Source organism: Somniosus microcephalus, chromosome 7 (assembly GCF_052327205.1).
Source record: "Somniosus microcephalus isolate GS21.2 chromosome 7, FLI_Smic_1.0, whole genome shotgun sequence".
NCBI lineage: Eukaryota > Metazoa > Chordata > Chondrichthyes > Squaliformes > Somniosidae > Somniosus > Somniosus microcephalus.
Window position 1 is genome coordinate 176,972,585 of NC_140993.1, and position 72,089 is coordinate 177,044,673.

At 46.1% G+C, this 72,089-nt stretch overlaps 1 protein-coding gene across 1 annotated transcript; it reads right to left on the minus strand.

Moving 5' to 3' along the window:
- Positions 1-13,363: 13,363 nt before the first annotated feature.
- LOC147115027 (transmembrane protein 200A-like) lies at positions 13,364-46,992 on the minus strand. Its single transcript, XM_085993270.1, has 2 exons — positions 46,537-46,992; positions 13,364-15,600 (listed from the first exon to the last, which is right to left on the minus strand). Exon 2 carries the CDS (start codon positions 15,574-15,576, stop codon positions 14,002-14,004), a length of 1,575 nt encoding a protein of 524 aa, XP_085849396.1. The 5' UTR covers positions 15,577-15,600; positions 46,537-46,992; the 3' UTR covers positions 13,364-14,001.
- Positions 46,993-72,089: the final 25,097 nt, after the last annotated feature.

Consider the following 72,089-nt stretch of genomic DNA (forward strand, 5'->3'; position numbering starts at 1 on the left):
GATAAATATTGGCCCACCTTTCACTACTGCTATGCTTTTACATTAATTTGCTGGAATTTCATAGTGATTGCAGGGAAGGCCTTGAACAGTGCAAAGTACTGCGGCTAATTCTGCCTTAGAACCAGCAACTGAATTAACAAAACCAACTTTAAAATTGTATTCTTTTGAACACCTGATTTATTGGTGTTAAAGATGTGCAGAATACTTGTTTAGTGTGATAATAGTAGTAGCATATATATATGTACATGAACATTTTATGCAGAAAGGAACAACAAAAAATACTATCAGGTCAAAATTGTGGAACTATTAAAAGTGATTAAGAGAAAGTGCTAATTAGTATGCATGTTTTGCATGGAAACTGCAGAAATCAATTGCAACAATGGCTCATTATAAAATAGTTGACAAGTACTTAAAATCGCTAACAGAAATGATGGCTGTAATCAATCAGAACAATGAGTTTCTAAAATTTACTTTATCACTGTGAATGATGCTCTAAGCACTCTAACCAAATCAAGTAATTTGAGTTTTCTGGTATGTGCTTAATTAGTTGAGGCAGACAGCAAGAATTTTACAGATAATCATGAAATTTGTACTTGACAGATTTTCTTTGCAAGGAAATTACATACCTGAAGCATTTACCTGTTAGACATTGATATTTAGCAGTTCTAGTTCAAAGCTGTTCCTTATTGTCATGTAACATACTTCTTAATCCGTGTTCAATAAAGTAATATTGCTTTCATACTTAATGTATTTGATCTTCTGGATGACAGAAAACTGAGTTGAAACAGAACAAGCTGTAAAAAGATGAACAGCTTTTCATTGTGGTTAAACTTGAATTCATTTTGGCAAACATCAGGCTGTAGGGCCAGGTTTGGAGAAGGAAGATAGCTTAATAATTATACTAAGAGAAGGCACATTTCAGAGAAAGTAGTAGGTAAGAACTAGATTTGTGGAATCTACCTCTAGTTAAAGCAATTGATGCTGTTGATTCACTCCTTCAATGGTGGGCAAATTGGAAGCAGCACTGAAAATTATTGGGATAGCTATGTACTGAGATGGTCAGATAATCTCCAGAACAGGATGGTTCCTATGCTGCTGGGCGACCAGGGAGTATTGTTTGTAAAGGGCAGCAGTCCAAAGTAAAGATTGGAGATAGAAATATTCTGTTTTTTTTTAATTACCTTGCTTATCTTGTTTGTTTGATTACCTTGTGAGGATTTATGTATACCCTCCCTTTAGGAGATTAAATGAATAGGGTAGAATCCTTTGACTGGTTAGATTATACAGACATATGACAAGATGGATGAGAAAAGAGGCTGATTAATAGTCACCCTATCCACTAGATGGTGCAGCCTTGGGCCATGCCCTCCCCAGCACTAATAATGTTATATCTTGGGGGAGGTGAAAATAAACTGTGTTACGTAAATTCAGGAAACCTTTGGGAAGTTCCTCTTCCATTCTGTAAGGCAATCAAGAAAACGCCAGCAGACCATGGTTACCGATGACTTATCAACAGGTGAACTTAAATGAACCACACAACCATAACATGTTCCACTGTCCTCCTCCTCTATCCACATCTTAAAGGACTGTAGCATGGCCTTATTTACCACATTCATTGGTAATCTGTTCCAAAGGACAACAATATCTGCAGAACTAAATAGTTCTTGGCAACTAACGTGACTAATTGCCAATGAATTTTATATGCAAGCCCGCTAGCTATTGATTTCAAGGGGGTGAAACTGGTCTTCAGCAAAGTGCAAAACAGGTGTGGTATAAAATGGGCTGCCGATTCGCTATCACCTGTTTCACATTTTTGCCGGAGTCCAATTTCATCCCCCAAATACTGATCCAAATCTACTACATCCACTTCTTTCATAAATGTAAATGTCTCAATCATGTCTCCCCTGAGTCTATGTTTCTTAAAATGAATAACTCTAAGGCCTAGAAATTCAGTTGGTTGCGCCAGCCGTTAGCGCCTTAGGAGGAGTAGATGTCGGGCGCTAGGCGGCTAGCACCCGGGCGCAGCGCGAACTGCGCCTCGCCCCAACTTCACTAGAGATTTAGCGGCGGCGCAAAGTCTTTGCGTGCGCTCAGCTGCGCGCGCAGATCATGACGTCATTTCCTCGTGCAACGCCCTTTGTGCGCCCCCAACCGGAACTTCAGTGGCGCCGCCCCATTGTGCACCTGGCGCCCCTAGCGACTGTTACAGTGGAACGGTGCTCAGCCGATGCGGGGCGCGGGGGGCGCAAATTAAAGGGCACTCCTCCTGCACTATAAAAGGCTGCCATTTCACAGCACTCCTTCTTGAGAAACGGATCTTTGGAGAGAAACCAAGGTAGATAGCTTTCTGCTTTGGCCCAACACTCGGACAGGTACTTCTGGCTTCAGGCCACAACTTTCCACTGGTCTTTGCCTTCATTGACATCTCATTGTTTGCCAGCATATTATGGGGGCTGCAATGGGTGTCAACGCTGGCTTTCTCAATTACATCCAAAGGGCTCACAGACGCCGTGAGAGAGTGGCAGCCCTGGCTAGACGGAGAGGGGGCAACAGGCATCGGCAAAGGAGGCCTTACCCACCCAGAGTATACCGCCAGCAGTTCTCCTATCTCAACATGTCTGAGGAGCAGTGTGTTCGGAGGCCGCGATTCAGAAGGGACGTGGTCACAGAGATCTGCCAGCTGCTTGGCGGTGATCTGCAGCCACAGCTGAGGAGCAGGACGTCTCTGTCGGTGGCAGTGAAGGTGACGGTGGCTCTCAACTTCTATGCCACCGGCTCCTTCCAATCCGCTGCTGGGGACATTGCCAACATCTCCCAGTTCGCCGTGCATTGCTGCATCCGCCAGGTCACCAATGCCCTTTTCAAAAGGAGACGTCAGTTCATCTCCTTCTCCATGGCCCTTGCCAAGCAGCAACAGCGTGCAATGGGCTTTGCAGCATTCGTGGGCTTCCCCATGGTGCAGGGCGCCATTGACTGCATGCATGTGGCTTTGCGGGCACCTCTGGAGAATGCCGAGGATTACCACAACCGGAAGGGCTACCATTCGCTGAACGTCCAGCTGGTGTGTGACCACAGGCAGCTCATCCTAGCTGTCAATGCCCGCTTTCCAGGCAGCAGCCACGATGCCTTCATCCTGCAACAGACTTCTGTGGCAGACATGTTCCAGGCACAGCCTCACCCACGAGGATGGCTTATCGGGGACAAAGGCTATCCTTTGTGTACCTGGCTGATGACCCCGCTCCGTGCGCCCAGCAGCCCTGCTGAAGAGGGATACAACGAGAGCCATCAAGCGACCAGGAACATCATCAAACAATCGGCGTCCTGAAGCAACGGTTCCGCTGTCTGGATCGTTCCGGTGGAGCCCTACAATATTCGCCGGAGCGAGTCTCCCATTTCGTGGTCATTTGCTGCATGCTGCACAACCTGGCTATCCGCAGGACTCCGCCACTGCCACCAGAGATTGGAGGACCACCTCAGGAGGAGGAGGAGGAGCAGCACAGGAGGGAGGCACAAAGTGCAAGGGCCGCCCGTCGCCGGCTTATTGAACGTCGGTTCTAGGCCCCCTCTCAGGGAATGGCTTGTGCCAATGTCAGCAGATGAATGTAGCCGCTCCACAAGCCCTCAGCCGAGCAGGGCAACCAGGACTTAACCAAAAAACCATGCACACTGCAATTTAACCACAATAATTTATTGAAAACCTCTGCCCTTCCCACATTACATGCTCATGTGGAGAAGGCCCCTCCAAAAACACAAAACTACCAGTCTCGGCCTTACAAAAAGAAAGAAAGACACCAGTCTCAGCCTTACACAAAAACAACTGCACCAGTGTTGGCCTTACAACAAGCACCAGGCATTTGTGCATACCTCTACTTTTTGCCCTGCGAGGGCGATGCCTTGCGCATCCTTGCCTGGCCCCTGCCCGCCCTGCTGCTCCTCCTCAATGGGAGCCCAGTGACTGCAGCAAGGCTGGGGGAAGGCTACTGAAGGGCAGATGGCGAAACGGCAGATGCCCTTGGGGGTCGGCCAGCACCAGCTCTGGCCTTGGAGTGGCCGGCTGCTGACTGCTCCAACTCTGGCTGGGCGGCAGCAGTCTGTCCAGCAGCTCGTGGCAGCTGCAATGGCGGAGTGGCAGTGTCGGCTGCAGGAATGGTGGCAACCTGGCAGATCACAGGTTCTCGCTGGTCGCCTGAGACATTGGCACTCGCACGGGCCAGCACTGCAGCATGCGCAGCAAACAGCTGAAGAACAGACTGCTGGGCTGCTGCTGTGCGGCGAGTGCCCTGGCGATGCCTGGCTGATCCAGCGAGGGTGGCAGCAGTTAGTGCCCGTGTGGCCCTTGTCTGTGTCCGCATGACACCAGCCAGTGAATGGACGGCACGACTGAGCACTTGGCTAGAAGCCGACTGTGCTGCCGCGAAGTCCTGTAGACTCCTGGCCTGTGCTGCACTGAATTGTTGCAGACTCCTGGCCTGTGCTGCTCCGAATTGCTGCACACTCCTTGACAGAGACTCTATGGAGTCAGGCATCCTTGCCACTGCAGCAATGAGCTCAGTGTGCCTGCGCTCAGCCTGGACGGCCATTTCCTCTAGGAGGCGCACCTCCTCTGCGCTCACCGTCGCAGGACTGGAGGCCGCACTCACCCTCTGGGGAGAAGTCCGCCGAGCTTCCCCACCCCTCCCGCGTTGCTGCAGGCCGCTGGGCCCCGGAGCTTCACTCTCCTCCAACCCTTCCCCCCGGCTCCCCTCCAGGGAAGACGTGTCCCCTACATTGCCATGGGCTGGCGCGGCTGAGGGTGGCACTGATGGGCCGGCTTCCTCTTCCTCCTCCTCGTCTTCCGAAGGGCTGACAGTGGCAGCTTGAGGGCCCGCCTCCTCACCTGGCGATTCACCATCTGAAAGCAGGAAGGCACAAGAGTAGCTTTAGAGTGAGGACAGGGCGGCAGCGAGGGAGGCATGAGTGGTGCCATTCACCACATTGGTCGGACAGTGGCAAAGGATGCTGATCTGATGCGCAAGTGGAACGAGAGAGGTCCAAAAGGTGATGCCCTTACCATTGGTGCCCAGAACAGGGTCGGCATCTCCACTGGTGACGGGGCCAATCAGCCGGCCTGCCATAATGCGTTCCACACGCTGGTCGAGGTCGGAGAGCTCTTTGAGGTCAGGACGGCCTCCCCCGGTCTCAGTTCGGTTGCGCCGGTTGTGCACCACCTTGGCCTGCAAGAGAAAGGACGGCCTCTAAGTACAGTGCGAAGCCCTGACCTTGTCTGCACTGCCTCCCATGGTCGAAGAGCTTGTACAGTGTGTAGCCCTGATCTTGTCTGCAATGCCTCCCATGGTCGAATAGCTTGTACAGTGTGTAGCCCTGATCTTGTCTGTAATGCCTCCCATGGTCGAATAGCTTGGACAGTGTGTAAAGTGCTGAATGTGCAAGTGATTTTCATGCCAGTCCCATAGCTGCTGGATGAGGGCTGGCCATTAGGGCTTTCAGGTCCCTTTGCCCATAAACTGAGGTGCACATGCAAGGATGAGGAGGACACTGGAAAGGGTACTCACCCTGACAACCCGAGTGAGGTCGTTGAACTTCTTCCGGCATTGCGCAGGAGTCCTGGCAACCACGCTGTTGGAAGACACCCTGTTGGAGACCTCCCTCTAGGCTTTCCGGTAGGCGCTGGGCAGCGGCCTCTTGCCACCTTCTGGAAACAGAACATGGCGCCTGCGCTCCACTCCGCCAACCAGCAGCCTCAGGTCACCGTCGCTGAAGCGCTGCGTTCTCTCCCTGGCCTTCTCCATAGCCCTGAAGTGGTCAGGCCTAGGTTGAGGGCTGCAGTGTGCAGGGCGTGGCAGGCAAACAAATCCACCCTCCCCCTTTAAGAGCTGACCGGCGCCAGAGTGTCTGCCGTCAATCAAGAACTCGCCGCACCTGCGCTGCGCCCGGCCTCGGGGGTCTCGTTCAGCACCGCCGGCTTAGCGCCTAAAGATAGTCGTGCATCGCCTGTTTTAGCGCAGCAGCAACCTCTTGGGGCGATGCGACTGAATATCGGCGAAGGGGGCGCGACTTTGCGCCGGGCGCAAACTTTAGCGGCCGCCCGACTTTACCGCCCCAAAAGTGGCTATACTGAATTTCTAGGCCTAACTTTCTAAGCCTATCTAAGTTTAGGTTTCATCCTTATTGCCCTTTGCAGCCTCCCCAGACCCTCAATATTTATTAACAAATGTGGTACAAAAACTGGGCACAATACTCCAAGTGCAGATGAACCTAAACCTTATAAATCCTAAGGGGGAAAAATTCGGTTGCTTTGCGCCTCCCGTTAGCGTCCTCTTAGGCGCCATGCAACTAGCACCCGGGCACGGCGTCGCCAACGCCTCCCGCGAAATTCAGCAGGAGGTTAGCGGCGATGGTAACCATTATTGCCCCGCGGCGCTGCGCAACCAGCAGTGACATCATTGCCGTGCACAGCACCCCACTTGCACCCTGGCCGAGATCTTCGGTAGCGCCCCTTGACTTACCGCTGGCCGCTATGTCCGATGGGGTCAGGGGGCCTACCTGTGGCCGGGGCAGCGCTAATTAAAGGCGAGGTGCCAGGTGGCCATTTTTGTTGCTGGCCGCCTGCCAGCACCTACCCCCGTTGCCGTCCCTGGCCTCCTGAACAGCCTCCCTGTGGAGCGCAGCCGGCACTCCGTGAGCCTGGCACTTCTTTTGAGTGCCAGGCTCTTTTGCCGGCACTCCGATCCCTGGTGGCCCAGCTGGGCCCCGGGTCGCGCTGCTTTAAGAAGGGGAGGAAGGCCTGCAGTACTGCGGCACGTAGCTCTGCGATATTCCCTCGCAGTGCCCCAAGAGGGATGTGGGGCACTTCCAGTAGCGCCCCGATTCCCTCTTGGGGCACTACCGATGAATTTTGGCTGTGGGGGCGCTAATTTATTCGGGGCGCTAAAAGTAGCGCCCCGGCAAAGTTAACACCCCAAAGGTGGCGTGACTCAATTTTTCCCCCTAAGTACGTAGCCCTTAGTTTTGTACTATATTACCTAGCAATAATTGTAAGAACCCTACAGCTACCTTACATTGCTTGGGACCTTTTAATGACTGGTCTGTGACTTCAAGCAAGTCCCTTTCCTGCTCTGTTAATTTAATGCATTGGGTTACCTGGGCCCAGGTGCATAACCCAGCACCTCTCCAGATTAAGTAACATTTTTATCATTTATGAGCCTATTTATTTATCTCTGTCAGTTTACAATCTACTAATCTCTTTATTACCAAAGTTTACCCATTGTGTATCATCTCCAAATTTAGTTGTACAATTAATGACCTCCTCCAGATTATTAATAATAATAACTTGTATTTATGTAGCACCTTTAACATAGTAAAACATACCAAGGCGCTGCACAGGATTATTGTAATGCAAAAAATTTGACACCGAGCCACATAAGGATAAATTAGGGCAGGTGACCAAAAGCTTGGCCAAAGAGGTAGGTTTTAAGGAATGTCTTAAAGGAGGAAAGAGAGGTAGCGAGGCGGAGGCAGGGAATTCCAGAGCTTAGGGCCTAGGCAACAGAAAGCACGGCCACCAAAGGTTGAGTGATTATAATCAGGGATGCTCAAGAGAGCAGAATTAGAGGAATGCAGATATCTCGGTGGGGGGGGGGGGGGGGGGGGGGCGCGGTGGGGGGTTGTGGGGCTGAAGGAGATTACAGAGATAGGAAGGGGCTAGGAGATTACAGAGATAGGAAGGGGCAAGGCCATGGAGGGATTTGAAAACAAAGATGAGAATTTGAAATCGAGGCGCTGCTTAACCGGGAGCCAATGTAGGTCAGCGAGCACAGGGGAGATGGGGGAATGGGACTTGGTGCAAGTTAAGACACGGGCAGCCGTGTTTTGGATGACCTCAAGTTTACATAGGGTGGAATGTGGGAGGCCAGCCAGGAGTGCGTTGGAATAGTCAAGTCTAGAGGTAACAAAGGCATAGATGAGGGTTTCAGCAGTGGATGAGCTGAGGGAAGGGCGGAGACGGGCGATGTTACGGAGGTGGAAGTACGCGGTCTTTGTTATGCTGCGGATATGTGGTCGGAAGCTCATTTCAGGGTCAAATATGACACCAAGGTTGCGAACAGTGTGGTTCAGCCTCAGATGTTAGGGAGAGGGATGGAGTCAGTGGCTAGGGAACGGAGTTTGTGAATAATAGTAACAGTAAACCCTGAGGAAAGAAAATTGTCACCAGGCCCCAATCTGAACCCTTCACATCAAAAATTATTCTCTTTATACAATCCTGACCAATTAAATCTATTCTGCTATTTACCAAGTAATACCATGACATCTAATTTTTTTAATAGTCATACATGCAAAATTTTGTCAGAGGTTTTCTGGAAATCCAAGTAAACGATATCCCCCTGGACTACTTTCATCTACTAGTTGCATTTATTTTTAAGTGACAGTTATGTTAGTGAGGCAACACCTCCTTCTAAAGCTATATTAGGTACCCCAGTAAGTGTGGCACCTTCTAGGTTTTGTTTTGTATTATTGTGTATAATGCTTTCCAATATCTCCTCTACAGCTGAAGTTAAGCTTACTGGTCATTGGTCTATAGTTCCCAGGCTCTGATTTCCTTCCTTTTTGAACTAACAGGACCATATGTAATACAACTACAGCTCCCTTACTCTCCTATTCAAGAGACCATCTACCCTATTATCAAAATTATTGAATCTAACTCCAAGCAAATACATAATGGAATAGAAATTGGATAAGACCCATGCCCATTCCTTCTGATGCAGGCTGCACGCAAACTTCGTGCTCCATCAGTTTAAATAATAGTAATGTGCAGCCCAGCGCTGAACATGGTGCTGAGTGGCTACATGCCTCAGCAGGGGATCCAAGTTCGTGCCAGGCTAATGCCACTTAAAGCTAGCCTGCACTACTTAAAGGCAGCTTGCACCTCTTAAAGGGCAGGTGCCTTCTGTCTACAGCAGGTGTGGGAAGTGGCTGGGGAAGAGAGTAAGAAGAAGACGGTCTGATGGCACAATAGGGGAGAGCGCGGGCGCCAAGATTCTCTGGTGCAGCACTGGAGTCCTTGGTTCAGGAGGTGGACAGGAAGAGAGGTCCTGTATTCACAGGAGGCCCTCCAGACAAACTCTGAGAAGGCAATGGGAGCAGATAGCCATCGTGGTCAATGCCAGCAGTGTGGCCCCAAGGACCTGGATACAGTGCCGCAAGAAGTTTAATGACCTCAGATGAGTGGGCAAGGTCAGTGAATTCTTCCTCAAATGCCATATCCTTACAACTGAACCACTAGGCTCAGACACTGCTCAATTCAGCACTCCCCCTTCACTCACCTACCAACAATCTCTATCGATCATGACTCAAACCTTATATTCATAGCTTCACCTCACCCTCATACACATAGCACTGCTACAAGCCTCACACCCATATCTCACAGCTTGCACACATTGCCAGCTATTCAACCATGACAGGCACATCACCCAAACATATTGCACCACACTCACTGACACACTTCCCGCTCTCTTGCAGGAAAAGGTGGCTCATACTGGAGGCAGCAGGAGCTACTCAGAGGGAGACAAGTGCCTGCATAACCTACCCCCCATGGAGGAGTCTGTGTTGGAAATTATTGGAGTGGCAATTGCTGAGCCCATGGCCAGTGGTGGGGCTGAAACAATCCAAGATGATGGTATCTTCATACCTAATCCTCCTTCTCATATCCCACTTCCCCCTCATCCCACAATCCCTTCTGATTTACAAACTGCAGATGGTGTAAGCATGCACCTCTTGGTTTCCAGCCCCCTCCCCTCACCGCAACCCTACCCTTGTGCCTTTATGCTTGCAGATAGCAAAGAACTGCAACTTTGCCAGGCATTAGTGGAGGAACAGGAACTGCAAGAGGAAGAAGGCAGTGATGCTGAAGACGCACCGTCACTCGATTTCACACTCGCAGCCACCAGCTCAGATACTGACACTCCGCATACTTTAGAGGATAGGTTAGACGTGGGATCTGCACGTGCTGAGACACCGGGCACGAGTGGTCTGCAGATAGGGCAGGAGGAAAGGGTAGCGCAGGTGCCTGCTCCCCAGAGGGCAGGACGAACACGTGTTCTGCTACACAGGACTCAGATGAGGACTTCAATGGGGCAGCTTACAGAAGAAGGCTGATGGGTATGCACAATGAAATGCTTGGTGCATTGGCAGGTCTGCCAGAAAGCCTGAATACAATGTCAAGGAGCATGGAGGAGTCCAGCACCAATTTGGCACAGGGTTTTATGCTGAGCTTGGAGCCCATCCTTTCCAGCATGGAAGTGATGGTCAACTCCATTAGCACACATATGGACCCAAACATGATGCAGCGTCTGATGGCCGATGTCTCAGCTTTCATTGCAGCACAAGCAGCAGCCACCCAACATCTGGGTGCTGCAGTGGAAGCTCAGACTTCTGTCATGCAAGGTCAGCTGGCTGCCACACAAGCTTAGACAGCTCCCATGCAAGCTTAGACTGCTGCCATTGTGGCTGCGGTTACCAGTGTTGAAAGAGGCTTGCAGCGTGTCACAGCAGTCCAGCAATCTGTCCTCCAACAGTTTATTAGGATTGCTGAGGCGGCGTCCTGGGGAGTGGCAGTGGCTCCGTGGAGCACGAATCTGCAGTCCCCTCTCAGGATGATGGCATTTGTGCAACATGCAGCAGACCACAACGAATCTTGAGACGTGCTCTGGCGAGTACAGCAGGGCTCCTCCAGTGATCCAGGTAGCGAAAGCGCTGTTTAAGCACGCCAATGGTCTGCTCTATCAAATTCCGTGTGGCATGACTTTTATTATATGCATTCTGCGCACATGTGCTTGGGTTGCGCACCAGTCATGAGCCAGTAGGTCAGCGGATAGCCCTTGTCGGTCAGTAGCCACCCTCTGGTTTGTCGTGGTGGCTCAAATGCGGATGGTACAGCGGACTACTGCAGAATGAAGGCGGCATGATGACTGCCAGGATACCAAGCATTGACCTGAATGATGTGCTGAGTATGGTTGCACACCAGCTGGACATTGAAAGAGTGGAATCCTTTCCTGTTGCGATACATATGGCACTCGCATAGCGACGTGTGTACAGCCAATTCCACCCTGCACCATGGGGAAGACTGAAATCCTCATGAAGCCATGTGCTCCCCCTGCCTGCTTCTCTCTGACAAGATGAGAATGAAATGTATTCACCTCTCTTTGCATACAGAGCCTCAGTGACACCTGGAGATGTTGGAAATATCACCTGCCCCAGCCTGGAAGGAGCCCGATGCATAGAAATTCATGGCCACGCTCACCTTCACAGCCACAGGCAATGCTGTCCTCGCCCTGCTCTGAGGCTGCAGTTCTGCCTCTAACAGGTAGCATATTTCAGTGAGCACCCCCTTAGTGAAGTGGAGACGTCGCATACACTGTTCCTCACTGAGGTTGAGTTAGGAGAATTGCTCCCTGAAGATCCTGGGTGGATATGGCCTCCTGCTGAGAGCACTTCTCCTCCTCCCTTTTCTAGCAGCTTGTCTTGCTCTGTGCCACCTTAACGGACAGAAAATAGAGAGTAGGAATAAACGGATCATTTTCGAGTTGGCAGGCTGTAACTAGTGGGGTACCGCAAGGATCGGTGCTTGGGCCTCAGCTATTCACAATCTACATCAATGATTTGGATGAGGGGACCAAATGTAATATATCCAAATTTGCTGATGCTACAGAGCTGGATGTGAATGTAAGTGAGGAGGATGCAAGGAGACTTCAAGGGGATATAGACAGACTAAGTGAGTGGGCAAGAACATGGCAAATGGAATATAATGTGAAGAAATGTGAAGTTATCCACTTTGGTAGGAAAAATAGAAAAGCAGAGTATTTTTTAAATGGTGAGAGATTGGGAAATGTTGATGTTCAGAGGGATCTGGGTGTCCTTGTACACGAATCACTGAAAGTTAACATGCAGGTACAGCTAGCAATTAGGAAAGCAAATGGTATGTTGGCCTTTATTACAAGAGAATTTGAGTATAAGAGTAAAGACGTCTTGCTGCAATTATATAGGGCCCTGGTGAGACCACACCTGGAGTATTGTGTACAGTTTTGGTCTCCTTACCTAAGGAAAGATATACTTGCCACAGAAGGAGTGCAACGAAGGTTCACCAAACTGGTTCCTGGGATGGGGGGGATTATCCTATAAAGAGAGATTGGGTAGACTAGGCCTGTATTCTCTAGAGTTTAGAAGAATGAGGGGTGATCTCATTGAAACACACAAAATTCTTACAGGGCTTGACAAGGTGGATGCAGGGAGGATGTTTCTCCTGGCTGGGGAGTCTAGAACCAGGGGTCACCGTCTCAGAATAAGGGGTTGGCCATTTAGGACTGAGATGAGGAGAAATTTCTTCACTCCGAGGGTGGTGAATCTTTGGAATTCTCTACCCCAGAGGACTGTGGAGGCTCAGTCGTTAAGTATATTCAAGAGAGAGATCGATAGATTTTAGAAAATTGAGGGAATCGAGGGATATGGGGATAGTGCAGGAAAGTGGAGATGACGTAGAAGATCAGCTATGATCTTATTGAATGGTGGAGCAGGCTTGAAGGGCTCAATGGCCTACTCCTGCTCCCATTCCTTATGTTCTTATGTGCTCATTCTCCCTGTCATGCTGCATACAAACTCCCGCACCCATGTCTGGGAACAACTGGTCTGAGCAGAAGCCTTGAAGAAACCTGCCACACCACTCCCTGGACACTTCAGCAACTTCAAATAAGATAATAAACCACCAAGAGCCAGCAGAAATCAATCAGCAACTAACCTAAAAGTAGTTGATGATCCCTATAAATAGCTGGTGGGGTGACCTTCCTGCTGCTGAACGCATGTTCAGCTGTGCATGTTTAAGAGAGGGCGTTAGCTGCAGCGTTGAGATCGAAAATGGCGGCGCCGGCATCAAATCAGTGTTACGCGCTGAGTGACATCACGATCTGCCTATAGTGCATACTTTCAGTGTACACTCCCAGCGCCCACGCTAATGACCTCACCCAAATGGCGTCCGGCGGGTCCTCCCCCAGAAGTGGTGGCACGGACGCCATTTTGGACGCAAAATAGCACCCGTAGCCCCGAAAAACCTGGCGCTACAAAGCCGAATTTAGCGGTCAACGTTTCTACAATACACTTGGTCTATAGAAGTGTGCTTGATGGACCAAATGGTTTCCTCAATCCATGCTGTCTTAAATAAACTGACTGCAGTGACACAAAGTGTGAAGAGGACAACACAAAGTATACGTAACAAGGTATGGAATGCAGACACTTAGGCTAGAATTGAAAGAGAGGATAAGTCCACTGGAAATACAGACTACTGTGCCGATTAAAAATGTGTGAAGGCTGCTGTACATGAGGATACAAATGAGAAAATATATAATTCTGGGATCTAAACGATAGGTACCAATTTAGAGAACACAGGCAATGAGGCGTTATACAGAATTCAAGATTACAGAAATAACAACTATTACTTGATTAGACCTCTATTAATAACCACAAATGCAAATTATTTCTTATACATAACTGAAATGACACACTGAAGGCTTTTCAATATCACATTTATGTGTGGCTTAGTGCATTATGTGCTTATACAAGGTGTCTCTATATATCCTTTCATTTATCAGAATATAGAATTCAGTACAAGTTAATCTGCTTATTTTGATGGTCAAAACTGTAAACTTACAATCCTAGGATGGCAGAATTTTCAATGTTCACAAGCTGTTTACAAATAACGGGTTCTATTAAAAACTCTCACTTAGTTTTTAACTGAGATGAACAATCGCCACCCAATGGCTGAGGCATTTACACTTGGAAGCAACTAAAGAAACTGGATGGTTAGCTCCACAACAATAATCTATGAGTCTTTGGAGCTTGATTGACATTCAGTAATCAATAACTACAGGAAAGTGACATATTCTTCTCATTCATTTGTTACAGCTTCCACTGTATATTTTGTGTGTCTGAATCCAACTATGCAGGATTACACTATTACTAATTACTATCAAATTCATCATTGTCTATTCTTAGGGTACTGTGTGAACTGGAAATCATTAGCAACTTCTCTCTCTTTGTGTACTGTCTCTGCACACATCTCTGAGGTTTATCCACCTTTTGTTCATTGCTTGGCGTTATGCTTTCTTGGATGATGTCTTTATTCGGATTCTCTGTACAATCATCACCGGACTGGTCTATGGCTTCTGCTAGCACAAGAGTAGACTCAAAGGAGTCCTCATCACCTAACTTTATGTAGCCCTTACTGTTGGTGCAATCTAAATGTGCGCAGCTTGGATCTATACCTTCACTCTGCATCACAGAGGTGGAAGGATAGTCATCAAGATTCAGAAGTTTAGAGTGAGTTGAAGAAGTGTGGAGGGAAAGCTTGGATCCTAATTCTCTCTGAAATGGAGCAGGAGAAACCTGGGACACTTGGGGAGAGGGACTTTGTGAGATTTTGTTGGCTACCAATTGGTTACCATTTAACCATGAGGTATTTGAAGTCTCTGTTTCTATGTCCTGGTTATTATCTCCAAGGCGATCACTGCTTATGGTTACATCCGCTGAAATACATTCAATAGTTGCAATCTGATCAGAGGCAACATGGTCAAATTCTTGTCGAGATTCATTACATTTTTCCAAAGTTTGTGTTTCATTCCCATTTTTCCCATATCTGGCATCACCCTCCTCCAGGACACAGTTGTTCAGTTTGATGACGGGTAGTGTGAATGCACTAATGGAAGAAGTGACAATTGACTTAGCCCCGCACATTTTGGGCATTTGGCTCCTATCATTCATCCGGATTTTGTCTCTGCAAATACTGTACACAGTATCTGATAATGTCTTTCTATCTTTGGGGATTTGTTGCTGCAGGTTTGCTACAGAATCGCAGTGCTTTTTACCAGCATTTTCTTTTGGATCCATAGGCTTTACAGTATTGCCAATGGGTGTCCGCCAGGTAGTTTTTGCCAACATTGCTGCACAAAAAGAATCAGGAGATTTGAGATTATCCATGCTTTTGGACTGCACATAGTTGACAAAACCATTAAATGGCCCACAATCCTTTGTCCTCAAATTGTGTACGTCTATAACTGTAGAATAGATGTCTCGTACATTAATTATTTTAGTTTTCTTGTCTCTGTTTTCATGAAGAACTGCATTGGCACAGATAAACAAAAATATACCAATTCCCATAATGAGAGGTCCTAAAACCTTCAGCTTTTCAGAATGCAAATAGCTTGCTAAAAGATTAGAAATAATCTCCAGTGTTGTAGTCTCTAACCTAGTGCTATTGGTGGTATTGTAAGATTGGACTGTAATAGTCTCAAAAATGTCACTGCCCTCAGGCCAGTAGCCCATCACTGCCATTGCAATACCTAACAACAGCACCAGGATTCCAAATACAGCAATCAGTCCCGAAATGGAGAATAGCTTCAATTTGCCTTTGACCACCACCACATCATTCTTGCATTTCTTTTTTGCTTTCCTTTTGCGTTTATTAACACGATTACACGATCGAAAGGAATCTTGTCTCCTGGCTGAAATACGAAGAAGCCCTCCTGTTGCTATCATGATAAATCCACTAAACAGCTATATCTGAAACAAACAAAAAACAATTAAGGAATGAAAGCAGATACAGCAACGTATGTAATTATTAAAAGGTGACTAAACCTAATTCTTAGCTAGTGAGCTGAAGTGTCACTTATTGCAATCAGTTCAAGTTTTAAAAATGTATTTCCAGGAACTGACAGTGACTGACACACATACTATTGGTCAGATTGTGCAACATTTGTCATCACTTCAGGAGCATTGGGCAAATTCTGGCAGATCTCAGCATTTTTATGAGATTTCTTCAGGAATTGGAAAAGGCAAGATGATCTCAATTCGAACAGCAACGACGTAATCAGCAATTATCTTGGTTTTTGGGAACGGGAGCTCATGATCAGTGGTCCAGCAGAGAGACATTACAAGTTTGTCATCTACAGCAGCAAATCGCGTTATATGCACATTTAAAACTTCACAGCAGGTCAATGGCATTTTAAAATTCCAGCTTCAAGTGCACAAAATATCACATTTAGTGACGGTCTGTTTATAAAATTGAAAAATGGGAAACCAGTTTGTAAAGTTTTTTTTTAATTAAAAAAGTAGATAGGCACAAGAATTTAATGACCTTTGTTACATAGCCCCTTCTCCAGCAGTAAGTACTGCAGTAACCGAGTGGATGAGGTGCTTGTAGGTTTTAGCATTAGAAAGGTTACCTACCTATCGGGTCACAAAAAGTAGCAATTATGGTGATTGCAAAAGCCATAAAATAATTCTGTTTTACAACCCAATCTCTCACCAAACAAATTACAAAAGCACAGTAAAAAATAACATCATTTGAGATTACACATGAAGACTTAAACCCTGATTTTAATCCCCTGCACCTGACAAGAACGGGACATGCGTGGGGTTAAAATAAGGGCAGAGTACTAACTTCCCCGCTCCTACCACATTCCCACCCGTTACCTATTTAACTCCTGGTTTTCAGGAGGCATGTGAGGCACAGTCAAGTTATTATGTATCAGTACTTTATGGACAAATCTGCTACTTAAATAAGAATTATTCAAAATATTTAACTTCCCTTCCATATAAACATCAGGTTTGATGTGATGACTTTCAGCAAGTATGATTTTAACCAATATTATCATTGTTTACATAATACAGATCTATATAATTATCATTATTGAGGAGGCAATTTTCACCCTACCTCAGTGGCCATTGTGCTACTGTACTTCATTAAATATTTTTGAACAATTCTTATTTAGGTATCAGTATTAAAGTACTGATACATAATTGCTTGACTGAAAGCCAGTTTTATTTATTTTACTTAAAGCATAGTATATCCTCTCCCAATTTTTGAAGAATCATACTTAAGCAGTTTAAAAAAACCACAAACTTGAAATGTTTATTCTGAGGTAAATGGTACTTTTTGTGAGGCACTCGGTGGTGCAGTGATCAGCACATTGCTGGTTCACCTCTGAGACATGAGGTTGAATTCCTATTAATAGGTTAAAGTTTCCTACTGGCGATTAAAAATCTTACTTTGAGTAAGTTTGGGCAGTCTTACACAAGTTTCCACTGAGCTCGGGCCTACAGTTTATTTACCCACCCTGGAGCCACCAGGAGCAGACGTCCCAATTTTAACCTGCTCTACTGAGCAGGCAGCAAGGACACACATCCAAAGCTGGTGGAGTCCTTCTTTACATAAGTATGTCAGGTTCCTATGATGTCACCAAGACCCAATTGCACTTTTAACTAGATGGCCTGAGCAGGAAGCCACAGTGACTTTCTTGCCAGGGGAAGTCAGTGGGGAGAGGAGTCAGGGTCTGAAGAGGCCCAAACAAGTAGGACCAAGAGGAGCAGAACTTCTCCTCCGGGCCTTGCAAGGAAACCTTAGACCTCCCCTACGATGGACTCTTTCACCCGACCCCACTAGGGTTGGCAACTCTGGTTGGAGACATTCCTAGGTTTGATCATGTGATGTTTGGACTATGTGACATCTAACCATGTAGTGACTGACCATGTGCCATCGGAAGAGATTTAGAGGGGAAATCAGGGCTGGAATTTTCACATTGCAGAGCATGCGGGTTTGGGAGCGGGTCGGGAACCTGTTGTCATCCCGCTGACTTCCGCGTTTAACTGGGGCGCGTTTCGAAGTGTGCCATGGACCCACAACCTCATTGAGGTACTTAATTGCTCGTTTAGAGACACTTAGCAGCCTTTTTAATGTGAGGTTTCAACTTTAGCTGGTTGCACTCGGGAAGCTCGCCTGTGAAGGGGGAAGGTGGGAGCTCAGTGGCCATTGCTACTTCATTAAGTGACAGCTGGAAAAAGCACATAAATACAGACACCTTACACTCGTTTCCTTACCTAAGGGAAAGGCTTTTGCTGACACCATTTTGTGCATACATTTTGCTTTCAGGAGTTTGCAGGTGTTTTCTGAAACCTTGGAAGCCACTCTCACCACATTGCTAATGACGCTCACTACAATGGAGGATTGTGCCTCTGATCTCCACTTTACCTGGCATCTATCAGATCAGCATGGGTGCCGCTTATGCTGTCTCACCTTGGACCTCAGATTTGGACCAAGATGAGCCCCAGCACCAACTGCACCAGCACAAGCAGCCTTCCCCTTACTGGCCTGATGCTCCACATGAGGGGATCAGCATGGGGTGCACTGCGCCGGAGGTGATACCCCAAACACAGGGTAGAGAGGCAGAGTATTCGCTTCTTGGACATGACTGAACAACAGTGCTTCAGGAGGCTCAGGCTATCACACCAGGTCGTCACAGACATCTGTAGCTTACTGGAAGAAGGCCTGCTGCCCAGAGGACCCGGTGGACATGCCTTACCAGTGGCTGTCAAAATCACCAATGGCCTCAACTTCTTCGCCTCAGACTCCTTCCAGGGATCTGCAGCAGACATTTGCAGGATCTTGCAGTTGGCCGCCTACAAATGCAACACCCAGGTGACCGATGCCATGTTTCACAAGTCAGCCAATTATGTAAACTTTGCCACAGATGAAGCCAGTGTTACTGAGTGGGCGCTCAGCTTTGCGGCTCTGGCTGGCTTCCCACAGGTGCAGGGCATCATCGACTGCACACATGTGGCCATCAAGGCACCCCCAGATCACCCAAGAGTGTTTGTGAACCAGAAGGGCTTCCACTCCCTCAAAGTGCAGCTCATCTGCAACCATAAAAAGATCATGCATGCGTGCATCAGATTTCCTGGCAGCTGTCATGACTCTTTCATGCTGCGCCAACCCACCCTCCTTCAGATCTTTGCACCTCCAAACAGACTTAGCGGCTGGCTGCTTGGAGACAAGGGCTATCCACTGAAGACGTGGCTGATGACACCCTTGAGGAGGCCAAGCAAAGAGGCCGAGGAATGCTATAATGAAAGCCACATGTCCACCAGATGTGTCATATAGCAAGCAATTGGCATGCTGAAGATACGCTTCAGATGACTTGACAGATCTGGAGGAGCCCTTCAGTATGCACCAGCCAGGGACCTCAGAATCATTGTTGTATGCTGCGCGCTGCACAACATAGCACAGCAGCCAGGATTGGAGCTGCAGGAGGAGCAAGGTGTAGAGTGCACAGCCTCTTTGGAGGAGAAATACGAGGAGGAGGAGGAACCTGAGGTGGAGACGGCACCAGCAGTGGTGCACACTGCTGCCCGGGAGGGCCTCATAATGGACTGATTTACTTAAGTTGCACCAGTGCACCCATATGGCTCCCAGATGCTGTACCAACTCCCCTCCCACCCTGACCAACACCATAAAGCAGTCCTAAAATGACCAAACCATTCCTGTCAACAAAGCACCCATTGCTTAAGGTTAAATAATGCCCCCATTCCATAGTCTCCACCCTCCTCCTGAGCCTCCATTCCCCAGTCTCTCCTCTCCCTTGGAGCCTCCATTCCCCAGTCTCCATCTCTCCCCCCAGCCCCTATTCTCCAGTCTCTTTCCCCCGAGCCCCCATTCCCCAGTCTTCCTCTCGCCCTTCCCCGTGCTCCCATTCCCCAGCCCTCCCCCGTGTCCCCATTCCCCATCTTTTCCCCAGCCCCCATTCCACTCTCCCCTTCTCCTACCAAGCCTCGTGTTCCCCAGTCTCCCCATCAACTCTCGAGACTGCCCGATTTCAGTGCACCCCCACAATGCCCGCCTCCCTCCCGATTCCCGCCTGCACTCCAGCCGGTCGTGACTCTCTGCGGGTGCCGGCTCTGAGCAACAGCCGGCGATGAGCTCTGTGGAAAAGACTGGGAAAAGACTCTGTTTAAAATTAATGCAGTTTAACCATGTTCTGACTCCCTCCACCAGGCTAAGTTAGTAATTATTTACAGTAGCTCACATAAGTGTCTGCTGTTCATGTAGGCGCACTATGGCGGGAAATTTAAATCACTCAAACCCCGTGCTGCTGAAGGCAGCGCTTGGGATCGGAACCCCTAATTCTGAGAAACTCCCGGTCATTCCGGGATGTTGGGAACCCAACCCCCACTTCCCAAACACGAGATCCCCACGAGACAATCCACAAACTGATCATACCACCTACCTAGTGTTGACAGGCAGTCTCTGAACTGTGCGATTTTCCGCTGCCACCAGCCGACTTCTCACCCGAAATGGGATTTAAATGAAGCCCAGGGGGCGATTTTGCCAGCCCTGGGGAGGCGGGACTGCAGGGAAAATGGCAGAATTTGGGGGCGGGTGCCCAACCTGCCTCCATGCCATCTTGTCAGGAGGCGGGTAGCCATCCCGCACTGGGTCCCGTCTCCTTGGAGGCAGGAAGGGATTACATCCACTTATGTATAAATAAAGGATTATCCCCATTTTGCCCACAAAAATGCGGGCTTCCTGAAGGCTCCGAAACCCGCCAGGGTCACCGAGGCGAGTAGTGGGTCTGCGGGGTCCAAAGGTGTGCTGTGGAGGTGAGTGATGGGTGCAAGTGTGGAGAGGTGAGTATCTAAGGTAAGTGCAAAGTGTTAGAAAAAGTGTACTTACCTTTGTTTCTTTCTGCAGGCTTCAATCGGTGGGTGTGCGGAGAGTCTCGCACCTCCGTGGTAGAGATGACAGATGGCCGTTGCATTCTCCAATGCAACAACCATCTAATTTCTACAAAAGAAAGAGGTTTGATGAGGTCTTGAATTCAAGAACTCATCAAACTACATAGAATGTCAGTGTTTGACAGCTTCACAGAGCTGTCAAATGATGACAATTCAACTGTCAAAATTTTTTGACAGATGAAACGTCATACGTTGTTGTTCTCTGTAACCGGCTTTCCCTTAATTGGCCTGCTAAGCCCGCTGGGCAGGCTTAACAAAGTCAATCAAGGGAAAATAGCATGGGTTGGCCAGAAATTGACGGAGGAGGGACTGAAACCCGACAAGTGGGAGTCCCGCCTCCAAATGCTCCCCATTGGCAAAACCCAGAGTTAAATAGCCCAGGCCTCATTTCTGAGGCAGCAGCTAATCATCACCCAAAACACGCCCAGAGTTAACATTGGGGCTGGAATATATAAACAGAGGATGCCATATGTCAATATTTACTCATATTCACAACACATCCATTTTACCAAGTTATGTGTTTCCATATGTACATATATTTTTCATTCAGTTTGACAGTCTTACTACTACTCAAAAAACATTGCTCACTACTACCTTTCCTCCTTTGTCTCCACAAATCTAAAACAAATTAAACTGACATTTGATCTGGTATGCGCTTAATTGTTTTTTCACATTCTTAATCAAAGGGATTAAAACTTTATTGTATTTTGATGGTGCAGAGTTTAAACTTTTAATTATGCTTAATCAAAATACAGTAAGATGTTAATCCCTCTGATTGAGATATGCAAATAATTAAAGTAAGTGTTTCAAACTTGCTTTATTGTTCACCTCCAAAAGAAGTTTTAGAACCAACAATGGTAGATTTGGAGGGTATTATAAAATTTGGCAGTGTAGTTCCGATCGAAATTCACACAAAGTTGGGACAATCATGCTGCATCTGATTTTAACTTATAAGAACATAAGAAATAGGAGCAGGAGCAGGCCATTCAGCCCCTCGAGCCTGCTCCGCCAGTTGATAAGATCATGGCTGATCCGATTTTGGCCTCAACTCCACTTTCCTGCCCGCTCCCCATAACCCTTGACTCCCCTGTTGCTCAAAAATCTGTCTATCTCAGCCTCGAATATATTCAATGACTCCTTCCACAGCGCTCTGGGGTAAAGAATTCCAAAGATTCACGACCCTCTGAGAGAAAAAATTCCTCCTCATCTCCATCTTAAATGGGCGACCCCTTATTCTGAGACTATGCCTCCTCGTTCTAGATTCCCCCACGAGGGGAAACATCCTCTCAGTATCTACCCTGTCCTACCCCCTCAGAATCTTATATGTTTCAATAAGATCCCCTCTCATTCTTCTAAACTCCGATGAGTATAGGCCCAACCTGCTTAACCTTTTCCTCATAAGACATGGATTAAAATAAAAGTTAAGGCATCGATCACACTAACAGAGGTATACTACAGACCTCCTAATAGTGGAAAGGATATGGAGGAAGAAATATGTAAGCAAATATGTGAAATGAGTAAAAGACATAGAATAATAATCATGGAAGAATTTAATTACCCCCAAATAAACTGGCAAGAAGAGGTAGTGAAAGGGGTACAGGTAATGGTCTTTTTACAATGTGTGTGAGACTCTTTTCTTACCCAGTATGTAAAAAGCTCAACAAGAGAGGAAGCACTGCTGGATCTAGTAATGAGAAATGAACCAGATCAGATAAGAGAAGTAAGCATAGGGGAACATTAAGGCAACAGCGAACACAACATAATAAGGTTTATGGAAAAATTGAAAAGGACATAAGTAAGACAAAGACCAAAGTAATAAATTGGAAAAAGCTGATTTTATGGGGATGAGAATGGAACTAATGAAAATAAACTGGAAAAATTTATTGACAAACAAACATTTAAAATAGTGATCAATAGAGTCCAGGAGAAATATATCTCACTAAAAAGCAAGAACAAACTAGCCAGTAATGACACACCATGGATGAATAAAGAAATAAGGGCAAAATTGAAACTAAAGAAAATAGGCATACAGTAAGTACACAGACAACAATAGAGAGGATGACAAAAGGGAATGAGAAAAGGTTAGGAAAGAAGTAAAAGAAAAACAATTAGGAAGGCAAAGAGAAACTACAACATTAAATTATCAAGGAATATAAAAAGAAATAGTAAAGTATTTTACAGACACATAAATAACAAAAGAAAAGTCAGGATGGGGATAGGACCACTCAGGGATACATATGATAAACTCACAGGTAGTGACAGCGAAAAGACAGAAATATTAAATAATTACTTTGCCTCGGTATTTACCAGGGAGACTATCATGGTGGACATGACATAAGAAGAGATCAAAAAAGATATCGATATTTAAGATAGAAAGTGGGGAGATAATTGATAAACTAATCAAACGTAGAGAGGTTAAAACCCCTAGATTGCAACTGTGTTTATTAAAAGAAGTTAGGGCAGAGACAGCAGAGGCACTATTACATATCTATAAAAATTCATTAGAAAAGGGAATAGTGCCAGAGGACTGGCGGACAGCTAATGTGATTCCTATATTTTAAAAGGAAGATAGAATAAGTCCAGGGAACTATAGACCAATTAGCTTAACATCGGTGGTAGGAAAGATAATGGAATCCTTACTCAAAGATGTAATAGAAAAACAACTAGAAACTGAAAATATAATAAAGAGTAGTCAGCACGGATTTCAAAAGGGAAGATCCTGTTTGGCCAACCTTATTGAATTCTTTGAAGAAGTAAGAGAAAGGGTAGACAAGGGTAATGCAGTAGACATAATATATTTGGATTTTCAATAGGCCTTCAATAAGGTACTGCATAGAAGATGCACGACTAAGGTCAGAACATGTGGAGTCAGAGGACAAGAAGCAGAATGGATAGCAAGCTGGCTACAAAACGAAAGAGAGTAGGGGTTAAAGGTAGTTACTCAGACTGGCAAAAGGTAGGAAGTGGTGTTCCACAAGGATCGGTGCTAGGACCACTGTTGTTCACCATTTACATAAATGATTTGAACGTGAGAATTGGAAGTACAATATAAAATTTGCGGACGACATCAAATTGTAGGGGGGGAAGGGGAGGTTATAGTTAATACAGACGACTCCGACAAAATATGGGTAGACATTAATAAACTTGCAAAATGGGCTGTAATTGGCAAATGAACTTCAATATAGCTAAATGTGAGGTGGCACATTTTAGTAGGAAGAATAAGGAGGCCATATACTCTTTGGAAAATAACTGTCTAAATAGGGTATAAGAGTAGAGGGATCTGGGGGTACAGATACACAAATCACTAAAAGTAGCAACACATGTTAATGAGGACGTTAAAAAAAAGCAAACAAAGCACTGGGGTTCATTTCTAGAGGGATAGAATTGAAAATCAAAGACGTTATGTTAAACTTGTATAGAATCTTGGTTAGACCATACTTTGAGTACTGTGACAGTTCCGGTCTCCTTATTATAAAAGGATATACAGGCACTGGAGAAGGTCCAAAAAAGATTTACTAGAATGATACCAGAACTGAGAGGTTATACCTATCAGGAAAGATTTAACAGGCTGGGGCTCTTTTCTCCAGAAAAAAGACTGAGGGGTGACCTGATAGGGGTCTTTTAAGGTTATGAAAGGGTTTGATTGGGTAAACGTAGAGAAGATGTTTCCACTTGCAGGGGAGACCAGAACTAGGGGCCATAAATTTAAGATAGTCACTATTAAATCCAATAGGGAATTCAGGAGAAATGTCTTTACCCAGAGAGTGGTTAGAATGTGGAACTCACTACCACAAAGAGTAGTTGAGGCAACTAGCATATATGCATTTAAGGTGAAGCTAGATAAACGCTTAGGGCCTTGGCAGCTGAAGGCACGGTCGCCAATGGTGGAGTGATTAAAATCGTGGATGCTCAAGAGGCCAGAATTGGAGGAGTGCAGATTTCTCGGAGGGTTGTAGGGCTGGAGGAGATTACAGAGATAGGAAAGTGCAAGGCCATGGTGGCATTTGAAAATAAGGATGAGAATTTTAAAATCGAGGCATTGCAGAACAATTGAGATTTAATCAGCTTTTCTCATTCAATATTAATCCAGCACTGGCAAACCTGTTTCCATCATTATTTTTCCCTGCCACCCTTAGTAAAACAGATTAAGGGTGCTTTCCAGGTTACATGTTCAAACACGCATCCAATTTGGCTGTATAGCAATCTTCACTTCTATAGGCAACACAAAAAAGGGACAGTCTAATATTTTTACAGACTAATAATAGCAAACCAAGAAAAGAAGCATAATAACACAAGTACAGAAACTTAAAAAAAAGTAACAATGTTACAACAAGTGAGTTTAGTTCCACATGCTGTGGCGTTTTAGGCATTTTCTACATGATATTTCTAAAAGTTGAGCATTGGTTTTCATGAAGAAATAAATAACTTACTTGGGCAGAAAGTTCTTAAAAAACTTTAAATTTTGATCCAAGGTTTTACAAGAACCAGTTTCTCTTTCTGGTTAACTTCTACTTATCCTGTTTCCTCACTTTATCTATCTTTGTATGCTTCTTACAAGATTCTCATTAGCAATTTTCTTTGGCTAAAGCAATGATAACATTAGAATTTTCAAAGTGGCTGATATAAATTGGTTCAGACGTGAAAATATTTGATCGCATTGTGTAGAAAAAAAAGAGGGTGCATTTTGAAATTTTCAAAAACCTACTTTCAAAAAAGGTGTGGTGCAAATTACAATATTTATTACCAATCTAACAGTTAAAACCTACTATATTGTATTAATATTGATCTTTGGTGAAATAAGTTATTTCTGTTTGCTTGCAATATTCTCACTATGCATACTGCATATATATATATAACTAGCTGGAGTGCCCGGCGGTGCCGAGGCTTTTTCGAGGGCATGTTGTTGTTGGAAGAGACTGGGGGGAAGAGAGAGAGCGACTGGGGGGAAGAGAGAGAGCGACTGGGGAGGGGGAGGGGGAGGGGGGGAGGAGAGGGGGGGAGGAGAGGGGGGGAGGGGGAGGAGGGGGAGAGGAGGGAGAGGGGGGGAGGGAGAGGGAGAGGGGGGAGGGAGGGGGGGAGGGAGGGAGTGAGGGGAGGAGGAGGGGGGAGGGGGAAGGAGAGAGGGAAGGAGACAGTGAGGGAAGGAGGAAGGAACCGGGCAGCCCAGACTAAAGATGGCGCTGTTCGGGCCCACATTGAAGTTCCGCCATGATCAAAGATGGCGGCACGAGGAAATTGCCGGGCCGCCAGGATCAAATATGGCGCTGTTGTTTCGCTACATTGAACTGCTGCCAGGATGAAAGATGGCCGGGCCCAGTTGCCGGGGTAACCCTCCTCCCCTCCCGATCTCCAGAGCCGGTTGCCGGGTTAACCCTACCCCCCCCCTTCCGAGCCCGCGCCCTGCTCTCCCGAGAGCCCCGCCGCCCCCGCCCGAGCCAGCGATGGCTCCGCAGAGCTCCATGCCGCCCCACGCACTGACATGGCCCTGCCCTCCCGAGTTGGCTTCAAGCGAGCCGGCTTGAAGACCGCCGAGTGGGGGAGAGAGAGAGAGGGGCGCAACCGCCCAGGAGACCCCGTGCTCCCGCCTGAGTCAGTGGACGCGGGAGCGACGAGACGGGGGGGACTGAGGAGAGGGGGGGGACGGGGGAGACCGAAGGGGGGGGGGGGTGGGGGGTGAGGGGTGGGAGGAGCTTGCCACAAAACAATTGCCTAGGGTCCAGCATGGCTGGCAACAGACGCCCAGGCTTCGAGGCCTACCTGCAAAAACGGGGAAAGGTAGGAAAATTAATGAGATTAGATAAAAGATTTAGAAAGTAATTAACTTTTTTTAAAAACAGTATGTGTTTTAAAAGCAACTTTTTTTTTAAAGATGCAGAAAGCGGGAAAAAGAAATGAAAAGTTTGGAATCAAGATGGAGGCGACTCACCTCGGTTCAGAATGATAAGGCCCGCCCACACACGCACCGATTGGTCGACCGTCAGGTCACCGAAGCGTAGGATTGGTCAATCGTCCCGGCACTCGACTCTAGGAGGGCCCGCTCGCATGCGCCAGGAACCCGCCCCCGCCACGCAGCGATTGGTCGACCGTCGGGTCGCTCGACCGTACGATTGGTTGACCTCGACGTCACTCAATGCTAATGAGCAGATAATGAGCGGAATTTTGAACGTTTTTTGGATACAATTTGGATACAATTTTTGTCTCACCAAAACGTAAATACGCTTACGACCGTTCTGGAATCGTAAGCTTTCTTTTGATGTCACACACGTGTAGGTACGCTCTATAACTTGAGAGTGTATAGCCGGACAGACAGACAGACAGACAGACAGACAGACAGACAGACAGACAGAATGACAGACAGAAGAACCGCTTTATATATATAGATTATGAGGAAAATTGATATGTATGAATTGTTACTGTATGTAACAGATCGGGGTTGAATTTAACTTTAGGGCGACCGACTGGCGTAGCATGCTGGTCAGCCGCCCATTCCGATGGTGAAGAAGGCCCCCCCACGATTTTGAAGTCCCACCCTCATTTAAATTTGGCAGGCAATCTGCAGGGCGTCAAATAGGCACCCGGGTGCAGCTCGCAGGATTGAGGCCTGAAGAACAAGTCGGAGCAGTCATCAGCAAAGTAAACTGCAGCCGGGCGGGGGGGGGGGGAGGGGGAGAGGATAAGAGGGGGAGAAGGAAAGGAGGAGGAGGAGGAGGGAGGAGGAGGGGGAGAGAGGAGAGGAGGGGGGAGGAGGAGGAGGGGGATTAGGGTTGGTCATGATTGCAGAGTGTGGGGGCCCCCGGGGCGGCTTAACACCTGATTATTTTATGTTAGGAGGAGTGCTCAGGAAAGTAATTTGACACTTACCTTTGGCACACCTGTGGAACTGGTTAGAGCCTGCACAAATCAATCTCTGAGCAGTTCCAACCTAAAATGGCAATCAGGGTCATATTTATATCATAGGGCCCTGATTTCTATTATAAAAGGGGCCTGTTGCCTGAAACAGGCAAGCGCTTTGGACACCCAGCGGAAGGCTCCTTTCAAAATGGAGTTGGTCACAATGCCGGTATTAACGGGGCGGAAAGGCTACCGACCCCATTTTGAGGTCACTACCACTCTGTTAATGTCAGACGAAGCCAGTGAAAATCAACCCCATCATGTTGCAATTATAACGGCGCACATGCTTTACTTGAAATGGAGAAATGCTTTGCCTGTGATTTCTTGACTCAGCACAAGCCCTGCAAACAGTTACTGGATCATAATTTCATTAATTACTGTACAATGTAAAAATACAGCAACAGTGAGAATTCTGACAGAACACTCCAGAAATATTATCACATTTCAGTTACATTTTGTACTTTGTATTCATTTCAATAAACTTTATTAAGCTAGCTCTTTTTCGGCCGGCACAGGCACAATGGGTCGAATGGCCTCCTTCTATGCCATAAATTTCTATGACTCTACAAGAACTGTTCTCTTAAATGATTACTGAAATCATTTTAAAATCAAGTAAATGGCCAGTAACAGTGCAACATTACTTTTTTGAGAAGCAATCTGCACCTTCTTATGAGATGCATGCTATTTCACTCTTTTCCTCCAACCCCAATCCCTGATCACAATTTGCTTTCATACTATTGCTGCTCTTGGCCAGCCTTTAGGATGTTCATAAGAGCAGTCCCCATGGAAACTCTCCATCTGGTGCGAGGTCTGACTTCCATTTGGCTCTTCCCTGTTGCTTGGCTGAGATTGGGAAACCAGTGGTGTTAGGAAAATTATATCTGAGTACCACCACCATACTACCCATTCCAAGGGCTGAATTTTGCCGGCGCTCAGAGGGCAGGTTCGGAGGCGGGTCCGCTGTCAAAAGTTAAAAGATTGGCAGTGGGGCGGTATCCCGCCTCCTTGTGAGTTTCCCTAGTGCCAGCTCTGCTTGCGCTTTGCAGGGACAGCACTAAACAGCGGGTCATGCAATTGTGCTAGTTAAAAGGGTGTTTAAAGCAATTTAATCACCATTTTACCAGGCACAAAGCATTTTTCCAAGTTTTCCATGAGGTTCCCGTCGCTCGGGGATCATGCCAGGTAAGTATGTCGGGTTCTGAACAACTCTCCATTTCTTTCATTAGGCAAAAGTGGTATAAAAGCTACCATTTTACAGCTGGTCACTTTCCAATCTCAGAAGCTTCAGCCTTCAGTATTTGGAACCCACTTTTGAGCTTTATGCACTTTTGAAGTGTTTGGAGTAATCTCTCTATCCACTGTCACCTCCTTGGAACAACCTATCTCAACACTGACAGATTACTTCTGTCATCTCAACCTCACCTGCCATCTATTCCAACATCATCAGTGCCCTTTATACTCTCCCACCTTGGTCCTCAGAATCCCAACATGATCAGCTCCAACACCAGCATCACCGGGCACACCAGCAGCACCAACATCCACACCAACCTTCTCCGCAATCAACTGATGCTGCACTAGACACAGGGCATCATCACCCGTGGACATTGCTGCCCAGGATGCCAGCAATGGCCTCACCATGTCCAGATTTACTTCACTTAACACTGTACACCTGGCTGCCACATGATGCACCAGGTTGGCACCACCACACAAAGCATCCCTACAATGTCCAAGCCATTCCTTTCACACTCATCGCCACTTGGGGGTGGGGGTGGGGGGGAACGTTATGTCTCAACATTCACTGGAACTCACTAAGACACTTTCAAAGGTGCACACAAATCTGTCCAAAAAGGCAAAGTGGTGACAATAAGGATTTCAATGCTTGACGACACATTAACAGAAAGTTTACACGAACATTGGCTAAAACTCCCAAGTGCCTACCCTTGTGTGTTGTTAGTTGGTATGATTGCATTAGGATGAGCATGAGTGTGAGGGGTGGCTAGTGAGATGGGGAAGTGATAATATAGATAGAGAGGGATGGGTGGAGGTGCAAGGTAAGTTGGTGTAAGGATGTTCAGGAGTAGGGTAGGGAAGGCAGAGTGATGGGGATATGAGTGGAACAGGAGGGTGAGGTTGAGTGTGGCTTTGCAGTAACGTTTTGTGATTTACTGAGATCATTGAAAGGTTTGCGCCACTGCAGCCTGGTCCTCCTGACGACATCCCTGCTTGTGTTCTCCTGTGCAATGTGCAACCAGGCTGCGTTGGTGTTCTGGGGAAGTGTCTTCCGCCCATTGGAAGGGAAGAGAACCTCCCTGCGTGCTGTGAGCATATGGAGGGAGTCATGGGAGAGCCTGGGTGCAGCCATGCACCTTTGTGCAGTACTGGTCAGTGTTTGCAGCACCTCAATGCTTCAGAACACTGACAGCACAACTGTCAAAATCAATTTGGACATGGACCCTTTAAGGAAACCGGCTGATGACGCGTCATCAAATGACGTCATCAGTCCCGCTTCCTATTAAATGGCCGGGAACCTCGCAGGGCGGGCTTAACAAGCCCCATCATTGGAATATTTTGTTGGAGGCCGGGATCGAGACAGATGCCAGGTCCCCACACGCCATGGACATCGGTCACCCCGGACCCGCCGAGGTTGGAAAAATCCAGCCCCAAGTGTCTAATGTCTATATTAATGTCCTTCAGGGAAGAGAACCTGTCATCCTGCCCTACTTGTGACTTCATTCCCACAATACGTGAATGACTCATAATGCCCTCAGAGTAATTAGGAATTGGCAATAAATGTTGCCTTGCCAGCATTGCCCACATCCCAAGAACAAATATTTTAAGAATTATTAGTTAAAATAAAATCATTAAGATTTATATTTAGTTTGTTATTCGAGGGGGAATTTAAATTACTGGAACCTAAATGTGTATGAGGTATGACGGTTATCAAACTGCAACATTACAATGTACATAAGTATGGATGCTTAGATTCAAAAAAGCTAAACTGTATTACTCTAACAAACTGATTTCCATCCGAAATAATGAATGAACCAGGTTTAAAAGATAATAAAGAACACTACTGTTATCATCAGCATAATCTGAAATTTAGAGGCTATGCTTTTTAAATTCATGGGAAAATAAAATGTTATAACTGAATTACGAATCAGTATCTCATTTTTGTGTTGGCAACAGATACATGTTGTCATTAATAAACATCTATTAATGCCAGTTATTAACAGTGCAAAATATTTATTTTAAACTCAAATATACAAAACTCATATCTATGTTAAGTGGCCTAGTAAAACCCTAATACTATATTTTTAACTTAAATGACAAAACACAAATAAATAGACTATTTTACAATAGCATCACATAATAAATTACAAACTAAGGTTCGCAAAGCAATTATCTGAAATGCAAAATAACCCTCTTCCAGTCACTTTTTCCCAGCACATTTTCAGCATTGCCTGGCTTTGTTACAGTTCAATTACTCAATTTCTTGTGAATGACTGAATGTGTACCTCATGTCTCTTAGAAATCGCAAACACTGTTCTGCTCTGCAACCTCCTTCCATCGAGTTCACATGAAACAGCTGTTTATTCTCCTTTCAGTCTCTCAAATTAAATTCCCTCTCGTCTTAGTGAAATCTCCTAGAAATTTGCAGTTCTTGTTTCTCTGCAGCGCTTCATTTGCACTGACTGCCTATGGTCTGCTTGCTACTGCGGAGCTGCCACTTCCCCACTCACCTCCCACCCCCCTAGACCACAAGCGAGGGTGAGATCCCGCCCTCCTGTGCCCTTATCATCTTTGTAAAAAATAAGGAGCCACTGGAGACTCGAATTATTAAAACCACAAGCACAACAACAGCAAAAATAATACTTCCTCTAGAATACATGATAAATGTGATTCTTACAGATGTAATGCACTATAAGAAATAATTAATCTATTGGTAAAGTTAATTATTTAGTGAAATGCTTCACAATTTTTTGTTAACTATTCTATTTTCAACAATCTATCAACATTCTTTTCATAGCTGTCTCAATGAATGTTATGATCTTTCTATCGTTGGCCTCTAATTATATTTATGATCTATGTTTTATTTTTATCCTTTGTTTATCTTTTTCTTCAGTGACTACTGGTATTATTGTTCCTGTCTTTTTATGGCTATTCTGCTATTGTCCAACAGCTGTTTGTCTGTGTTTTCTCTCCGTTCTCTATAATCGCATTAGCCTCTTTCTGTGATATTTTTTATGATTTCTCTCTGGTCTCTGTATTGCTTTTTCTCTACCTTTTATTATCACTCACCACTACTGTCTCCTATATCCTTTTTTTCAAAAGATTAAAATCAGTACCACCAATAGTATTTCCATAGAAACAATCTATTTTGCAGGAAACTGCTTTCTGTTTAAATGGAAACAAATTCCATTTTAAAAGATACATGTGGCGATTTATCAGTGGAAATAAAAATTAAATTTCAGCTAGAATGATATCAAGCTGATGACATACCACATGCACCATTAGCCTTCATTTTCCAAGCATGTATACCTTCATGAAATGGCCACTGTTTCCCAACATCAGATTTCCACCCAAAATAATTCGCTGGCAGTGTCTGTCTTTACTGTGCTGACTTCAGCTATAACCTGCTTACATTACAACTGTGACTACACTTAAAAAAAGTACTTAATTGGCGGTAAAGTGCTGGAATGTTCGGTGGTCGTGAAAGGCACTATATAAATCCAACTCTTCCTTTCTACTGCTCCTCCCCATACTGTAACCAAGGAACCTGTAGTCTTCACTGATTAACTTGGCTCCAATGGACAGCTGCTAACCATATCCCAAGTAAGCAATCAAGATCAATTCTTGTTACATCACAGAAGTTGATAGTTATCTACTCTTCAGAGTACATCTTGAATACCCCCTCAGCAAGGATGAAAAATACAATTCACATATGCAGTTTGAGGGAGGTCATTTTTGAGTTGGGGCTTCAGAAGTTTTCAAATCACAAAGCTTTCTGTGATGTATACAAAACAAAAATGGAAGTCAAAGAAATTTTAAAGGACAGATGGCTGTCCACTAGAAATGTGGGCATAATTGGCTGAGCAAAAATTGGTTTGAAAGAGTATTAATCATAGGCAGTAAAAATAGCAATTTGAAGAGAAGAGGCGCTCAATAAGGAACAAAACAGTGGTCAGGAAATAAGATAGGAGCAGTAAACTCAGGTAAGATTTTAGGCCTGGCAAAACAATGTGGTGGAAGCAGAAGCAGCATAGAAGCTCAGACAGAGTCAGAAGTTAACAAAAACACAGCATTTGATGGTGTGGCAGATCAGTGTATACAGGGGCCATTCCAATACCATTGGTACCTTGTGTAAATTGGTAAATATCTGGAGTAAATTCTGCATAAAATAAATGTTAAAAGAAAAAGTTTACTCTACATTTATTTCAGTGGTCATGTATTTTGTGTGCAAATTTACCCCATAAAATGTCTAATCCCTGTTCTCCTGTACCTATGATCCTAGCCGTCTCAGATTAAGGATTTATTTGCTTCAAGGCACAGCTTGAAAGTGAACAATCCTTTCCCCACCTGGGGGCCCATGTTCCAATTTCATCTTCAGATCAACTCTCTGGACATATTTCAATCTGTAAACATTTTATGCCAGTTTCAAAGAAAAAACAAAGACACATAAAAGATGTTTTAAATAATCTCAGTTTATAATAACACACTTTTCACTTTACAATGAAACTAATATTCAGAAAAATAAAATGATCAAAAAATAATTAAAGCAATAAACAATAGCACTTCAAAATAAAACACACAATATGTGAACATCTTAAAATAAATGCACAGTGCAATACAGGAGTTAACTCAGTGTAATATGTGAGGGTTTATAAAACCCGAGCTCATGCTCTACCTTTGTGTGAAAGGGCACAGCCCTGCACCGACACATCTTGTTGTGTCGACGCTTTACTTCACTCTTGCAGTGAGACGCACGGAAAACCGGGTAACGCCTGGCAATTGTGTGTTTGTCTGTTCTCTCTGGTGACTGGGGCAGTCACCAGAGCAAGCGATTTTTATATATTTCTTTGGCATTGTTCAATATCCCAGAGCAAGTCCTGCAAATTTCTACAACTAGTGTGATTCGTTGTCTGAGTTGGGCATATTTACACCTGGCCCACAGGTAATCAATGTGTTGGTTTCGGAGCAGTAGGAGGCCATTCAGCCCCTTTGGGCCAGCTTCGCTGTTCAGTTGGATCATGGCTCGATGCTAGTTACCTGCCTTGGCTCCATGTCCCTTGATACCCTTATCCAACAAGGGTCTATTGATCTCAGCCTTGAAAGCTTCAATTGGCCCCCGGTTCCATAACCTTTTTTTGGGGAGGGGTGGTGTTCCAGATTTCCATTGCTCTTTATGTGAAGAGGTGCTTCCTACATTTCAGTCTTGGGTTGCCTAGCTCCAATTTTGTGATTGCACTCCCTTGTTCTGGATTTCCCTACCTGTGGAAATGTTTTTTCTGTATCTGCTCTATCAAATCCCTTTATCATTTTAAGCACCTTGATCAGATCACCCCCTCAACCTTCTAAACGCGAGGGAATATAAGTTTATGCAACCTGTTCTTATAATTTAACCATTTAAGCCCCGGTACCATTCTGGTGAATCTGTGCTGCATCCCCTCCAAGGCCAATATGTCCTTCCTGAGGTGCGGTGCCCAGAATTGAATGCAGTGCTCTAGATGGGGTCTGACCAAGTACAATTGTATGACTTAAACATCACTTCCTCATGTTTGTATTCTAGCCCCCTTGAGATAACGACCAATATTTCATTAGCCTTTTTGATTACTTTTTGTACCTTTGCACGAGCTTCTAGTGATCTATGCACATGAACACCTAAATCCCTTTGCTCCGCCACAGCTCATAGTCTCTCAGCACTAAGAAAATATTCCTATTTGTCTTTCTTGGATCCAAGAGTGGATTATCTAACACTTTGAAACATATAAGATCCTGAGGAAGATTGACAGGGTAGATGCTGAGAAGTTGTTTCCCCTGACTGGAGAGTCTAGAACTAGGGGGTACAGTCTCAGAATGGGGGGTGTCTAGAACTAGGAGGTACAGTCTCAGAATGGGGGGTGTCTAGAACTAGGGGGTACAGTCTCAGAATGGGGGGTGTCTAGAACTAGGGGGTACAGTCTCAGAATGGGGGGTCGGCCATTTGAGACTGAGATGAGGAGGCATTTCTTCACTCAGAGGGTTGTGAATCTTTGGAATTCCCTACCCCAGAGGGCTGTGGATGCTGAATCGTTGAGTATATTCAAGGCTGAGATCGATAGATTTTTGGACTCTAGGGAAATCGAGGGATGTGGAGATCGGGGGGGAGGGTGGAGTTGAGGTTGAAGATCAGCCATGAGATCTTGTTGAGTGGCGGGGCAGGCTCAAGGGGACATATGGCCTACTGCTGCTCCTAATTCTTATGTTTCCCCCACATTGATTTTTTTTTCAAATTAAAGCATTTGCAAAAACAAAGCCAATCATTTCCTGCTGGTTTCTTGATGCCTTGGGAGTAGTAGCAAATTCACACGAAGAACCTGACAATCTACAAAGGAACCATCTCTCGCAACATTAATTCGCCTCTAATTGATCTTGGGAAGGGCCTAATTACAGCAATTAGACTCAGTAGCCTTTAATTTAAGGTGATTGGGAAAAGAACCAGAGGCGACATGAGGAAAAACGTTTTTAAGCAATGAGTGGTTAGGATTTGGAATGCACTGCCCGATAGGGTGGTGGATACAGATTGAATAGTAGCCTTCAAAGGGAATTGGATAAATATCTGAAGGAGATAAAATTGCAGGGATATGGGGAAAGAGCGGGGGAGTGGGACTAACTGGATTGCTCTTCGAAAGAACCAGCACAGGCTCGATGGGCCGAATGACCTTCTGTGCTGTACTATTCTATGATTCTACGATTCTATGCTTTTCCCCATCACACAGGCAGTCAAAGTGCAATCCATGAGCATCACAAAATATGCACTCTGTAAGCACCTAAAACAAAGTATACAATGCAGTATGTGAGCATTTAAAACAGAATATATACAATCAAAATGTGAGATTCTATAAACAATACAAGCATCTAAAAAAGTACAATACCTAAGCATTCTCTCACAACAAAAAGCACAGTGCCCATAGGAGCCGAAAGGCATCACTGGTGGAGTGCAGGTGACAATACGAGACATCTGTGGTAAGGTGGTGGTCGCAGCAATTGAGAAGCATCTATGTGGGTTCAAAACAGTGAAGTGGGCCTAGGCAGAAATTGATTGTGCAAAATAAGAGGCAGGGGCAATGGGACACATTGATGGTGGGTTGGGCAATGCTGGTGTGAAGATTGATGGTAGAGCAGCGGATGTGGGACACAGTACTGATAAGAGGGTTCAAGGCTTCAGATAGCACTGATCAACGAGTGAACTATTTAAATAAACTCATCAAAATCTATTTGTCAAAACTATAAGTGAAATTCTAGATGCAGAGAGTAAAGTAAACTTAAATTTATCTTGAACTGAAATTGAAACAGGGAATGGGAACAGTGGCAAAACTGGAGCTAAAAAAAGGAGTAAACGCAATTCATTTTAAACAACAATCTTTTAACAGAGTCTTAAACTTCATGAGATTGTACCTAACAATGGATGTTCATGACTTTCCTAAATTGATTTTGATGTCCCAAATGTGTGGCTAGATTTAATCTGGCCCTGACTTGAAATATTAGTATTTTTCAAAGTATTTGATTTAATCTGTGAATGTTATTTATATATATTCATGTTTTATTCATGAGCTTTTTGTATATTTTAGTCTTTTTCTAATTTTATACCACTTGTATTCTGTACTTTTATTTTTCTGCTTATTATAAGATCCTGAATGTTATTATTATATTTATAATATACTAGCTGAAGTGTCCGGCGGTGCCGAGGGATTTTTGAGGGCATGTTGTTGTTGGAAGAGAGAGAGAGAGAGAGCGACTGAGGGGAAGAGAGAGCGCGACTGGGGGGAAGAGAGAGCGCGACTGGGGGGAAGAGAGAGAGCGACGGGGGAGAAGGGGGGGAAAGGGGAGGGGAGGGGGGGAAGGGAGGGGAAGGGGGGGAAGGGGGGAGGGGGGAGAGGAGGAGGGGAGGGGGAAGGGGAGGAGGAGATGGGGGGAGGAGGGGGGGAAGGGGAGGGGGGGAAGGGGAGGAGGGGGGAGGGGGGAGAGGAGGGGGAGAGGGAGGAGCGGGGGGAGAGGGAGGGGAGGGAGGGGGGAGGAGGGGAAGGGGAGGGGAGGGGGAGAGGAGGGAGAGGGGGAGGGAAGGAGGGGGGGAGAAAGGGAGGGGGGAGAAAGGGAGGGGGGAGCTAGCAGACCCTCTCCCCTCTGCCGACGATGGGGAGAAGGGGGAAGGAGGGGGGGGGGGGAGTCCCCGAGCCCCGCCCCCCGATGTCCCGCCCCCCGATCTCCCGAGCCCCGCCCCCCGATCTCCCGAGCGCCGATCTCCCGAGGCCCGATCTCCCGAGCCCTGCCCCCCCCATCTCCCGAGGCTCGCCCCCCCCCCGATCTCCCGAGGCCCGATCTCACGAGCCCCGCCCCTCACCCGAGCCGGCTTCAAGAGCAGAGAGAGGCAACCTACCGCGTGAGGCCCGGCCTGACTCAAGTCGCGCGCGCTGACTCCTGCCCCACCCGCCTTTACTAAGATGGCGGCGGTGGCGACGCTCGGCTCAGGCCCGCCCCCTCCAGCCTTCACAAAGATAGCGGCGATCGCGAGCCGCTTGTTGAGCGCGACGGGTGGTGCCTAGCTCGGGCGTGGCTGGGCAACAGAGGCCCAGGCTTACAGCCCTGGAAAAACGGTGAAAGGTAGGAAAATTCTAGATGTTAGAGAAAAGATTTACAAATTAATTAACTTTTTAAAAAAACAATTTGTGTTTTAAAAGCAACTTTTTTTTTGCTGGAAATGTAGATTTGAAAAGAAACACGCAGAAAGTGGGAAAAAGAAATGAAAAGTTTGGAATCAAGATGGCGGCGACTCACCTCGGTTCAGAATGATAAGGCCCGCCCACACACGCACCGATTGGTCAACCGTCAGGTCACTGAACTGTAGGATTGGTCAATTATCACGTCACTCAACTGTAGCCCGCACACACAATGAACCCACCCCCACTCGATGCAAATGAGCGGATAATGAGAGGAATTTTGAAAGTTTTTTGGATACCGTCGGCACAATTTTTGTCCGAGCAAAAAGTAAATACGCCTACAAGAGTCCCCTAATGATGAGCTTTCTTTTAATATAACATATGTGTAGGTACGCTCTATAACTTTTGATTGTATAGCCGGCCAGAGAGACAGACAGAGACAGACAGAGAGACATATCCTTTTATATATATAGATAAGTAAAGGATGATGTATAACAAACAGCACAAGTGAGCAGATAACTCGTGACTGACAAAAGTTCTGAGTAAGTTACAGATGCTTGTATTGTGAATGAAGACATGCTTGTATGTCCTGATTGAAAATAAAAAAATGTTATGGACATTGTTACTTTCCCACACGGGTGGGTTATACAGTAGGTGGGGGGGGGGTGGTGGCAGCATTTCAGAGATCTAATATGCAATGCCACTCAGTGGTAGGATGTAGGCTTGTACCCATGATCTCAAGTGTGCCACCACAGGGAGGTGTCTTAGTCCCTGATCCCATACCTTTGCCTGGATGCCTACTAAAACTCAACATGATGGTGCACAACCTGGGTGTCTTGCTCAACCCTAAGCGAAGCTTCAAACCCCACATCTAGTCTATCACCAGGACCACCCACTTCTACCTCCCTAAAATCGCTCATCTCCACCTCTAGCTCACCTGTCACAAACTCCTGTTCATGCTTTTGTCACCTCCAGATTTAATTTTCCCAATGACTTCCTTACATGGCTCTAAAGTAACTCCAATTCATCCAGATCTCCACTACCTGCATTCTACCTGCACAAAGTTCTGCTCATGTTATCCCTGTCCTTGTCAAGTCCATCCCTCCGTGTATTGATTTCAAAACTTTCATCCTTGTCTACAAATCGCTCCATGGCCTTTCTTCTGTCTACCTCTGCAACATCCTCTAGCCCTGCATCCCTGTTTGCACCCTCCATTCTACCAACTCTAAGCTACTGTGCGTTCCCCTTTCTACCATCAGTGGCAGAACCTTTAACCACTTGCTCCATATCTAGAACGCGCTCCTGAAACCACTCTACCTTGCTACATCTCCTCTTCAAAAGCCTCCTTAAAACCTACTTCTACTGCCATTAACCTCAATCCTACCCCTGCTTGAGAATGCCCCCAAACTATGAAGCACTTTGGAATGTTTGCTACATTAATGGCGCTATTAAAATTTAAATTGTTGTTGCTATAGCCTGCCAAGCAATATTGAATAGTGAAGTTAAATGTTTGCCGTTTAAAAAAGGATTCTACTGATCTTTGTGAATAGCATGAAAAAAATCAGTGAATGATAGAGTAGATCAATGCACTGCCCTATACTCCATTCAGCTCATGCCTGTCTGTGCAGCATGCTGTCAAAGTTGATTTACTTAGAGGTCAAAGAAATAAATCTGCTTTAATTGAACGTGCAATATGGAAAAGACAGGATCCAAAATAGCATGATGCAAGGTGGATGATTAGCTCTGGACATAAGAGCAATCATGACTCAGCAGAGAAACCAATGAAATATGGATTTCTCAGAATGTAATCAGGAGAAAAAATGGTTGTCAGCTTAGTGTGATTTGGAATTCTGACCTCAAAAAAACTGCATCTCTAAGGTTGTCTTACTGACATTGTTTTTTTTATAAATTTTTAGATTGAAATGTTCATTTATATAAATTTAAAGAAAAACTTTTTAAAAATTACCATCTAACCAATTGCTTTCTTGCAAGGTTTGGTGCAAACCACATGAACTCCAGATACGTAGTTTCAGATTTTGATACTTAGGGATCATTAAATTTTAAAAAGGCCGGACTGGGAGCCAACGTAGGTCAGTGAGCGCAGGGTGATAGGTGAACGGGACTTGGTGCAAGTTAGGCAGCAGAGTTTTGGATGAGCTCCAGTTTATATAGGGTAGAAGATGGGAGGCTGGCCAGGAGAACATTGAAATAGTCAAGTCTAGAGGTAGCAAGAGCATGGACGAGGGTTTCAGCAGCAGATGCAAACGGGTGATGTTATGGAGGTGGATGGAGTGGATATGTGGTCGGAAGCTCATCTCGGAGTCAAATACGACACCAAGGTTGTGAACGGTCTGGTTCAACCTCAGCCTCAGACAGTTGCCAGGGAGAGGGATGGAGTCGGTGGCTCGAGAACGGAGTTTGTGGCAGGGACCGAAGCCAATGGCTTTGTTCTTCCCAATATTTACTTTAGTAAATTTTTGCTCATCCAGTACTGGATGTCGGACAAGCAGTATGACAAATCAGGGACAGTGGAGGGGTCGAGACAGGTGGTGGTGAGGTAGGGCTGGTGTCATCAGCGTACATTGCAGGTGATTCTCTGGCTATGACTAGATAGATAAGAATGGAACCCAGACCCACTCTATTGGACGATGGAGGGAAGGCATTGGAGGAGGATTGTATGGTCAACCGTGTCTAAGGCTGCAGACAGGTCAAGAAGGATGAGGAGGGATAGTTTACCACAGTCACAGAGGATAGAAACATAGAAGATAGGAGCAGGAGTAGGCCATTCGGCCCCTCGAGCCTGCTCCGCCATTCAATGCGATCATGGCTGATCATCCAAATTCAGTACCCGGTCCCTGCTTTCTCCCCATACCCCTTGATCCCTTTAGCCTTAAGAAATATATCCAACTCCTTGAATATATTTAATAATGTATTGGCCTCTACTGCCTTCTGTGGTCGAGAATTCCACAGGTTCACCACTCTCTGGGTGAAGAAATTCCTCCTCATTTCTGTCCTAAATGGCCTACCCCTTATCCTTAGACTGTGACCCCTGGTTCTGGACTCCCCGACCATCGGGAACATCCTCCCTGCATCTAGTCTGTCCAGTCCTGTCAGAATTTTATAAGTTTCAATGAGATCCCCTCTCATTCTTCTAAACTCCAGCGAGTACAAGCCCAATCGACCCAATCTCTCCTCATACGTCATTCCTGCCATCCCAGGTATCAGCCTGGTGAATCTTCGCTGAACTCCTTCCATGGCAAGAACATCCTTCCTCAGATAAGGCGACCAAAACTGGACACTATACTCAAGATGTGGTCTCACCAAGGCCCTGTATAACTACAGCAAGACATCCTTGTTCCTGTACTCAAACCCTCTCGCTACAAAGGCCAACATGCCATTTGCCTTCTTAACCACCTGCTGCACCTGCATGCTTACCTTCAGCGACTGGTGCACAAGGACACCCAGGTCTCGTTGCACTTCCCCTTCTCCCAATCTATTGCCATTCAGATAATAATCTGCCTTCCTGTTTTTGCCACCAAAGTGGATAACCTCACATTTATCCACGTTATATAGCATCTGCATGCTTTTGCCCAATCACCCAACCTGTTCAAATCATCCTGGAGTTTCTTGGCATCCTCCTCACAGCACACACGCCCATCCAGCTTTGTGTCGTCTGCAAATTTGGAGATATTATATCTAGTTCCCTTGTCTAGATTATTAATATATATTGTGAATAGCTGGGGTCCAAGGACCAATCCCTGCGGTACCCCACTAGTCACTGCCTGCCACTCGGAAAAAGGCCCGTTTATTCCAACTCTTTGCTTTCTGTCTGCCAACCAGTTCTCTATCCAAGTCAATACCTTGCCCCCAATCCCATGTGCCTTAACTTTACACGCTAATCTCTTATGCGGGACCTTATCGAAAGCCTTCTGAAAGTCCAAATACACCACATCCAGTGGTTCTCCCTTATCTATTTCACCAGTTGCATCCTCAAAATGGATGCCACTTGTGACTTTGGTAAGAGCCGTTTTGGTACTGTGGCAGGGGCGGAAACCTGATTAGAGGAATTCAAACATGGGATTGCGGGAAAGATGGGCACAGATTTGGGAAGCGACAACACATTCAAGGACTTTGGCGAGGAAAGGGAGGTTGGAGATGGGCCAGTAGTTTGTAAGGACAGAGGGGTCAAGGGTGTTTTTTTTTTGAGAGGGGTGATGACTGCAGATTTGAAATGGAGGGGAACAGTACCTGAGGAGAGGGAACCGTTAACAATGTCAGCTAACATGGGGACCAGGAAGGAAAGTTCGGTGGTAAGCAGTTTGGTAGGTATAGGTTTGAGGGAGCAGGAGGTGGGTCTCATGGACAAAATGAACTCGGAGAGGGCAGGATGGGAAATAGGAGAGAAACTAGCAAAAGTTGCGAGTTCAGGGCTAGGGCAGGGGGAAACGTTCGGAGAAGTTTGGCCCGGTGGGCTAGAGGAAGGGAGGGAAGAGGCAGAGGCAGCTGAACGATGGTCTCAATCTTTGTGACAAGGAAGTCCATGAGCTCAAATGTGATATCTGCACTTTTAAAATAAAAACTGAGATTGTGAAAATATAAACAAATAATTCAAATATGAATTACCTGATTTAAAAGACATAGGGGGAAAAATTCAGTTGTTTGCGCCTCCCGTTAGTGCCTTAAGAGGGCGCTAATGGGGCGCAAAGCAACTAGCGCCCAGGCACGGCGATGTTTGCGCTGCTCACAAAATTAACTAAACACTACCGCCACGATCTCCTGCGCGGGCAGATTGTGACGTCAGTCGCGTGTGCAACGCCCCATTAGCGCCCCGGACCGGATATTGAGTGGCACCCCCTGCCTTACCGCCTGCCGCTAGCAACGACAGGTTGAGGGGAGCGTTATATTGTCAGAAAGGGACTAGGGGAGCGCTATTTAAAGGCGACCGCTTCCTGCCTTTTTTTGTCGGTGACATTTTTGCACCACGCATTCTGAGAGAGAGAGAGACTTCTGGATTACAAAATTTGAGTCAATCTGCCCTGGATAAGAGTTGTGGTAGAGTCTAGGTGGATTCCTTTGCTCCCCCCAATGAAATTTAGGAAAAGGATTCCCTCTTCTCCACACCCAAATAGAATTGCCATGGGAGGAAAAGGGAAGACAAACAAACTTTATGACATTGATTGGAGAGTGTTCTCTTCCTACTGAGAATATACAATAATCTTTTGACTCATAAACCACAGAACTGTCCACTAACTGCTAAATTCTAGTGCAAGTGGCAGAATCTCCCAGTGAGACTACTCTTGTTGACATGATGACAATTCCCTTCGAAATCAATATTATATGATAAACATGTAACTTTTCATTCTTTAGACATTGATATGTAAGTAAATATATTTGATATAGAGGACCCTGCATAGTAAAGCTTTTGATATGATTGTTTTACTTTATGTGTAAACCTAACTACAAGACTTATAACTGAGAAATGTGGTATTTGTTATAATTTTTATAAATCAAGATTTAAATCAAGGTAAGCATGCAGGTGCAGCAGGCTGTTAAGAAGGCAAATGGTATGTTGGCCTTCGTAGCAAGAGGGTTCGAGTACAGGAACAAGGATGTCTTGCTTCAGTTATACAGGGCCTTGGTGAGACCGCATCTTGAGTATTGTGTGCAGTTTTGGTCGCCTTATCTGAGGAAGGACGTTCTTGCCATGGAAGGAGTGCAGCGAAGATTCACCAGGCTGATACCTGGGATGGCAGGAATGACGTATGAGGAGAGATTGTGTCGATTGGGCTTATACTCGCTGGAGTTTAGAAGGTTGAGAGGGGGTCTCATCGAAACCTATAAAATTCTGTCAGGCCTGGACAGACTAGATGCAGGAAGGATGTTTCTGATGGCCGGGGAGTCCAGAACCAGGGGTCATAGTCTCAGGATAAGGGGTAAGCCATTTAGGACCGAAATGAGGAGGTATTTCTTCACCCAGAGAGTGGTGAATCTGTGGAATTCTCTGCCACAGAGGGCGGTGGAGGCCAGTTCATTAAATATATTCAAGAAGGAGTTGGATTTATTTCTTAAGGCTAAAGGGATCAAGGGATATGGGGAGAAGGCAGGGACAGGGTACTGAATTTGGATGATCAACCATGATCTCATTGAATGGCAGAGCAGGCTCGAAGGGCCGAATGGCCTACTCCTACTCCTATCTTCTATGTTTCTATTAACTCATCAGCATATGGGAGGAGTGAATGCTGTGGTTCACAATTAACCAGCAGAAAGATAGGACCACATGCAAAAGTTTTATTTTATATTAATAAAGGTCTAATTCATTTTGTTTTAAATCATACAACTGTGCATGGATGGGAACATACAATGACAGAATTTCTCTCCACATATCTGGTGTAAATGTAAATTTAGGCAAGAGAAAATTACACATTTGTATATTGGTCCAAGTTTATCATGGGCCAATATATGCAGAAGGCCCATACAGCTGCAACTCATCACCGACCTATTATTTTGCATTACGTGTACAATGTACTTTTACCTTTTATTTCCATCAATGATTGACTGAATAGGTGAGGAGTTTTTACTAATTAAAACACTGAATGTGTGATGTCACAGACACAAGGTGATAATGGATGTCTGACAGAGGATTAACACAAAAAAATCTGATTTAGAGATATAATTTTTAATATACTAAATAATAATACAACAAAATAATACAAAAATAAAGTTTGATTGACTATATATGTAACTTGAGACTGTAAATCTTATATTAGATATTGTATGTGAACATGAATAGCATACACAATATTTCCACATTTGCAAGACATTTTAATAATAGTTTCCTTAAGTTTTAATTACTATCTTAATTAAAAATGCAACAGATTTATGCTATCTGCAAACCACTATTTATATTTTTTATTGTTGAAACAGCAAGATCTGCCTTTCCCCACTCATCTTATTAATGACACCTGATACCTGATATTGATGACCTGAGCCTCTCCAGTCTGTAGATTACTGTCTTTAATAATTTCAAATAAACACTTAAAAAATAAAGGCTTAAAAACTTAACCTCAGAGTATGTAATAGAAAATATAAGTTTGATGTTGGCTTTTGTGGTATTTCTAAAATTATTTTAATAATGAGTAAAATTGTAATCTACGTAAAATAGATTTAGAGGGAGCAGCAGTTGTTGCGATGATGATGAGGACAGATGGAAAACGAGAGAGAGTAAACTGGGTCCACACACAGGCAACAAATGCAGTGGTGTTAGTTTTGCTTGTTATTTCTATTTTGCCACTTTTAAATTCTCTTCCACTATTTTTCTTGCCTCCAGGCCTTAGCTGCTATATCAATTAACCAGCAGAAGGATAGATCCACAGACAAGTTTTTTTTTTAAGCCTGATAGAATACCACTAATTGTGCTGTCAAACATGCTTTCTATCACCAAGTTGCAGTAATGTTGCTCCAGTTGATTTTCCTTACTTTACATCTACCTTATTCTTTCTACCTGTCTCTATGATGTATACAGCCTGCGTGTCTTCAATACACACAGCAGGCAATGTGCAAGTGAGTTGATGAGCTTTACCTTCTGTTTCCCAAAGCTGTGAACTCTTGAGATGGGTGGTAGAATTTCAAGTACATCGTGTAAGCAGAATTAATTATCATTCTTTCTGGGTAAAACTCAATATTACGCTATCATTTGTTTCCAAGTAAATATAAAGTGATACATTTTATATGCATAACTAAAAATATACACATATGTATATATTAGATTTATGGACCCTCAGATAGGCACATACACAGATTATATACTTAGAATGGGTAAATGTTTCACACTGAGTATATCTGGCAATAGGTTACACATTGAGGAACAAGATAGTTCTATTTTCAAGAAATTAGGGACATTGAGTTTGGATAATTGTTGAAAACGGAACTAATGCTAATACCAAATCACTGTTGATAGTTATAATGTATATGCATCAGTATCTTTATTGGGGATAGACAAACTATACTGACAACACAATTCTTTTTCAATGAAGTGAGAGCCTATGGCTTTGCAATGAAAGAATTAGTGAGTAGTTTTTAGCCTTTTATATCAGCTGCAAAACAAAAGACATTTGAATGTGAAGAATGCTGTATTTCAAGTGCATACTGTGTAAAAATGCACACTATAAACATAAAATAATTTCTAGTTTTGAAGAAGGGTTTGACCCGAAACGTCAACTCAAAGTTCTCTCCACGGATGTTGCCTGACCTGCTGAGTTTTTCCAGCATTTTCTGTTGTTATTTTTATAAAATAATTACTGTTTTGCATTTACTTTAAAATAAAACATTGCTAATAAATTGGGTCAGTAGAAATTTTTAAACCACTGATAACAAATCGATTTAGTCTTCAAAAGGTATCCCAATGAATTTAGAGAGTTTATCAACATAGAAGTCAAGCAGATTCAACTCCTGTTTATGTCTGGTCAAGCACTTTTACACAGATTATATTTATTATAAAAACAAATATATATAGGAGACAGATTGATAAATGGTAGGATTTATTTTACCAAAAAATATTTTCTTAGTTAAGCTTTAGATTTAGATTCCATGTTTGTTTATATTTTTCTGTCAGATGTGCTGCTGAACGACGACACTGGGGACATCAGCTAGATACATGTGGCATATTATGTTACGTTTCCCGTTTGTTGACTTGTTTAAGTCTTTTGTTTGAAAGCGTACGAAAACAAAAAACATAATATGGATTTATGGCAATTAAAATAAATTTGTTGCGATGTTACTATTGTAAAGATTTGTAGGCAATTTCCTGAAAATGAAAACCTCTAATTATCCACTTTACATTTTTAAACAAATGTTTATTTATAAATTTTAAACCGTAAACGATGATAATAAAAGAGCACCAAATTCGATTATCGCTTTTTATGCATATACACTTTGAAAATAGATTTACCGCTCGTCTCTCTTCCCCCCCCCCCCCCAAAAAAAAAATCCTAAATTATCACATCCAGAAAATAATTGATTGAACTTCGGAACACAGAGTAAAAAAACATTACCACAGGCTGCTGTCAGTAAACCCGCTCTTCAAAATGGAGGGACAGCGGCCATGGCGGCAAGGGCTCGCACTTACCCGGGAAGAGGCGAGCGGCCCGGGGCTCTCCGAGGCCAGCGGCGGGGACAGGGAGGCTCGGCGAGATCGACAGGCCTGTCAGAGCCGCACATGGCGATGCTCGACCCCAGAGGCCATTCTCGCCGTCTTCACTCGCCCGGTGGAGCTGAGGCGGATCTGGACCAAATCCATCTTGTGTGCTCAGCAGAGAACTAGTCGAAAAGTAGATGTGATCATCTCCGTTGTTTTATTTATTTTTTTGCTCGGCGTCCTTGACCAAAAGGTGTCCCTTGTGTTTGGTCTTTATTTGGGGGTTGTTCCCCCTCACTGGCAGCTGACAGCCTGATGTGGCTGATGCTACCCTGGCTCTGCGGTTGCTACGATACCAGCCCGAGTCACTCTCAATTGCTGCAGGATGTGAATAATTGCCTTTTAAACTCTCCTCTTCAGTAACAAAACCTCTCTCTCGCTCTATCTGCACATTAAAACCTCGTTCTCCACCGCCTGAAAAGCAGAGATTTTTTTTGTACAGGATTAACCAGCTAGGTAGGGAAATCGCTCACACCATTTCTGATTCCGCAGTTTCAAAAAGAAGCGCTACACCAGGCAGATCTGAGGGTCCCACAAAAAAATACGCTATCGTATATAGTGATGGAAAATTGTCCTATAGCTGAACAGGAACTTCATGAAGCGAAATATACTCCTGAGTTTGTACTGGTACAGTAAATGGCAATATCATTGGGAAATGGAAAACAACATGTTAGAAAACCCCATTTCCTACCCCACCCCTTCACTGAATCAAAATCATGTTTACCCTAAATCTTTCATAGCATGTGTTCTTATACCCACCCATGGATCTTACAAAGATAAAATGCATATGTATAGCTGCTGCCACAGGCTTTTTGTGTGTTTACTCATCATGCTAGGTCCAGGAATATGCTCATTAACTTCTCATTGCATTAAAAAACCATAATCAGCAAACTGAATGACACCCAAGTGCATTAAATCCTTCTCTGACCTATTTATTCCATCGATGTCATCAGCGCCTAAACTGCACTTTTACTTTCAGCATCGTCTGAGCTTCCCGGTGGAAATCGTTACCTTATTCAAGAAAAATCCCTGTTGTCAAATCATTGTGAATAATTTTGGTTCAAATGTCTTTCTGTAACATCTGCTAAAAAAGCTTCAGACACCTAAGCACAATAGAAAGATCATTTAGAAACTGGGGTTTTGAGCATCTCATAACTTAGAAGGGAGCTCATCAAAGCTTTTAGCCTATAATTAATTCACTTTGCCTTGATAATTATTTGAAACGCTCGTAATTTTATCTTCTCTAATTCCATAGTTTATTTTATTACTGAAGCTTATCTGTCAATTCATTAATTATTCATGTTTTTATTTCATACAGCATCTCAAAACTCATTATTTCAGAACTTACATCACAAGGCCTGCCAATAATATGCAGTGGAAAATATAGTTGGTTTAGGTTACCCATCCCTTCAACAGCAAGTGAAAACATGCAAACACAAAAATAAGAGTCAAATAGAATCATAGCAAGTTACAGCACGGAAGGAGACCATTTCGGCCCATCGTGTCCGCGCCTACCTAATCCCACTTCCCAGCTCTTGGTCCGTAGCCCTGCAGATTAGAGCATCCCAAGTGCACATCCAAGTACTTTTTAAATGTGGTTAAGGTTTCTGCCTCTACCACCCTTTCAGGCAGTGAGTTCCAGACCCCCACAACCCTCTGGGTGAAGAAATTTCCCCTTAAATCCCCTCTAAACCTTCCACCAATTACTTTAAATCTGTGCCCCCTGGTTTTGACCCCTTTGCTAAGGGAAATAGGTCCTTTTCATCCACTTTATGCCCCTCATAATTTTATACACCTTAATAAGGTCTCCCCTCAGCCTCCTCTGTTCCAAGGAAAACAAACCCAGCCTATCCAGCCTTTCCTCATAGCTAAGAATCTCTACTCCCGACAACATCCTTGTAAATCTCCTCTGTACCCTCTCCAGTGCAATCACATCTTTCCTGTAATGTGGTGACCAGAACTGCACGCAGTACTCTAGCTGAGGCCTAACTAGTGTTTTATACAGTTGAAGCATAACCCCCCTGCTCTTGTATTCTATGCCACGGCTAATAAAGGCAAGCATTCTGTATGCCTTCTTAACCACCTTATCTACCTGGCCTGCTACCTTCAGGGATCTGTGGACATGCACTCCAAGGTCCCTTTGTTCCTCTGCACTACTCAGTGTCCTACCATTTAATGTGTATTCCCTTTCCTTGTTAGCCCTCCCCAAATGCATTACCTCACACTTCTCCGGATTGAATTCCATTTGCCACTGTTCTGCCCACCTGACCAATTTATTGATATCTTCCTGCAGTCTACAGCTTCCTTCTTCAGTATCAACCACACAGCTGATTTTAGTATCATCTGCAAACTTCTTAATCATACCCACTATATTCAAGTCTAGATCATTGATATATACCACAAAAAGCAAGGGACCTAGTACTGAGCCCTGCGGAATCCCACTGGAAACAGCCTTCCAGTTACAAAAACACCCATCAACCATTACCCTCTGCTTCCTGTCTCCGAGCCAGTTTTGAATCCAACTTGACACTTTGCCCTGGATCCCATGGGCTTTTAACTTCGTGACCAGGCTGCCATGTGGAACCTTATCAAAAGCCTTGCTAAAGTCCATATAAACTACATCAAACGCACTATCTTCATCTACCCTCCTTGTTACCTCCTCAAAAAATTCAAACAAATTTGTCAGACACGACCTTCCCTTAACAAATCCGTGCTGACTATCCTTGATTAATCTGTGTCTTTCTAAATGAAGATTTATCCTGTCCTTCAAAATTCTTTCCAATACTTTTCCCACCAACAAGGTTAGGCTGACTGGCCTGTATTTACTTGGTCTATCCTTTTCTCCATTTTTAAACAAAGGTACCACATTAGCAGTCCTCCAGTCCTCCGGCACCACATCTGAAGCCAGAGAGAGTTGAAAAATGATGGTCAGGGCCTCTGCCAATTCCTCTTTTGCTTCATTTAACAGCCTGGGATACATTTCATCCGGGCCTGGGGATTTATCCACTTTTAAAGCTTTTTAAAGAGAAAAATGTATGTTTTGTTATTATTTGTATTTGGGTTGTGGGTGATGTTGGCAAAGCTAGATTTCTTCCCCATCCTTAGTTGTCCTGACAAAGTGGTCCTGGGCCTTTTTGTGAACTGCTGCAGTCCTTGTACTGATGGTACTCCCACAATGGTGTTAGGTAGAACATTTTTTGATTTTGACCTAGCACCGATGAATGAACAATAGCATATATCCAAGTCAGAATGGTGGGTGACTTGGAGGGGAACTTGAAGCTGGCAGTGTTCACATGAGCTTGCTGCTCTTGTCCTTTTTGATGGTAGAGGTTGTGGGGCTGTTTAATATCTCATCTGAAAGATGGCACCTTCAACAGTGTAGCATTCCCTCAGGACTGCACTGAAGTGTCAGACGAGATTATGTGATCAGGTCCTAAAGTGTGGCTTTAATCCATGCCCTTCTTACTCAAAGGCAAGAGTTCTACCACTGAGCCAAGGCTGACACCCTGTTGTAACTAGCAGATGGAGAAGGAGAAGTCAGCGCCAGACCCATTGTACATTTACGTCAGACAGGTGAGAAGATGGTAAACCTCACTGCTCAATTTCGTCCCCTTTTCCACCGGTATCTTACCAGATTTTGGACAGGAGAGGAAAGGAAAATTCACCATGTAGGAATTTAAATAAGGAAATTCACAACATGTCACAATTTTTATTACATTTGGTCATTTGTCTATTAATTCCCTTTATGATCATTTCCACTCCACTAGAACTCGTTTAAAAAGATACAGCACCCTCAACATGGCAGAAAATGCCCAATTCAAACCATTTCTAACTATCAGGAATGACCCAGGTTCTGCCTCGCCTCACCACCAGAGGGCACCATGAACTCTTAATTGTTTCCTTCTTTCTTCCTAATCGTACTCACCTGTGCATGGTTATATGCCTGCTATTTAAGTGGTGCTTAGTTTTATGTCCACTGCACAGTCTTGAGTTTCACACTGCCTTGTGATCCTCTTGCCGGCCTGCTAGCCTGTATCTGTGCTGTTGTTATTTTGTTTGTTTCTAGTAAAGTCTATCTTTGTGTTTGCAACCTATCCTCTGCCTGAGTTTGCCTTCCTGCAGTTGGGTTCACCCAGTGCCACTCGTCACAGCAAGACTGAGCCAAACATGGACCCAGCAGAGAGGGACCAATGGCTACGACGAGTCTTTGAACATCTACAACTGATCTTGGATGAACTGCGGTGCTTCGCCACGTCGTTCTCCCGAAGCCAGAAACAGCTGGAGGCCCTCGTCATTGCTTTCCATCAGAGCCAGAGTCAGGCGACCCAAGCTACTCCAGCAGCGTTACCCGCTCCTCCGGTTTCGCTTCCCCCTCTGAAAGAACCCCGATTACCTGCACCCGAGCGCTATCACGGTAACCCGGGAGGATGTCGAGGCTTTCTAACCCAGTGTTCCCTGGCTTTCGAGCTACAAGGTTCATTGTTTCCCACTGACCGTTCCCAAGTAGCCTACATCGTTTCGCTACTCACCGGCAAAGCACTTACCTGGGCTACGGCCGTCTGGGAACAGCAAACTCCAGCATGTTCAAACTACCAACTTTTCACTGAAGAAATGAGAAGGGTCTTTGATCATCCTGTCAGTGGGAGAGAGGCATCTAACAAACTGCTTTGGCTTTGCCAGGGGGCTCGTAGCATTGCGGACTACGCCATTGAGTTTCGCACTCTCGCGGCGGAGAGCCAATGGAATTCGGAGGTGCTCATCGCCACTTTTTGCCGCGGTCTCACGGATGAAATCAAGGACGAACTGGCTTCCAGAGATTCAGTGAGTGATTTGGAGTCTCTCTTTGATATGTCCATTTGAGTGGATAATCGTCTCTGTGAGAGGCGAAGAGAACGCCGCTCCTTTTTCACCCCACTTCCGGAAACAAGAGCCTTCCCTGCTTCGAAGCCATCCGAGAGCCTCCGAGCCATCCCGAGTCCATCTTTGACTGCTCCAGAGGAGCCCATGCAGTTGGGAGTAACTCGTCTCTCGCAGCCTGAACGTGATCGCCGAATGAGAGAGGGATCTTGCCTCTATTGTGGGGAACCGGGCCACTTTTGCTCTTCTTGTCCAGAGTTGGTGGGAAAAGCCAGGGCTCGTCCAGGACGGAGGGCCCTGAGATGAGCGTAACCGTCCCTCCCGGTCCTACTGTTTCTAGGGTCCTGCTGGCATCTTCCCTTTTCTGGGGCAATCAACAACATGATCTTAAGGCCCTGGTGGATTCTGGGGCCGATGGTAACTTCATGGATCTGGGTTTAGCTAAACAGCTCAAGATTCCCCTGACACATCCAGATCACCCCCTCACTGTTATCGCCCTGGATGGAAGACCCCTGGGCTCTGGAACTATTCACCATCTTACTGCCCCCCTGTGTTTGGGCGTGGAAGGACAACATTTCGAGACCATCCAATTCTCCCTTATCCACTCTCCCGAGTTTCCATTAGTTCTGGGTTACCTTTAGTTGGCCTGCCATAATCCACGCATGGATTGGGCCGCCGGCCGGCTTACGGAATGGGGCTCCGCCTGCCACACCACCTGTCTTCGCTCCAAGCCTCCTTCCCAGCCCCAGGAGCCCCCATCTCACTCTGAATTGTCCCGAGTGCCTCCCGAGTATGAGGATTTAAGAAGTTTTTAGTAAGGTTTGAGCCACATCACTTCCCCCTCATAGGCCATATGACTGTGCCATTGACCTCCTGCCTGGGACTTGCCCACCTAGGGGTAGGATCGTCTCTCTTTCTGCTCCAGAGACCGCCGCCATGGAGGATTACATCCGTGACGCCCTCGCTGCTGGCTTCATCCATCTGTCCACCTCTCCTGCTGGTGCCGGTTTTTTCTTTGTGAGTAAGAAAGATGGAGGTTTCCGCCCCTGCATCGACTACCGTGGCCTTAACAAGATTACTATAAAGAACCGTTATCCTCTTCCGCTCATGTCGACGGCCTTCGAGCTACTACAGGGAGCCACAGTCTTCACAAAATTGGATCTCCGCAAAGCCTACAACCTCATCCGTGTCCGCGAAGGGGACGAGTGGAAGACGGCATTCAACGCACCTACTGGGCACTATGAGAACCTGGTCATGCCCTTTGGATTGACCAACACCCCTGCTGTGTTCCAGGCGCTCATCAACGACGTCCTCCGAGACATGCTGAATCGCTTTGTCTTTGTCTACCTGGATGACATTCTCATTTTCTCCAAAACTCTTCACGATCATGTCCAGCATGTAAGGCAAGTCCTGCAATGTCTGCTTAACAACCTCTTGTTTGTCAAGGCTGAGAAGTGTGAGTTTCACGTTTCCACGGTTTCATTCCTGGGCTTCATCATCTCCAGCGGCAATATCCAAATGGACCCTGGCAAGACCCAAGCTGTCCGAGATTGGCCACCACCCACCTCTCTCAAACAAGTGCAACGCTTCTTGGGGTTTGTTAATTTCTATCGGAGGTTCATCAGGAACTTCGGCCCCATTGCTGCCCCTCTCAACGCCCTCACCAAAACCGCTTCCACCTGGTTCAGTTGGTCCGCTGAGGCTGCGCAGGCTTTCGAGGATCTCAAGCGGCGCTTCACGTCTGCTCCTGTCCTCGTAATTCCGGATCCCTCACTCCCCTTCATTGTCGAGGTGGATGCCTCTGATATAGGAGTGGGTGCCGTTTTGTCCCAGCGGTCTAACGACAACAAACTGCACCCTTGCGCCTTCTTTTCTCGTCGACTCACTCCTGCAGAGTGAAACTATGATATTGGAAACAGGGAACTACTAGCAGTTAAGTTGGCACTGGAGGAGTGGAGACATTGGTTGGAGGGGTCTAAACACCCTATATCCAGGAGGCCAAATGGCTTAACTCCCGTCAAGCTCGCTGGGCACTGTTTTTCAATCGTTTCGACTTTGTCCTGTCATATCGTCCAGGATCCAAGAATCTCAAGCCTGATGCTCGCTCCAGGCAATTTGATCCACCTGAGCGGGAGAGACAACCAGAACATATTCTTCCAACTTCTCGAATTGTAGCACCGGTTCGCTGGGGGATCGAGACGCTGGTCAGAAAGGCGCAACAGAGGGAGGCAAACCCTGGCAACGGCCCACCAGGTCGCCTTTTTGTTCCCAACATGGCACGCTCACAAGTTCTGCAGTGGGGGCATTCGTCTCGACTCACCGGTCATCCAGGCACATCCAGGACGCTGGAGTTTCTTCGCAGAAGGTTCTGGTGGTCCACCATGGAGAGGGACGTAAAGGCATTCGTGGCAGCTTGTGCTACTTGTGCACGAAACAAGAACCCTCGATCCCGCCCCCAGGGTTTGCTGCATCCTCTCCCCATTCCCACCCGCCCCTGGTCACACCTCTCTGTGGATTTCATCACAGGCCTTCCACCATCTCAAGGCAACACTGTCATTCTGGTCATCGTGGATCGCTTCTCCAAAGCCTGTCACTTTCTGCCCTTGCCCAAGCTTCCCTCAGCCCAAGAGACAGCCGAACTCATGTTCCAGCATGTTTTCAGGTTGTTCAGTTTCCTCTTGACATCGTCTCTGACCATGGTCCACAATTCGCCTCCCGGTTTTGGAGAGCTTTCTATAAGCTCATTGGAGCTACTGTCAGCCTTTCCTCGGGTTTCCACCCTCAGTCTAACGGTCAAACGGAACGGATCAATCAAGACCTGGAGACGACCCTGAGGTGTCTCGTGTCCGCTAACCCTGTGACCTGGAGCCGTCACATCGTCTGGGCTGAGTACGCGCACAACACCTTGCGCTGCTCCTCCACAGGAATGTCGCCATTCGAGTGCCAGTTCGGGTTTCAGCCTCCACTGTTCCAGGAGGAGGAGCTCGAGGTGGGGGTTCCCTCCATGGAGAAGTTTGTCCAGCGCTGTCGACGGACCTGGAGGAGAGCGCAGCTGGCTTTACAACGAGCTTCTCGGCAACGACGGATCCAGGCCAACAAGCTGCGCAGACCGGCTCCTTCATTCCGCCCTGGTCAGAGGGTCTGGCTTTCTACTCAGGATCTCCCACTGCGGGTGGAGTCCCGCAAGCTGGCGCCCCGTTTCATCGGTCCCTTCACGGTGGTGAGGAAGGTCAACCCGGTGTCCTACCGTCTCCAGCTGCCTCGCTCCATGCGGATTCATCCCACCTTCCACGTCTCCCGGCTCCGGCCAGTGGCCATCAGTTCCCTGGCGCCTGGCACGAGGCCTCCCCCTGCTCCCCGCATCATCGACGGCCAGCCTGCCTACACGGTCCGTCGCCTGATGGACTCTCGCCGGGTTCGCGGGGGCCTCCAGTTCCTGGTGGACTGGGAGGGATATGGTCCAGAGGAATGCTCCTGGGTTCCGGACCGGAACATCCTGGATCGTGACTTGGTGCAGGACTTTCTTTGTCGTCGCCATGGACCTTCTGGGGGCACGTCGGGGGCCGTTCCTAGGGGAGGGGGTCCTGTCAGGAATGACCCAGGTTCTGCCTCGCCTCGCCACCAGAGGGCACCATGAACTCTTAATTGTTTCCTTCTTTCTTCCTAATCGTACTCACCTGTGCATGGTTATATGCCTGCTATTTAAGTGGTGCTTAGTTTTATGTCCACTGCACAGTCTTGAGTTTCACACTGCCTTGTGATCCTCTTGCCGGCCTGCTAGCCTGTATCTGTGCTGTTGTTATTTTGTTTGTTTCTAGTAAAGTCTATCTTTGTGTTTGCAACCTATCCTCTGCCTGAGTTTGCCTTCCTGCAGTTGGGTTCACTCCGTGCCACTCGTCACACTAACTTATAAGTGTAATAAAATCACAGAGCTCTATAAGCTCTGAGCTATCCGGAATCTGTGTCATGTTTGTGCTGTTTTCATAATTTAGTGCTCACTAACCTTGTTGCTTTTGGTGTTCTTGTTGAGATAATTAATAGTTAAGCTCTTAAAACTCAAACAGGGCTCAGCTGCTGTAGATAAAGCTTGACTTAGAATAAGGTTTTGAGCTTCCTCTAAGTATTTAAGGGAATGGTAGCATAGTGGTAATGTCAGCTGGGCTAGTAATTCATGTAAGCCTGAACTAATAATCCAGAGACTTGAGTTCAAATCCCACCATAGCAGCTGGGGAATTTAAATTCAGTTAATTAAATAATAAAGCTGGAATAAAAAGCTAGTATCAGTAATGGTAACCATCAAACTATCAGATTGTCATAAAAAAAACCATCTGGTTCACTAATGTCCTTTTAGGGAAGGAAATCCGCTGCCCTTACTTGGTCTGGCTTATATGTGACTCCAGACCCACAGCAATGTGGTTGACTCTTAATCTGCCCTCTGAAATGGCCTGGCAAGTCACTCAGTTGTAACAAACTGCTACGAAACACAATAACAATGAGACCGGACAGACCACCTGGCCACGACCTCGGCACTGGCTATGGACAGGGCAGTGGCACACCCTGCAAAGTCAGTCCTCTTCACAAACATCTGGGGGCTTGTGCCAAAATTGGGAGAGCTGTCCTACAGACTAGTCAAACAACAGAATTATACCTTTCAGCCAATGTCCCAAACACCTCCACCTCCATCACCATCCCTGGGTATGTATTGTCCCAGCGGCCGGACAGACCCACCAGTAGTATACAGTCGGGAAGGATTGACTCTGGACCGCATGAAGTCTCATGGCTTCAGGTCAAACATGGGCAAGGAAACCTCCTGCTGATTACCACTGACTGCCCTCCCTCAGCTGATGAATCAGTACTCCTCCATTGTTGAACACCAATTGGAAGAAGCACTGCGAGTAGCAAATGTACTCTGCGTGGGGGACTTCAATGACCATCACCAAGCCTGGCTCAGTAGCACCACTGCTGGCTGCATCCTTAAGGACATAACTGCTAGTCTGGGCCTGCGACAGCTGGTGAGAGAACCAACACGAGGGGAAAAACCTACTTGACCTCGTCCTCACCAATCTACCTGTCCATGACAGTATTGGTAGCAGTGACCACTGCACCGTCCCGTCTTCACAGACACCCTCCATCGTGTTGTGTGGCACTACTACCGTGCTAAATGGGATAGATTCAGAACACATATAGCAGCTCAAAACTGGGCATCCATGAGGCGCTGTGGGCCATCAGCAGCAGCAGAATTGTATTCCACCACAATCTATAACCTCATGGCTCAGAATAACCCTCACTCTGCCATTACCACCAACACTGGTTCAGTAAGGAGTGTAGAAAAGCTTGCCAGGTGCAGCACCACGCCTACCTAAAAATGAAGTGGGAAGCTGCAACACAGGACTACATACATGCTAAAAAACAGAAGCAGCATGCTATAGACAGGGCTACGCGATCCCACAATCAACAGATCAGATCAAAGCTCTGCAGTCATGAATGGTGGTGGACCATTAAACAACTAACGAGAGGAGGAGGCTCCAAGAATATCCCGTCCTCAATGATGGTGGAGCCCAGCATGTGAGTGCAAAAGACAAGGCTGAAGTGTTTGCAACTACCTTCAGCCAGAAGTGACAAGTGGATGATCCATATTGGCCTCCTCCTGAGGTCCCCATCATCACAGAAGCCAGTCTTCAGCCAATTCAATTAACTACACATGATATCAAGAAATGGCTGAGCGCACTGGATACAGCAAACGCTATTGGCCCCGACAACATCCCGGCTATCCTACTGAAGACTTGTGCACTAGAACTAGCCACACCTCTAGCCAAACTGTTCCAGTACAGCTACAACAGTGGCATCTATCCGACAATGTGGAAAACTGCCCCAGGTATGTCCGGTCCACAAAAAGCAGAACAAATCCAACCCGGCGAATTACCGCCCCATCAGTCTACTCTCAATCATTAGTAAAGTGATGGAAGGTGTCAACGATAGTGCTATCAAGCGGCACTTACTCACCAAAAACCTGCTCACTGATGCCCAGTTTGGGTTCCGCCAAGACCACTCAGCTCCCGACCTCATCACAGCCTTATTCCAAACATGGACACAGGAGCTGAATTCTGAAGGTGAGGTGAGAGTGACTGCCCTTGACATCAAGGCAGCATTCGACCGAGTGTGGCATCAAGGAGCCCTTGTAAAACTGAAGTCAATGGGAATGGGGGAAACTCTCCACTGGCTGAAGTCATACCTAGCACAAAGGAAGATGGTTGTGGTGGTTGAATGTCAATCATCACAGCCCCAGGACATCGCTGCAGGAGTTCCTCAGGGCAGTGTCCTAGGCCCAACTATCTTCAGCTGCTTCATCAATGACCTTCCCTCCAACATAAGGTCAGAATTGGGGATGTTCGCCGATGACTGCACAGTGTTCAGCGCCATTCACAACTCCTCAGATAATGAAGCAGTCCATGCCCGCGTGCAACAAGACCTGGACGACATACAGGCTTAGGCTGATAAGTGGCAGGTAACATTCGCGCCACAGAAATGCCAGGCAATGATGATCTTCAACAAGCGAGAGTCTAACCACCGCCCCTTGACATTCAATGGCATTACCATCGCTGAATCCCCCACCATCAACATCCTGGGGCTCACCATTGACCAGAAACTTAACTGGGCCAGCCACATAAATACGGTGGCAACAAGAGCGGGTCAGAGGCTAGGTATTCTGTGGCCAGTGTCTCACCTCCTGACTCCCCAAAGCCTTTCCACCATCTACAGGGCACAAGTAAGGAGTGTGATAGAATACTCTCCACTTGCCTGGATGAGTGCAGCTCCAACAACACTCAAGAAGCTCGACACCATCCAGGACAAAGCAGCCCGCTTGATTGGCACCCCATCCACCACCTTAAACATTCACTCCCTCCACCACTGGCATACCGTGGCTACAGTGTGTACCATCTACAAGATGCACTGCAGCAACTCGCCAAGGCTTCTTTGCAGCACCTGCCAAACCCGCGACCACTGCCACCTAGAAGGACAAGGGCAGCAGGCGCATGGGAAAACCACCACCTCCAAGTTCCCCTCCAAGTCACACACCACCCTGACTTGGAAGTATATCGCCGATCCTTCATCGTCGCTGGGTCAAAATCCTGGAACTCCCTACCTAACAGCACTGTGGGAGTACCTTCACCACACGGACTGCAGCAGTTCAAGAAGGCAGCTCACCACCACCTTCTCAAGGGCATATAGGGATGGGCAATAAATGCTGGCCTTGCCAGCGATGCCCACATCCCATAAACAAATTATTTAAAAAAAAAATTATTTGAGAATTGAATGGGTATAAAGTGAAATCTCACTTTTGTAAACAAATACTGAAGGTTCTTTTTCTTTTTAACAGGAGTTCTTAAAATCTGTACTAAAGTATAAGTTTTAAGTTTTAAGTTTATTTCTGCTGGGTTAGTTCTTAGTCTATTAAATAGAGGCATGGCAGGGCAGCTCAGTCCCGTGGAGTGCACATCCTGTGCCATGTGGGAAGTCCTGGATGCTTTGCGTATCCTGGACGACCACATGTGTGGGAAGTATCGCCAGCTACAGCAACTTGAGCTCCGGGTTTCAGAGCTTGAGCAGCGGCTGGAGTCACTGCGGTGCATCAGCGAGGCTGAGAGTTTTGTTAATAGCATGTTTCTAGAGGTGGTCACCCCGCAGCTTAAGAGTATGCAGGCAGAGAGGGAATGGGTGACCGCCAGACAGAAGAGGAGGACCAGGCAGGTAGTGCAGGAGTCCCCGGAGTGCATTGCACTCTCCAACCAATATTCTGTTCTGAATACTGGTGAGGGCGATGGTTCCTCTGGGGAGTGCAGCCAGAGTCAAGTCCACGGCACCACAGGTGGCTCAACTGCACAGGGGGGGAGGAAAAAGAGTGGAAGAGCATTAGTGGTAGGGGACTCGATAGTTAGGGGAGCAGACAGGCGTTTCTGCAGCCGTAGACGTGACTCCAGGATGGTATGTTGCCTCCCTGGTGCCAGGATCAAGGATGTCACTGAATGGCTGCAGGACACTCTGAGGGGGGAGGGTGAACAGCCAGAGGTTGTTGTCCATATCGGTACCAATGACATAGGCAGAAAGAGGGATGAGGTCCTGTAGGCAGAGTTTAGGGAGCTAGGAGAGAAATTAAAAAGCAGGACCTCAAAGGTAGTAATCTCTGGATTACTCCCGGTGCCACGTGCTAGTGAGTACAGGAATAGAAGGATAGAACAGATGAATACGTGGCTGGAGAGATGTTGCAGGAGGGAGGGCTTTAGATTTCTGAGATAATTTCTGGGGAAGTTGGGACCTGTACAAGCCGGACAGGTTACACCTCAACAGAGCTGGGACCAATATTCTCGCAGGGAGGTTTGTTAGTGCTGTTGGGGAGGGTTTAAACTAGCTTGGCAGGGGGATGGGCACCAGCATATAGGAGTAGAAAAGAGGAATAAGGTGCATATAAGAGTGAGTGTGTTGGATAGTAATAAACAAGATAGTACTAGAGGCAGTAGTAGTACCATATTAGATAGGAGCAGACTAAGAAAGACTACGAAAAATTCAAAAATGAGTTTAGAATGCATGTACGTAAACCCACAAATGTGGTGAATAAGGTTGGTGAGCTACAAGCACAATTAGCCGTATGGCAAAATGATATTGTGCCAATAACGGAAATATGGCTTAAAAACGGTGAGGACTGGGCACTTAATATTCAAGGGTACAAGGTGTTCAGAAAAGATAGGGAAGAAAAAAAGGCAGGTGGGGTGGCAGTGCTGATTAAGGAAGACATTGTAGTGTTGGAAAGGGAGGATGTTCTTGAGGGGACAAGGACAGAATCCATTTGGTTAGAGTTAAGGAGCATAAAGGGTATGATCACGCTAGTGGGGGTATTCTATAGGCCTCCAAATACTGAGAGGGAGGTAGAGGAGTAAATCTGCAGGGAAATCGCAGATATGCAAGAGCTATAGAGTGGTGATATTGGGGGACTTTAATTACCCAAATATCGATTGGGATAATGCGAGGGTAAAGGGAAAGGAGGGGGAGGAATTTCTGAAATGTGTTCAGGAGAATTTCCTTGACCAATATGTTCTTGGCCCAACTAGGAAGGAGGCATTGCTGGATCTGATGCTGGGGAATGACGTGGGCCAGGTCGACCAAGTGTCTGTGGGAGAACACTTGGGTATGAGCGATCATTGTATCATAAGATTTAGATTAGCAATGGAGAGGAGCAAGGAACAATCTAGAGTGGAAGTTCTAAAGTGGAATAGGGCTAACTTCAATGGGATGCGAAAGGATCGAGCCAGGGTAAAATGGAACCAAAGACTGACAGGAAAAACTGTAATGGAACAATGGGTCATCTTTAAGGAGGAGATGTTCCAAGCACAGGCTAGGTACATTCCAACAAGAGGGAAGGGTAAGGGACCCAAAGCAAGGGTTCCTTGGATGACGAGGGAGATAGAGAAGATGACGAAACAAAAAAAGAGGGTGTAAGATCCATGGCAGGTGAATTCTTCAAGGGAGAACCAGACCAAATACAATAAGTTGAGCGGGGATGTGAAGATGAATGTACGATTGGCAAAGAGAGAATATGAGAGTAGAATGGCGGTTAATATAAAAGGGAACCCAAGAACCTTCTACCAGCATGTAAACAGTAAGCGGGTAGTAAGAGGTGGGGTGGGGCCTATTAGTGACAAAGAAGGTGATATATGCTTAGGGGCGCAGAGCAAGGCTAGAATACTCAATGAGTACTTTGTATCGGTGTTTACTAAGGAGGTGGATGCTCACAAAATATCGGTAGAAGTGGAAAAGCTAGAAGCAATGGAAGGGGTGAAAATTGATAGACAGGATGTACTAGAAAGGCTGGGTATGCTTAGAGTGGACAAGTCGCCTGATTCTGATGGCTTGCATCCCAGGTTGCTAAGGGAATTGGGAGAGGAGATAGTGGAAGGGCTTGTCATAATTTTCCAATCTTCCCTAGATGCGGAGGAGGTGCCTGAGGATTGGAAAGTGGCAAATGTGACACCATTGTTCAAAAAGGGGTGTAAGGACAATCCTAGTAACTACAGGCCGGTCAGTTTAACATCAGTGGTGGGTAGAGTTTTAGAAACAATAATCAAGGAAAAAATTAACGGGCACTTGGAGAGGTTTAAGCTAATTAAGGAGAGCCAACATGGATTTGTAAAAGGCAGATCGTGTTTGACTAATCTAATTGAATTTTTTGATGAAGTAACAGAGATGATTGATGAAGGGAATGCAATGGATGTTGTCTACATGGATTTTCGGATGGCGTTTGACAATGTACCACATAGAAGGCTGGTTAACAAAATTGAGGCTCATGCAATAGGTGGGTCAGTGGCAGCTTGGTTAAGGAATTGGCTTAAGGACAGAAAGCAGCGAGTTGTAGTAAATGGCTGTTTTTCAGACTGGAGGATCGTAGACAGTGGTGTTCCAGAAGGGTCAGTGCTGGGGCTACTGCTTTTTTTGATATATATAAATGACCTGGATATTGGAATACAGAGTAGAATTTCTAAATTTGCCGATGACACCAAATTGGGGGTGTGGCAAACAGTGATGATGATCTCAATCGACTTCAACAGGACATAGAAACAGGACATGGGCAGACAAGTGGCAGATGGAATTTAATATGGAGAAGTGTGAGGTGATGCATTTTGGCAGAAGGAACAGGGAGAGGCAATATATACTTAATGGCACAGTTTTAAAGAGTGTGCAAGGACAGAGGGACCTGGGAGTTAATGTGCATAGGTCTCTGAAGGTGGCGGAACATATTGAGAGAGTGGTTAACAAAGCATATGGGATCTTGGGCTTCATAAATAGAGGTATTGAGTGCAAAAGTAGAGAAGTTATGCTGAACCTTTATAAAGCGCTGGTTAGGCCACAACTGGAGTATTGCGTCCAGTTCTGGTCACCACACTTTAGGAAAGATGTGAAGGCTCTTGAGAGGGTGCAGAGGAGATTTACTAGAATGATTCCGGGGATGGGGGATCTTAGCTACAAGGACAGGTTGGAGAAGCTGGATTTGTTTTGATTAGAGCAAAGGAGGTTGAGGGGTGATTTGATAGAGGTGTACAAGATTATGACAGGTATGGATAGGCTAGACGGGGAAAGGCTGTTCCCACCAGTTGATGGTACAAGGACTAGGGGACACAGATTTAAGGTTTTGGGCAGGAGATACAGGGGGGATGTGAGGAAAAACTTTTTTATGCAGCGAGTGGTGATGACCTGGAATTCGCTGCCGATGGAAGTGGTGGAAGCGGAGATACTCAGGGCTGGATTTTGATACTGGGGTGGGCTGGGGTCATGTAATCCGCATTTCGTGTTAGCCACCCAATTCTTAATCGATGTGGGAAAATTATGCCATTTTAACTTAATTGGCCAATTGAGTTCCAACGTGTGGGAACCCATGGCCAATGAGTTTTTCCAGTCTGAAAGTCGCCTCTAATGATGTCATCATTGCTGCTGCATTTAAGGTCTGCAACAAGCCTTGCTTCTTCTGCAGACTGCCAACCTTTTGCCCATGCATATTAGAGGCACCTGCAGGAAGAATGGCCAGCCAGAGACCTAGGTCTGCACCCTGATTTGATGATGTTGCCCTGCAGGCTTTAGTAGAGGGAGCAAGAGCAAATAAAGAGGTGCTCTTCCCTTCTTCAGGGAGGAAGAAGCCTCCCCAGCAAACCAAGGCTGTGTGGATCCAGGTGGCAGAGGAGGTCAACTCTTTGTCAATAACCCGCAGAACCTGGCTTCAGTGCAGGAAGAGCTTTCATGACCTTCTGCGCAGTAGAAAAGTGAGTATGAATTTCCCATCACCCTCAATCTGATCCCCATTGCCTCTCCTCACCAGCACTCAGCTTTAGCAATCTTGTCCTCCACATCCCACTTGACACTGACATCCATGCACCCTTACCCATTCCCTCTCTCTCTATGGTCACATTCACCTAACTATTCGACTATGCAGCCCTCACACTCCCTATCACTCTGACGCAATTACAACTTACAACACACAGGAAGGGCCCTTGGTCTTGCCACCTCACTCCATCTTTGTCTCCTTCTAAACATCTATGCTATGGATTCTCTACACTCACTCCTTCATTCTCACTCAAACTCCACTTGTCTCCCTCATTGCAGGAAAAGAGAGCTCACAATAAGAGGGAAAGAGTGAGGACAGGAGGAGGACCACCCTCAGTAGCCCAGCTCACCACCTGGGAGGAGGTGGTCCTGGAGATCGTGGGAGTGGGGGAAGATTCCCAAGTGGGGGATGGACAGACGGGCGCATCACAGCAAGCCGGTGACAGAATAGTTTTCCATCTCTCTCAATGACATTGCATGAGTCACTGATAATGATTCTGAAGCTCTAACAGGTGGACTTATAATCATCTGCAATATGCAATGTGCATGTAACCTTGGCCTCACATCTCTGACTCTTTCCTTTACTCCCACACAGGACCATTGCAAGCATCCGTCCCCACTAGCCAGGAGGAAGAGCATGACCCTCAAGACTCCTCAGAGGAAGCTGCAACCTCTGAGGGCGCAGCGTCAGCAGAATTCATCGCACCCAGCACCAGCGCAGACACTCACACCTCGGTGGGACCTTCGGGAAATCGAGTATTGTTGTCACCTGGTGTATCGCAGCTCACAATTGAGCATCAGCAGATTGTGGAGACAGGGACAGCAGTGGAGAGTCCTAGTCGGAGGGCGCAGGACTCTGCCAGCTCGGCTCAGCTGCATGTCGACCCTCTGCCTCTGGGTCCATCCATAAGATCAGCGGTGCTGGAACTCCAGGAACAGATGCAGCAGTCTCTGGCAGGTTTTGGCTCCAGGGTCGTTGTGAGTGTGGAGCAAATGGAGGAGTCCATTGCGAACATGAGCAGAGCCTTTGTGGAGTCATTGGTGCATGAACGCATCACCATGGAAAGGATGGCAACCTCCATGGAGGTGATAAGTCGCCAGAGTGCAGAAAACATGGTGAGTGTTCTGAATAGAATAACATCTCCGGAGGAGCGATGGTCATCTATTGAACAGAGAAACCAGACCTTCATGGAAGTCCTTCTGAGTTGGACTGCCAGTGCAGATACGGGCCCCCCCTGATGTGCAGCAAGGTGCTTTCAAGCTACTTGCAAGCGATGAGGGGGACCTGACCCACGAGAGGGAAGTTGGCAGACATGAAGGAAGTGGGGGTTCCTCTCCAAGTGCTCACACTTCCATGTCACTGCAGAGCCCTCAGTCAGAGCCCCACCAGAGTCCACACCCAACTGAGATCAGCGTCTCAACCCCTGCACAGCTGCAGGAGCAGCAGACTGTTGGCGAGCCCTCACAGGTTCGCAACCCCAGAGGACGCCCGTCAAAGGTGTCGAGACAGGAGAAGCAAGAAAGTGAGCAAGGGGCCTCCACATCTGCTGAAGCCACAGGGGAAGCACCACGTAGGAGCAGGCGTAAGAGAAAGATAGTGCACAAATAGTCACAAGGGTAGTCACTTGGGTGAAATTTGATGTTTTATGTTAAAAAGCCATCAGATGATTAATGTAAATAAAAATTCTGATGGCTACTGCGGTAGTTGTGGCGTGTGTCATTTCGCGAATGGGACTTCCACATTGAGGGCTTAGGATTACTTGCAATTGTCATAGAGTCATAGAGTCATAGAGTAATACAGCACGGATAGAGGCCCTTCGGCCCATCGTGTCCGCGCCGGCCATCAAGCCCTGTCTAATCTAATCCCATATTCCAGCATTTGGCCCGTAGCCTTGTATGCTATGGCATTTCAAGTGCTCATCCAAATGCTTCTTAAAAGTTGTGAGGGTTTCTGCCTCCACAACCCTTTCAGGCAGTGAGTTCCAGACTCCAACCACCCTCTGGGTGAAAAAGTTCTTTCTCAAATCCCCTCTAAACCTCCCGCCCTTTACCTTGAATCTATGCCCCCTAGTTATTGACTCCTCTACTAAGGGAAAAAGCTCCTCAGCATCCATCCTATCTATGCCCCTCATAATGTTGTACACCTCAATCATGTCCCCCCTCAGCCTCCTCTGCTCCAAGGAAAACAAACCCAATCTGCCCAGTCTCTCTTCATAGCTGAAGCGCTCCAGCCCTGGTAACATCCTGGTGAACCTCCTCTGCACCCTCTCTAACGCGATCACATCCTTCCTGTAGTGTGGCGACCAGAACTGCACACAGTATTCCAGCTGTGGCCTAACCAGTGTTTTATACAGCTCCATCATAACCTCCTTGCTCTTATATTCAATGCCTCGGCTAATGAAGGCAAGTATCCCATATGCCTTTTTTACCACCTTATCCACCTGTTCCGCCGCCTTCAGGGATCTGTGTACTTGCACACCCAGATCCCTCTGACCCTCCGTCTTGCCTAGGGTCTTTCCATTCATTGTGTATTCGTTTGCCTTGTTAGTCCCCCCAAAGTGCATCACCTCGCACTTTTCCGGGTTAAATTCCATTTGCCACTGTTCCGCCCATCTGACCAACCCATCTATATCGTCCTGCAGACTGAGGCTCCCCTCCTCGCTATTTACCACCCTACCAATTTTTGTATCATCCGCGAACTTACTGATCATACCCTTTACATTCATATCCAAGTCATTAATGTAGACCACAAACAGCAAGGGACCCAGCACCGATCCCTGTGGTACCCCACTGGCCACAGGCTTCCAGTCACAAAAACAACCTTCGACCATCACCCTCTGCCTTCTGTCACTAAGCCAGTTTTGTATCCAATGTGCCAAGGCACCCTGGATTCCATGGGCTCTTACCTTCTTGACCAGTCTCCTGTGCGGGACTTTATTGAAGGCCTTACTGAAATCCATGTATACCACATCCACTGCGTTACCCTCATCCACACACCTAGTCACCCCCTCAAAAAATTCAATCAAATTAGTCAGACATGATCTTCCCTTGACAAAGCCATGTTGACTATCCCTGATTAATCCTTGCCTCTCCAAGTGGAGACAAATTTTGTCCCTCAGGATTTTTTCCAATAATTTTCCTACCACTGATGTTAGGCTCACTGGCCTGTAGTTCCCCGGTTTTTCCCTACTACCCTTCTTGAATAATGGTACTACATTAGCGGTTCTCCAGTCCTCTGGCACATCCCCTGTGGCCAGAGAGGTCCTGAATATATGTGTTAGAGCCCCCGCAATCTCCTCCTTTGCCTCACACAGCAGCCTGGGATACATTTCATCCGAGCCTGGGGATTTATCCATTTTTAGGCCAGCTAAAACCGCCAATACCTCCTCCCTCTCGATGTTAATATGTTCGAGCATATCACAGTCCCCCCGCCCTATTTCTATGTCTACATCGTCCTTCTCCATAGTGAAAACAGATGCAAAAAATTCATTTAGAACCCCTCCTACATCTTCCGGCTCCACACACAGATTGCCACTTTTGTCCCTAATGGGCCCTATTTTTTCCCTAGTTATCCACTTACCCTTAATATACTTATAAAACATCTTCGGATTTTCCTTTGTCAGTATGGTGGTTAAATTGCTAGGAATCCGTTGGTTCTTGGCCATTGTTGATGCTCAGGTAAGAAGCTGCGAGGCAAAAGTGCTTGATTGGCTAGGCTAAGCAAATCTGGCCAAGATGAGTGCGTTCCTTGCATCCTGGGCAGCAATGTTCTTGCGTACTGCTGCCGCTGGTTGATGGGCCTCTGCAAGGTTTTTGTTTTCGCTCTCCTCCTCCTCCTCCTCCTCCACCTCCTCATCTGAGGAGGATATGTGACGAGCCACTTGGTCCTCAGGAATCTGCAAGCCATGACACTGTGCCATGTTGTGAAGTGCACAGCAAACCACGACGATTCTGGAGACCCTGGCTGCTGAGTACTGCAGGGCTCCACCTGATCTATCCAGGCATCTGAAGTGCATCTTCAGCAAACCGATGGTTTGCTTGATTATGGCTCTGGTGGACATGTGGCTGGAGTTGTAGCTCTCCTCAGCTTTGTTGGATGGGCTCCTCAACGGCGTGATTAGCCACGTCTTCAGGGGATAGCCCTTGTCTCCAAGTAGCCATCCGTTAAGTTGGTCTGGCGGACTGAATAGCGGAGGCACACTAGACTGGCACAGTATGAAGGAGTCATGGCAACAGCTAGGGTACTTGGCACAAACATGCAAAATTTCCTTCTTGTGGTCACACACCAGCTGAACGTTAAGGGAGTGGAAGCCCTTGCGGTTGACAAAAATACCTGGATTGCGATGGGGTGCCTTAAGGGTCAGATGTGTGCAGTCAACGATGCCCTGCACCCTTGGAAAGCCTGCCAGATTAGCTAATTGAACCGCACGCGCCATGACAGTTGCTTGATCCTTGGTGAAATGGATGTGATTGTGCACGATGGCAAAAAGGGCATCGGTTACTAGTGTGTGCGGCCGCCTGTGAGATGCTGCTGATGTCTGCTGCTGATCCCTGGAATAAGCCTAAGGCAAAAAAGTTGAGTGTGGTCGTGACTTTGATGGCAACTGGTAAGGGTTATCCACCTGGTCCTCAGACCTGCAGGTCTTGTTGCAGCATTGCACAGATGTCACCCACTACCTCTCGCAAAAGTCGGAGCCACCTTTGGCACTGCTGCTCAGACATGTTGAGGTAGCTGACCCTGTGTCTGTAGACCCTGTTTGGGGGGTATCTCCTGCGCCGACGGGCTTTCATGCGCTGGCCCCTTCTGGCCTGTGCAGCTTCAGGTGGGTGAGCAGCAGCTTGGCGCTCCTGTTGTTGCTGTTGTTCATGGTTCTGCTGGTGCCGCAGCTGGTCTTCGTCCTCATCTGATGTCCAGAAGGAAGGAAATAAATGCCTCCCCTGCTTCTGGTAGGTGCCTCAGTTGAGGAAACGCTCAGTCAAGGTGGCGAGAGGGGTTTCCCAGGTCACACTGGAGATGGGTGTCAGGCTCCAAACTTCCACAGCTGTGGTTATGCCTTCTAAAAGCTCCTCTAGACCTGAGACAACAAAGTCCTGCCACCTGCAAATGATGGCTGATCAAATCTCCTATTTAATGGTTAAGCTGCAGCTTATCGTCAGCAATCCAATTGTGCTACCGCCAGATTTCACCGTTGTGTTTCAGAACAGGCGTGCTTCACGTGGCAAAAGGGTTAAAATCACAAAGGCCTATCAAAATGGCATTATAGAGGCAATTTAGTGCTTGTTAAGGGCCTTAACAGCCTATCCCGCCTCTTGGAGGCGGGATGGAGACAGGACCAGTAGACACAATTTAATGAAAATTGCTTGGAGGCGGGATGGAGGCGGGGTTGGGCCCGCCAGCCAGATTTTGCAATTTTAACCCCCCAGACGCCTCCAATCCCGCCTCAATGGCCCGATGAAATTTGAGCCCTCAGTGTTTTCAAGGGGAGACTGGCTAGGCACTTGAGGGAAATAAACTTGCAGGGCTACGGGGATAGAATGGGGGAATGGGACTGACTGGATTCCTCTACAGAGAGCAGGCACGAGCTCGGTGGGCCAAATGGCCTCCTTCTGTGCCGTACTCAGTATCGCAAAGTTTAGCGCCTGGCGCTAATTATTGCCTCCAACTGCAAAATTGGCTTCTATCCCTCATGGAGGTGATTGGAGTGCTAAATCAGGCGCTACACACCTCTCTTAAGGCGCTAATGGCAAGAAGTGAGGCACTACCTCAGAGCGCTGGCGAAGCTCATGTGATATCAGTCAGCAATGGAACACAGACACAGTGGCGCCGGCCAGTTCTTAAAGGGGAGGGTCGATCTTGCTCTCCATCCACACCCTGCTCATTGCAGCCTTGAATCTCAGCCTGGAGAGACCTGTACATCAAATCTGCTGGAAAGAACAATGGAGAGGCCAGGGAAAGATCTCAGAGTGCAGCCCCCACAGTCTCTTCTAAATCGATGCAAGGAAGGTCATATTAAAATGAACCTGCAAAGTGCTGCTCAGTACCCAAAACTCCTTCATCACAGTGTTGAATCTCTCCAGAAGTCTCTCTCTCTCTCTCTCTCTCAAAATGTGTGGTGCAAAAATGTCGCTGGCAAAAAAAGGCAGGAAGCGGTCACCTTTAAATAGCGCACCCCCTGTCCCTTCTCGACTGCAAAACGTTCCCCTCAACCTGTCATTGCTAGTGGCAGGCGGAAAGGCAGGGGGCACCACTCAATATCTGGTCCGGGGCGCTACCGGGGCATTGCGCACTCGACTAACGTCACGATCTGCGAGTGTAGGAGATCGTGGCGGTAGTGTTTACCGCCACCGCAAAATGTCTGGTCAATTTTGCGAGTGGTGCAATCATCGCCGTGCCCGGGCGCTAGTTGCTTTGTGCCCCATTAGCGCCCTCTTAAGGCGCTAATGGGAGGCACAAAGCAACCGAATTTTTCCCCCTATGACTATAAGTGTAATGCATCAATGGTAGTTAGGGAGGCACTGAGAAATTTATGCGATTAGGGATCTCAAAGGCCACAATCAGACTACAGCTCCCAGCATAGTCATCAGACTTAAATGCTGAATGGTTTTAAAATGGCAGATGATAGTAAAGTTCATAATCAAACAGAAATACTATTATAATTTTTAGTGATAGAACATATTAATAAATGCTAGTAACTAGAGATAATGAATTATCTTTTCCTAATCATTCAAAATCTTTAAATTCTATTTTTATTGAAGTTGAAAATATAATTGTCGTGCTTTAGTGACACATGTATAAACAATTATGATATTTAAACTTAATGCACATGCCATTCTTTTTCACAGGCTACACAGATTCCATGCATCAGCAAAGTCCAGTGAATGTGAACAGTATTGAGAACCTGTGCTGGGGATTTTGGATGGTTGCAGCAGGTTTTTAGTAGGAGCAGCAGCAGGTTGACTTCAGGTGAGCAATTTGTACACATAACATAATGACATTAATAAATAGCTGCAGAGAATAATTGAAGGTTTCTGTAATTTCATTTCCCCATTGTTTAGCAACAAATCCACTTCTGTTCAGTGTGCTTTATGGAGTTATTGTGTAGCTTGGGAAATATATTTTATAATGAATAATTTAAGAGAAACTGTTGCTGTTAGTCACTTTTCTTTTTTCTCATGCCTGAGATAAAGCTAATGTCAATTTATTTTTGCTTTGTTGGTGATACCCAAAGATAAACATTATGGCATTTTGCATAAAGAAAGTCATGAGTTTGTCAGTGAAATCTTGCAGAAAACAAGGACTGTGTTTTGCTGATATGTTAACGTCTATATGCTAGCTTCATACTCAAATTACAAAAGAAATTCTTAGAACCTAATGAACACTTTCCCAGGAATTGTACATAATGAATACATCAACTTTAATGTATTTTATTTTAATTAAGTCATAGGAATATAGGAATTGCTAGATGAAAAAAGACCAAGGTCTATTTAGTTTGCCTTCTACCATCCTGGCAGTCACATGATACAATGCTAATGGAATGGTTGACTAATTATGCCAATCAATCTCTATCAATTTACAACAGACCCAGACATGACACAAGGAACATCCCAGTGGTGGAGAGCTTTGGGAACTATAGGTCCAAAGTCACCTGTTCCTCCCAAGCTTGCTACACTTACCATATGTCATGTCTCAAATTACTCATACTATATCCCAAAATGTTACTTTTCTGAAAGAAATCTATCCAATTTGCATTTGAATGAATTAATACTAACTGCTTGCTTCCACCATCTCCCTAGAGAGCCTGTTCCATAGATTGACCACTCGCTCACTGAAATATTGTTTTGAATTTACCCCCCTTCCAGCGCAGGCCGTGTCCTCTGGTTCTACTGTTCTGGACAAGGTGAAATAGCTTGTCATGGTCTACATTATCTAATTGCTTTAGAATCCTAAAAACAGCAATCCTCTCACCTCTCAACTTTCACTTTTCCAGTAAGAACTTGTCCAATTTACATAATTGCTCCCAATAATCCATTCCCTCCATCCCCTCAATCATTCTGATTGCTGTCTTCTGTATCCTTTCAATAGCTGCAATATCCTTTTTGTACTGTGGCAACCAGAACTGTGCACAGTATTCTAAGTGTGGTCACACCAATGATTTATAAAGTGGCAGGATTACTTAACAATTTTGGCTCAATATTGACTTTTAATACGTCCCAACATCTGATTTTCTTAACTCACTGCCACTGAGCATTGTTGCAATAGCTTCAATTTATTGTCAATCAAGACCCCCAGATTTCTTTCACTTTCCATGCACATTATTTTCTTTCCATTTAAGTAACAGTCCCTTCCTCGATTTTTTTGTCCCCATGTGAAGCACTTTGCATTTCTCTATGTTGAATTTGATCTGCCACCTGTTTGCCCAATAATCTCTGAAATTTGTCTTTTCCAATCATGTAAAGGCAAGGGCAGCAGGCGCATGGGAACACCACCACCTCCAAGTCACACACCATTAGAAGTATATCGTAGATCCTTCATCGTCACTGGGTCAGTTGGAATAAACGGGTCTTTTTCCGAGTGTCAGGCAGTGACTAGTGGAGTACCGCAGGGATCGGTCCTTGGACCCCAGCTATTCACAATATATATTAATAATCTAGACAAGGGAACTAGATGTAATATCTCCAAATTTGCAGACGACACAAAGCTGGGTGGGCGTGTGTGCTGTGAGGAGGATGCCGAGAAACTCCAGGATGATTTGGACAGGTTG

Bases quoted from the DNA above. Each gene is read 5' to 3' on its own strand.
- LOC147115027 (XM_085993270.1), bottom strand. From the start codon at position 15,576: ATGATAGCAACAGGAGGGCTTCTTCGTATTTCAGCCAGGAGACAAGAT.